At 49.3% G+C, this 60,948-nt stretch overlaps 3 protein-coding genes across 3 annotated transcripts in view; 2 read left to right on the top strand and 1 right to left on the bottom strand.

The window, feature by feature from the left end:
* Positions 1-493: 493 nt before the first annotated feature.
* On the top strand, positions 494-22,613 carry LOC121161225 (tripartite motif-containing protein 26). The gene is made up of 8 exons (XM_040987527.1): positions 494-613; positions 15,456-15,941; positions 16,105-16,200; positions 16,997-17,227; positions 19,306-19,328; positions 19,780-19,895; positions 20,120-20,152; positions 20,624-22,613. The coding sequence occupies exons 2-8, from the start codon at positions 15,504-15,506 to the stop codon at positions 21,304-21,306; spliced, it is 1,620 nt and encodes a 539-aa protein (XP_040843461.1). The 5' UTR covers positions 494-613; positions 15,456-15,503; the 3' UTR covers positions 21,307-22,613.
* A 15,336-nt stretch (positions 22,614-37,949) lies between these two features.
* Positions 37,950-46,474, bottom strand: LOC121161230 (tripartite motif-containing protein 15-like). The gene is made up of 7 exons (XM_040987533.1): positions 46,088-46,474; positions 43,491-43,586; positions 41,672-41,902; positions 40,969-40,991; positions 39,439-39,554; positions 39,083-39,115; positions 37,950-38,467 (listed from the first exon to the last, which is right to left on the bottom strand). The coding sequence occupies exons 1-7, from the start codon at positions 46,472-46,474 to the stop codon at positions 37,950-37,952; spliced, it is 1,404 nt and encodes a 467-aa protein (XP_040843467.1).
* Positions 46,475-53,429: 6,955 nt separating this feature from the next.
* Positions 53,430-60,948, top strand: part of LOC121161224 (tripartite motif-containing protein 10) — a 9,941-nt gene continuing 2,422 nt past the window's right edge. Inside the window, exons 1-8 of the mRNA XM_040987526.1 lie at positions 53,430-53,616; positions 53,829-54,330; positions 55,568-55,663; positions 56,316-56,546; positions 57,176-57,198; positions 57,527-57,642; positions 59,279-59,311; positions 60,648-60,948. The exon at positions 60,648-60,948 is cut by the window's right edge and continues 2,422 nt beyond it. Of these exons, the coding sequence (XP_040843460.1) occupies positions 53,902-54,330; positions 55,568-55,663; positions 56,316-56,546; positions 57,176-57,198; positions 57,527-57,642; positions 59,279-59,311; positions 60,648-60,948 (1,229 nt within the window). The 5' untranslated portion in view covers positions 53,430-53,616; positions 53,829-53,901. The remainder of the gene's footprint in view (positions 53,617-53,828; positions 54,331-55,567; positions 55,664-56,315; positions 56,547-57,175; positions 57,199-57,526; positions 57,643-59,278; positions 59,312-60,647) is intronic.

Here is a 60,948-nt window from a genome sequence, read left to right as displayed (position 1 = left end):
CTTGTTCTGGAAGCACAGTTAGGCCGTGTTAGTGAAGGGGGTGTGCGTTATGAGCAGGGGCTGGGGAGGGAGGACATATCTAATATGAAGCACCTGGTGACGGTAACTTCGCCTCAAAATGCACTCTGACCCGGCGGCGGTTGGGAGTCCCAGAGACGGGCAGGGGCTTGGGGAGCCGGCACTCCTGCCTCCCAGAGTCCCACCTCGAGGGGCTCGCGAAGCCTCAGAATTTCGCCTCCTAGGACGGTAACGGCCCGGCCTTCCGCTCGCTCCTCGGGCAGCGCCGGCCGCGGCCCCGCCCCGCCGGATTTCAGTTTCCCTTTCACCAGCCCTGCCGCTCCACCCCCTCGCCCCGCAACTGCCTGGGGGATTTGCCCAGTGATCAGTGACGTAGAGGAAATGGGGGTGCCGATTGGAAGGCTGAATTAGGCAGGAACCAATCCCGGGGCCGATGGGGAAAAATCTGGGTGGAGGGCCTGGAAGAGCCGGGAGATTACGGGGCGGGGACGCGGTGTCGCGCTCGGCGGCTCGTGGAGGAGTCGGAGCTCGGACGTGCGGGCTCGGGAGGGAGGCGACCCCCGGCCCCGGATTGGCGACCCGGAGCTCGGGACTGGTGAGTTGGGGTGGGGAGACACCCGGGGAGGACCGCGGCGGAGGCAGGCAGGCTCCCCGGCGCGGCTCCGGGTGCGGGCGGCCGCTGGGCCCCGGGGCAGAGCGGGGCCAAGGCCGCCCCGCCGGCTGGGGAACGGGTCGGGTTCCCCGCGTCCCCGCCGCCAGCCCGACCCCTCCTGCTGGCCTGACCCTCCGTCGGCCTGTCCCCGCCTGGCTCTTCCTGGCTTTTCCGGGGCTCAGCTTAGACTCGGATTTATTCCAGTTCCCAGAGCCAGAAGTAAGCGGGGCCCGGATGATGGGTCTGGTTGCCTGGAGCCCCGTAGGTACACGGCCAATCCGGCTCCGTGGTCAAAGTCAGGTTTTCTTTCCTTTCCTACCTTTTCTGTTTCGTCAGAATAAACCGGTTTAGCCACATAGTCTGAAGAACTGTAGGCTCTCTTGCTAATTTTCCTACTAAACCTTAGAAATAAGTGCATAAATTTTAACTTTGTGGAGCAAATGAGAGGCAAACACTTGCAAATAGCCGGTAGATTCCAGCCTCTGACACCACTGCCCGCTGTGTGTGCTTGAAAAGAGTGGAGAATGACATTCATTCATGCATGCCTGACCCTTCTGTTTCACTGTGGGCTAAAATCATAAACCCTAGCATATTTTTCCCTTAAGTTTTTAAGCAAATTTGCCTTTAAAAACTAGAGGTTTCTTTTTTTTATGGTCTCGAGTTGCAATGAATAAAATAGACTTTAAAAAAAAATTGTGGTCGTGGACTTACAGGAAAATTGAAAAGACCATCTAGAGTTCCCATATAAAATATTCCTAACTTTGCCCCCCAGTAGTGTCTTGCATCAGTGTGGTACATATGTTGCAATTGATGAGCTGGTATTGGCCCATTGTTACTGCCCACAGTCCATAGCATATTTGTCATTTCTTCAGTGTTTTGGTTTTTTTTTTTTCTGTTTCATCAGCCCATCCAGCTTTCCACTCTAAGATTTAGTTCTTGTGTCTGGCTGTGGTGGTTTCTCAGACTTTGTTTTGGTGACCTTGGCAATTTTGAGTCACACGGGTTGAGTGGATTCCACCTCCCTAGTGGATGTTGTCTGGAGCCCACCAGGGTAGAGTGTGGTTTTCACCCCATCAGCATGATTCGCCTGGCTTGTTCACCTGGCTGTCCTCCTCTTACATGCTCCTTACAGAGGAGGAGGTCACTGGGTGCAGCCCACACCGTAGGAGTGGAGGGGAGCACACTCTGATTTCCTTGAATGCAAGTGCCCACAGGTATTATTGGGAACTCCCCTTTACACTTGGAGTTAGTGCTGTACAGCTTTGGTTCCTCAAAAGGCTGCAGATGAATCTACTTGTAGGTTATTTAGAGTTGGCTCCTTGTTCTCACTATACAATATGTATTTTATAGACCTTTTGCTATGGAAACTGAAGGTCATATGGCTTCACCTGAGTTTCCACACAACCTGGTGACACGTGTCAAACAGCCTGGCAGAGCGTCTTGTTAGAAGGGGAAGAAACAGGCCCTGGTGGCCAGGGGTGACTTCTCAGATGGCACCTCCTGTAAGGAGCAATAGGCTGGACTCAGATTGGATCCCACCCGCTTCAGAAGAGAGTTATAATCGAGTAACTTCAGACATCAACTGTCAGGATCAGGACAGAGACAAGACATGGAGGATGACGGAAGTTGATTGTTAGTTTTGAAAAGGAAAGTTTAACTTGGCTAACATCCAGGGCAAATTAGAACTTGCCAGCTTGGTAGAAGTGGAATGCTGACTTTCCTCCTGGAAGTTGTGTGTGTGGAGAAAGGTCCTGGGAGGAATGGGTAGTGTCTATGGCCAGGAGTGTCTGCTGCTGAGACCAAATGTAGGGAGGGATGAAGGAATGTAGTGAACAGGAGAACGGAGAGGGAGCAGGGTTCTGAATCAGAGTCGGTGTAGCAGCAGCCAGCCTTTCTTAAATACCTGAGAGGAGTTTTCTCTGGAAGGAGAAGGGGTATTTCAGCATAGGGTTTGGAGGTCGCAGTCCAGGATTGGGAGACACCCCCTCCCCCAGCCTGGTGTTTGGTAAAGGCTGACCATGGCGAAGCAGGTGGGGAGAAGTGTGGCATGGTGAGGCAGGAAGCAGAGAAGCTAGGCTGAACCTGGCTCTAACAACAGATTCTTGCAAGAACTGCCTTCCAAAGCACTGCCAGCGACCCATGGAGCTCCCACCAACCCGCTGCTCGGAGTCCTACCTTAGAACAAGTCTCCACCCTTCATCTATCATCAGGGTCCCCCATGCTGTGTGCCAGGTACTAGAGATAGAAGGATGAGTGAGGGTGGCCCTGAGGTTCCCACTGTGGTTTGCGTGAGAAGATGGGTAAAAATGCTAATTACGAATCACTGTGGCAGTGCTGACCTAGAAATAGTGTGTGCAGAGCTGCTCCAGGAACTAAGTAGGGGGAGGGGAAGTCATTCAACTTAGAGGTGGGTCTGGTGCTGCAGGGAGCACAGAAATAAGGGGGCCAGTCCTACTGGGGCCGTCAGCAGTGAGCTGGGCTTGAGAGAAGAGCACATGTGGGGGCCCAAGTGGGGAGTGGGGCTGTGAAGAAGGGGGCTGTCCTCTCTGTTCTGTGCATAGAACAGTCACAGCATTAGGTTGAATGAGGCAAGGTTTGGGGGACCACATTATGGAGAGCCTGAATGTCCTGTGTGATTTTTTTACCTTTACTTCAGCTGTGATTTGAAGCACAGCAGGATATCTGGGTTACAATTTTTTTTTTTTTTAAAGATTTATTTGAGAGGCAAAGTTAGAGTGAAAGAAAGATCTTCCATCTGCTGTTTCACTCCCCAAATGGCTACAACTGCTGGGGCTGGACCAGGCCAAAACCAGGAACCTGGATGTCCGACTGGGTCTCCCATGTGGGTGGCAGGGCACAAGTACTTGGGCCATTTTCTGTTACTTTCCCTGGTGTGTTAACAGGGAGCTAGATTGGACGTGGAACATCAGGGACCTGAACTGGCACACACTTGGGATTCTGTTGACACAGGTGGCTGCCTAACCCTTTTTACTACCACTCCAGCCTCTTTGTAAAAATGGTGAGTCTGATAGCACTCTGTAGCAGGTATGCCACATCTCACCAAGTCTTAGATGCCATTGCTTTTGTGCCATATGTTATGTTCCACATAGGAAAAGATTTTTTTTTGCCAGTTCAATTATTATGTCTATTGACCACGTTTTCAGCAGCACCATGTGATGTCACAGGTGTCCCCAATTGAGGTCATAGATCCCTGCCTCTAACTGGGTATGAATAATTACAATCTTTCTTCATCTTGCTATTCCATAGATGTTGAATACATAGGTTCTGTTTGAGACCTTGGAATTGCTAAATTTGGTATACTGGGCCATTTCTGTCTTTTGGCCAAATTGTCAGAAATCACTGTAATGAAACAGCAATTCCTATCCAAAGGTTTCAGCTATGCTTATTCTTCTTTGGCTGGTTTTGGTAGCTGCAATGCCTTTTGTAAAGATTTATTTATTATTTGAAAGAATTACAGAGAGAGAGATATCTTCTGTTTGCTGGTTTACTCACCTAATGGCTATAATGGCTAGGGCTGGACCGAGGCTGAAGCCAGGAGCCTGGGCTCATATGGGTGGCTGGAGCCCAGGCACTTGGCCATCATCTGTTGCTTTCATGGCACATTAGCAGGGAGCTGGATTGAAAGTGGACCTACTGGAACCTGAAGTGGTGCCCATACAAAATGCTACGTTGTATGTCGTGGCTTAACTGGCTGTGTCACAATGCCAGCCCTCTTTTTTATTTAAGATTTATTTTTTATTCATTTGAAAGCTAGATTACAAATTGAGAGAGGAAGAAAGAGATAAAAAATCTTTCACCTGCTGCTTTACTCTATAAGTGGCCGCACAGGTCAGGTCTGGGCCAAGCTGAAGCTAGGTACAAGGAGCCAGGGGCTACATATGCTTCTCAAACATGGATGCAGGGCCCAAGCACCTGGACTATCTTTCACTACTTTTCCTGGTATAAGAAGCTGGATTGGAAGTGGAGCCGCTGGGACTTGAGCTAGCACCCATATGGAATATGGAATATACATGTCACGGGCAGTGGTTTAACTATTGCACAACACCAATCCCTGGTTTGTTTTGTTTTGTTTTTTACATAGAGACACATACAGATGCATGCACACACACAAACAGCAGTGATTTTATGTTGCACATTAAATATGTTGGTCACTTCCCAAATCTTTATTCCAGTTTGTGAATGACCTGGGTATTCTCCCCACTCCTATTTCTTCATGATTCCGAAGCCATAAAGGGCAAAAATCAAGCACTGGGCTGCAGAATGAGGCTGGGCAAAGGTTCACCTAGGCTGTGGGCTTTGGCTAGAACAATAGCCTGGGCGGAGGGAGATTCTCCTTTGTTTTCTCTCGGAATTCCTAGGTGCTGTGGGGAGGGGTCGGAACTGGAGGTCAGCCTCCTCCCTGCTGGTTGTGTTCTACTTGTGGGGGCTGGAGACTCAGGATCCTCCTTTGTCTCAAAACCTCTATCTGGATAAACGGGCTTTTTTTTTTTTCACACAAGCTCTTTGTGTATCCCAGCCCAGTAACCTTCAGTAACCTCTGCTGTGTCAGGCCTTTTTTCTTTGCAGGTGTTAGAAAAGTCCAGAAAGTCCAGAAAGGGTGTGGATTGCTCATGAGACTGCAAAGCTCAAAGATAAGGCTGGTTTTAGGTGCAGATCAGTGTAGGCTTTTGAAAGATGTCATCAGGAGCTGGTTTCTTTCACATCATCTGAGTGGGCTTCCGTCTCAAACAGGACAACCCTCTGGCTTAGCAGAATTGCCCTAAGCAATGCCAAACTAAATCACCTCTCCCTTGCTCCCCTGCCTCGAGCTGTGCCTCACACTTGAATGTTTCAGCAGGGTTTCCTTGTCCCTGACCTTAACAGTCACATTCTGTCTCGTGAAGCGGGTGGGGATCTGGGGACAGGGATGTCATTGACAGGCCTGAGGCTTTGTCTTCTACTTCTCTCCATTGAACTGAAAGAGGGCTCCATCCTCAGGATGTTCTTTCTAGGAAAGAATTGGGTAAAGTTACCAAAGAAAGGAAGAATGGAAGAAGCTGGATGTACCCCCTATTTCTCCAGAGAAAAGTGTTTATACCACTTAGTAGATGGAGAAAAGAGCACAATTATCTTCTGCTGCTATTGCGTCCCTGGGCCTGGATCGTGCTGTCTCATTGTATTTAACATTTTACACACAAATTCTAATTTCCTGATCATCAAATCAGTGACAAATTAAAACTGATAATAGCAGGTGTTGGTAAAGCTATGGAGCAACATACTTACTGAGAGTCTGCTGGTGGGCTGAAATGAGTGCAGTCACCAAGAAGGCCATCAAAGGGGACTGCATTAAAGAATGATATTTCCATAGCTGCCCTATAGTGATGGAAATGAGCGGTTTGCAGTCACACAAATGAATTGCGCAAGCATGGTTTTAAGAGCCAAACAACCAAAAGCAGCCCTGCAATATGCTTTCATTCATCTAAGGCTCAAGAGCAGGAAATATAAACTCTATTCTTTATGAATACATACCTAGGTCTAAACCTGAAGGTAGGGGAAGGAGTGATTGTTGCAGTTTTTCCTGCCATAGCCATTTTCTTGGTTATAGCTTTTCTCCCCTGATTTTGTCCTTGCCTTACTGTGGCTAGAATATGAGATGCAAGCTGCTGTTGCTGGTGTTCCCAAGAGAATGAGCAAATCATCTCCCTCCCTAGTAACTCAGCCTCTACCTGGAGGGGACAGACAAGTGGCTGAAATTGCATGTGTGAAGAACCTAGGCGTTTTCTGCCTTTTGTGATTCTGCCTTAATGGCTTGGCTGGGGGCTGTGTGAACCTCAGGCCTGATAGTCTACGTGACACCCGGCAGGACACCTGGCAGGTCACGTAGGCAGACCACTCCTCAGGAAGGAGGTACCTGGTGTTTGATAAGATTCACAGCCCAATAGCTCATCGATTTGTACTTTTTGAAAGTTGCTTGTTTCAAACCCACCAATGCCTGCTAAGTCATGACTGTATAATTACTAGCCTGAAATGTATAAGAACTGGGGGGCTTGGGCTCTCGCCCCTGCCCTTGGCTTCTGGTTCGCGCTTCTTTTGCCCTCCTTGTGGATCCTTGCAGCCTCGGCTGCGGCTGCCCCTCCCCCGCCCAGCCATGCTGGGCTGGGGGAGGTGGCTGGGTTACCTAGGCTAACCTGAATAAACCACCCCCTTTGCCTCAGCACCGACTTCAGACTTGATGATTATCTGGGGGTTTCAAAAAACCGGCACAACATGTGCTGCTTCCGAGTCACTCTGGGAGCATCCTCCTCCATCAGAACTCTGTGCCTGTGCTGCTTCTGCTGCTTGCTTAGCCAGTTTTTATTGTCTGTTCCATGCCAAGCACTGTGCTGGATGCTGGGGCTAGGACACATACTGTCCTTGCCTCTTGTCCTTGCTTGGTGGGAAAAGCTGGTGTGCTAAACATTATATAAGAAATGAGAATTAGAGAGTGTGGGACTGGTGAGTTCAGTCCACAGAAAGGAGAGCCCTGTAGCCCCGGCCTCAGAGGTCAGGGATGATTGGCTGGCAGCCGAGACCTCAGCCTGGCAGCTGTGGGCTGAGTGGGGAGGGGATGGTGTTATCCCTAGGCACAGCAGGGTCTTCCAAGGACTCGGGTAGGAAAGAGCCTGGCACTTCATTTAAGGTCTTGGGAGGGGTTTTGTTTGGCTTTTGGGGTTGGGATGAGGAAATGAGCTTGGAGACAAGACCTGGGCCGAGATAATCCATGGCTTCCCACAGGAAGGGAAGAGGTTTGAGAAAGCCATTGAGGAGTCCTAACAGTAGTTTTATAGGCACATGGCAGGGCTGATTGAGGGACAAAAGGCAAGAGTGGTGGGAACATTGAGAACAAAAGAGAGAGACGGTTCAGGTAGGCCAAAACCCCTGGAAGGTTTGATGATCCCCACAGCTGATCTGATTGTAGCCTCTGACAATTACTTGTTTATGCTGCTAGATGTACATTCTGGAAGAGCAAGCACTCTGTCATTTTTGTTCCTTACATTTATGCAGCTGGTGCATAGTGGGCCACCATGGATATCTGTTAACCTCTGAATGAACTGTGAAATGCTTAGTGGCTTCCCAAGCCTGGTGAAAAGAAAGTCAGAAGACTTGGCATGGTAGCTAGGTGGCTAAATCCTCACTTTGCATGCACCGGGATTCCATGTGGGCACCAGTTTGTGTCCCAGCTGGTCTGAGAAAGCAGCAAGGACACCTCAAAGCTTTGGGACCCTGCACCTGTGTGGGGGATCTGAAGGAGGCCCCTGGCTCCTGGCTTTGGATCAGTTCAGCTCTGGCTTTTGCAGCCACCAGGGGAGTGAATCAGTGTACAAAAGATCTTTCTATCTCCTTCTCTCTGTCAATCTGCCTTTCCAATAAAAATAAAAAGTAAATCTTAAAAAAAAAAAAAGGAGAGAAAGTCAGAGTTCTTAATATGACCTACAGAGCCTTGTATAATCTGTTTTCCGTTAACCCACCCTCCCTCCTACAAATCCCAACAGGTGTCCCAGCTGCTCAACACATCATACCCAACCGCAACCAATCATCGGTTCCTCAAACTCACCACTACCCTTTGTCCCTGGGCAGTTGGTTTCACTGCCTGCCAAGGATCACCCTCCGGCTCACTGTCTAGGGGTGAGGGAGATTTCACTTTTCAGGTACCAAAGTGTAGTGTAGTATAGTCGAAGGAGCCCCAGCTGGCTCTACCACTGGCAAGTCGAACCAAGGCTTTGGTTCTTACCTTCCTCATTTTCCTCATCAAGGGAGCTCAGTTAGTGATATGCAGTCATTAGACATTAGACAACCTGAAGAGGTATTGTAAATTACAAAGCCATCAGATATTCTGACTCAATTGTCCCAGGTGTATATTGAAGCCTCTCTGGGTAACTGTTATGTGCAATCCTGTGTTGCCAGCCATGCTGCTTGACAAAGGATTCCTTATATTCTCTGGTGCCGAATGAGTTTGGTTCATCCAGTGAACATTGATATGTACTGGGAGCTCCTGACTTAAAAAAAAAAAAGAAAAACATTTGTTTTCATTTTATTTGAGAGAGAGAGAGAGAGAGCAAGCTCTTCCATCTGATAATTCACTCTCTAATGCCTGCAACAGCCAAGGCTAGGTTAGGCTGAAATCAGGAGCCTGGAACTCAGTCTGGGTCTCTGACATGGGTGGCAAGGAGCAAAGTGCTTGAGCCTCTCTGGATGAGCACTGTCAGGAAGCTAGGTTGCAAGTGAGGGAACCTAGACTCAAATCTGGCACAGCAAAGTGGGGTGCAAGCATCCCAAGCATCTTGTCAAACACCTGTGCCAGAACTCTCAGCTTTGTCCCATGGCAGTGCTGTCCTTTGGATCAGGCATAGAGCAAGGACCCCGTAGGCTAACCCTGCCCCTCTGAGCCCCGTGGGGATTTCCACTGTGGGCACCTGCCTGGAACCCAGCTCTGTGATTTGAATGACTGGCACTGTACTTCAAAGCACCACTGATGCTCACCTTGGTGGGCAACAATAGCTTATGTGTGTCCACAGTGGTGTCCTGTCCACAGTCAGCAGCATCTTGTGGGACAAACTCTGGGGCAACCAGGCCTTTGGCATCATCACCAGTGGCCTGGCCACTCCTCTAAAATACACATTCAGATCATTTGCCTCTTGCCTTGTATTCTGTCCTCTCTGGGTTTGTTAGAGAAGTCTCCTTTAAAAAAAAAAAAGTGAGGAGAGGTGCTAAATCTGAGGCCTGAGAGTCTTTAATTGGGATTTCTGGTAAGATCTGGAGGCTGGGGCTAAGTGCTTTGGAATGATAGGAAGCAGGGACTCTTGTTCAGAAGTCCTGGCAGGTGCTTGAGGGAAGTGAGGAATCCCTGAATTGGTGGCCTGGAGACTAGAGTACAAACCCAGGTCCTTTTACTGTTTTCTCTGAGCTTCAAGAGCCCATGTTAGGAATTGAGTGTCTTCTGAGTATCTCTTTGTGGCACCTGCACTGCACCCTGCCTCAGTGGAAGGCAGGGAGCAATACCCGGGATGTGGGTGATAGAGGCCATGGACTGGGGAGGGAGAGTTGTGTACACATAGAAGCAGCAGTTGGCTGCTACTGTGAAACAAGGGGCCAGAGTTTGGCTCATTTTCCACTGGAACTAGGTCGGGGTGGAGGTGAGGAATGCAAGTGTCAGCTCAAAAGGTGTGGATGTTCGTAGCAGTGCTCTCCACAGCTAGTTTCTGCAGCTCCCGGTGAGTCTCCAAGCATCCTGAAAGGCCCTGCTGGAAAGTGCACAGCACCGTCTCTGCCAGTGTGTTGACATTTGCACCTGCGGTATTTATGAGGTCTGGATACTTGCCAGGGAAAGGAAGGTTCCAGGAAGGGGATCTGAGAAAAAGTCTGGCGCCTGTCCAGTTCCGCCTGTGAGGATGCTGCCAGGATGCTGCAGGGTTGGTCTTGTAGAGTCGCAGCTAGCTTCTGGCTCATTGGAAGGACACAGGGTCCCCTCAGCCCCAGCCCTGGAGCAAGTGGCGTGTGACTTGTGGCACGAGGTCATTCCTGAAGTGGTTCTTTGAGTTCAGAGCTCTTGTTTGGGTAAAGGGAATAGGAATGTATGCCATTGACTCTGAGATTTTTTTTCCGGCTCTGACTTTCTATAGTTTTTTGTGGCTCAAGAACTAGGAATGGAGAGAAGAGTAATTTTACCCCTTACTGTTGAAACCTGAGATAATCAGAATGTGCTGCTGGCATAAATGAGAAAGGGCAAATAAGAGGTGTGTGCTCGGTGGGGAAGAAGCTTTGGAGAGGGTGAAATTTTTGGAGAGGGTGAATTGGGTCCAAGATGGGGTGCAGGGAACAGGGGCAGTTGTCATGGTTTGTCCTTGTTGCTGCCATTCGACTCCTTTTCTTGTAATGTTGAAATCTGGAAATCCTCCTTCTACCTCTGAAAAGAAGTTGTGACTTAGTGAGGGCTATGGTACTTTGAGTCCATATCAGCAGAATATATGCCCCTTTTCTGTGGTCAGCACAGCTCAGCTGACAAAGCCCTCCCATGCAGATGACCTCATTTGAGCTTCTAACAAAGGAGTTGGTATTGGGCTCCTTTATGCACTGTGCTTGGGTGACAGAGTATGATGGATTGGGCTGAGGCATTGCCCCCAGGCTTTGCTGCCTGACCTTGTTCTCTTCGGCAAGTTGGTTAACGCTGCAGAGCCTCAGTTTCCTTGGAAGAGTATCCTGAATGTGAAGTATCTTTAGATAGATCGGTGACAAATGTGCTGAGTCCTGAACAGATGCTGTTGTTGCCAGGAATAGAGGTTTGGTTCGGTAAGATAGTGCTTGTGATACCCATAGCCCGCATTGGGGTGCCTGGGTTTGGGTCCTGGCTTTGCTTTGGATCATGTTCTGCTAATGTGCACCCTATGAGGCAGCAGACAATGACTCAAGTGATTGGTTCCTGACCCTCACTTGGGAGACCTGGATTGGGTTCCTGGCTCCTGACTCCAGTCTGGCCCAGTTCTGGTTGTTGTACTCATTTGGAGTGTGAACCAGCAGATCAGCAAAATCAGCCTCACTTTAATGATCCCATCTGTTTTCCCATCTCTGCCTTTCAAATAGATACATAACATTTTAGAAAATATTTATTTATTTGCTTATTTATTTTAAGATGTTTATTTTTATTAGGAAGGCAGAGGTAGAGAGAAGGAGAGCCAGAGAGAAAGATCTCCACTGGTTCATTCCCCAAATGGCCACAAAGGCCAGAGCTGGGCCAATCTGGAGCCAGGAGCTGCTTCTGGTCTTCCCTGTGGGTGCAGGGGTCCAAGGACTTGAGCCTTCCTTAACTGCTTTCCAAGGCCATAAATAGAGAGGTGGATAGAAAGTGGAGTGGAGTACCTAGGATACAAACTGGTGCCCATATGGGATGCTGGTGCTAAGAGGCAGATTAGCCCAATGTTCCACTGTGCCAACCCCAGAAAAAAAAATTTTTTTAATGTTCTTGCCAAGTTGCTTACCCAGTGGCTTCAAAGCACCAGCTTGAACTTGGATTTTTCAACCTGTGGATTTACACTTATGTATTCAGCATCCATGTATGTCCTGTAGGAAGGAGGGATCTTCCAATAAACATATTGCAATATGTTCAAGATAGTATGTATAGCTAAGCAATGGGGTAGAACAGAGAAATGGTGCTCTGTTTAGTTAGGAAAGACTCTAAAACAGCAAGTGGGTCTATAAAATTAACATTGTTTCAATTTCTTTGAATCCAGGCATTTTTTTCAGTGTTTGAGTATTAATGTCAGTATTTTGGTTACAGACTCTTTTTTAGCATGTGATAGAAAAATAATAGCCCCAGGCCTGGTACTGCGATTTAATGGGTTAAACCATTGTCTGCAGTCCACTGAAGGACCCTCTGCTGCTTTCCCAGGGCATAAGCAGAGAGTTGGATGGGAAATGGAACAGCTGGGATACAAACCAATGCCCATGTGAGATGCTGGAACTTGCAGGTGGAGTACTAGCTTTATTGAGCCACTACACCAGCCCCAAAGAAATATTTCAAAAACTAGACTGCATAGTAGAGCATATGAAGAAATTATTTTGTGTAACTGGTGCAGTGACTTCACTGGCTAATCCTCTACGTGCAAGTGCTGGCATACTATATGGGCATGGTTTGAGACTCAGCTGCTTCACTTTCCATCCAGCTCCCTGCTTGTGGCCTGGGAGGGCAGTGGAGGATGGCCCAAAGCTTTGCAACCCTGCACTCACAGGGGAGACCCAGAGCTGGATCAGAAACAGAGCAGCTGAGACATGAACCAGTGTCCATAGGGAATGCTGGTGCTATAAGGCAGAGGATTAGCTAGTTGAGCCATTGCGCTGGCTCCAGTCTTGTTTTTGTTTTTTGTTTTTTAGAGTCCAGCTAAGGTTCACACATTGTGCTTGGTTGTTTCTCTGTTAACGACGTTGACTTTTTAAAGACCTGACCATTTGATTTGTGGAATGTCCCATATTCTGCAGGGTATGTTTCTTCATGCTATAGTTTAAGTCATCTGTCAGCACTTTCTTTTCATGTAACAAATTGGCAAGTGTTCCTTATCCCTCATATTTTCCGTAAACTGGAAATTAGATTTAAAAGCTAATTAGCTTCATTCAGATCAACTGTTTCTGGCAAGAACACTTCACCAGTGACATTGTGTAATTCTAAAGATGCCACACTGGGAAATATATGCCAGGTTGCCCTGACTAGTGATGCTGGCCTTGATGACTTGGTTAAGGGGACCATTAGATGTCATTTTCATCAAAGCATAGAAGGCAGTAATACATTGGATGGTACTTTAGTACCACGAGGAACTGTCTTGTCACCCACACCTTTAACCCAGTGGTGTTAGCATCTACTGATGATGCTTGGGTTATGTAACAACAGTTGCAAAATGGTGATCTTACACCATTATCATTCCTCTGCTTATTAGCTGATGGCCTGCTGTAACCCTCGACAGTTTTGTCTAGAACATCGGCTGTACTTTTAATACAGGTTTAGGAGGCTAACATTCCAGCAGAGCCCAGCTGGCATGAGCCTGGGTGACCACCAGCTCCTGGGGGTGAAAGTGTCATGTTCTTGGGGAAGGGGAACTGTACTGAGCTCTTTATTGTCCTTTTCCATTTCCAGTGAATTGCAAAATAAATGTTCAGCTCCAGAGATAACACAGACTGTCCTCCACAACAACAACAACAACAACAAATGACCTCAGCTTTTAACCTTCCAGGTCATTCAGCAAAGTGGCATGATAAAGCGCTCCACAGCCCGCAGGAATCACCCAGTACCAGACCCTTCTCCCCTCTCCAGACCCTTTGAAGTCTGTTAGAATTGCAAGAGGGTTGGGCCAGACTTATTTCCTCAACAGTAGGATCAGGGAGTTGGACCTGGCAGTTCCTGGCATTTCTACCAGCCTGACCAACATTCTAAGAACCGATCACCTTTGTTTACTAATTAAGTTCCTTGAGCCCTTTATTTGAGTTTTGTACTTTATGCTTTTTGACACTTGAAGTCACACATGCCTGAATGCATTAGTGCTCCCCATTCAAATGTATTATCAGCAGTATAATCTCTTTATTTGTGTAGTACTTTCACTTTGTAAAAGCACTTAAATTTTCTTTTCATTTTAGTTGAAAGGCAGAGGGACAATCTTCAATGTGCTAGTCTACTCCCCAAGTGCCTACAGCAGTCCAGGCTGGGTCAGACTAAAGCCAGAAGTTTGGAACTCTTCATATCTCTCACTTGGGTGACACTGGACCCAGGTTCTTGAGCCATCTGCTGCCTCCCAAGGTGTCCATGGCAGGAAGCTGGAACTCCAGAGGAGATGCTGGACTCCCAAGCTGCAGTTCTGTTACACCAAATGCCTGCCCCTCTGAAGCACTTTTTAGTGTATCACTGATTAGATTCCTCAGGAGTAGATATTCTTGCTTTTTCTTTGAGTCTTATACACTGGAGGTTTAATTTCCCTCGCATTGATGTCACTGCTGAGCTGCTGTGATGGGCTCTGGCTGCATGGAATCTGTGGTATTGATTTGCCTGTGGTTAGTTGCTGCACACCAGCCTCGCAGTCACCTCTGCTGTGCCTGCCAGCTATCTTCTCAGCCTCCCCTGCATCAACAGCAGAGACTCTGTTAACTTTGACTCTGTGTCAAAGTGACCACTTCCTGTCTTGCCACCACTTTTGGATTCGGCTCTTTTCTCTGTGTGTGATCCAAGCACTCTCTGAATTTGAGACCCGAGGGCTTCTGTGTTGTCAGCTGGCTTCCTGTCTGTGTATTGGCCCTGTGTGTGGTGCTTCCTAACATAATTCCTTCACTTAACCTGCTTAGAAACCCTTGAAGATATGTATCACCTGTGCCATTTCACAGATAGGGCATCTAGGCTTAGAGTGTTTAGATGGCTTGCCTGTTGTCACAGAGTCAGTGACACCTCTGATGAGTACTGGGCTGGACTGCAGAGGACAACAGAAGCAGTGTGCGTTCTGTGCTGAGCTGTCTCACTTCCTGGAAGGGCCATCCCTGCTAGCGCAGTGCTGCATCCATACTCGGGTGCCTTCCCTGCAGTTTCCTTCATGAGCTCAGCTGAGATGAGCACAGGCTGGCTCCAGGAGCTGGATGGAGGGCCACAGCTGAGAGTGAGTGCCATGTGGCCAGGCTGTGCCCTGCTGGCTGGCTGAGTTTTGAAAGAGTGAACCAAGCCTAAACCGCAACACAGCAAGGAAATCCCTCCTTTTAAAGGGAGGCATTGGCACTCAGCACTGACTCTTGATGCTTCCCTGGGCTTCTTGGTCCTTGAAACTTGAGACCTAGAGGAGCGACCAGAGGGGTTTCTTGGCCCCGGGGGAGCTGGTAAATGCATTGCACAGGTGAGGGAGCAGCATGGGCATGGCAGCAGGTACTGTACATTTAGCCGTTTATTATACCAATTTTCCAGTAGGCAGTGACTGGTTTATCCTGCCATGGTGGGTACATTGGAGTAGTTTCCCTTAACAGAGAAGAAAGAGGTTTAGGGGCAGGATGGTTTACAAGCAGGAAAGAATGGTCTGGTGGTAGCCCTGCTTTTCACTCCATGATGCTCCTCTCTGGGCCTCTGTTTCCTCATCTCTTAGACCAGATCAGCAAGGTCCCTCTTGGGCATACATGGTAGGGGCTTGTGGGAGTGGGCAGTGTCCCCTGACAGTGCTGGGACTGGCAGACCTCTGCTCAGCTTTGCCTTGCTTCTTTGCTGTGCCTGTTCTTATCCCCATGTCTGTTCTCCAAGGGGGAGAAATCTCCGGCAGGACAGAGACCCTTCCGAGCTGAGGGCGCCATGGCTACATCAGCCCCACTGCGGAGCCTGGAAGAGGAAGTGACCTGCTCCATCTGCCTTGATTACCTGCGGGACCCCGTGACCATCGACTGTGGCCACGTCTTCTGTCGCAACTGCACCACTGATGTCCGCCCCAACTCTGGGGGCCGCCCCGTCTGCCCACTCTGCAAAAAGCCCTTTAAGAAGGAGAACATCCGGCCTGTATGGCAGCTGGCGAGCCTGGTGGAGAATATCGAGCGGCTGAAGGTGGACAAGGGCCGGCAGCCAGGAGAGGGAGCCCAGGAGCAGCAGGACACAAGGTTGTGTGAGCGGCACCAGGAGAAGCTGCACTACTACTGTGAGGATGACGGCAAGCTGCTGTGTGTGATGTGCCGTGAGTCCCGGGAGCACCGGCCCCACACGGCTGTCCTCGTGGAGAAGGCCGCCCTGCCCCACAGGGTAAGCCCACACACAGGCAGGGAGCTCTGCACTGCCTGAGGGCTCCTGGCCTGCCCAGGACCTTGCTGAAGGTTTCTCACCATCTGGGGACCCTGCCTGAATCCACTCTCCTGCCCCACTCCAGAGCATCCATCCGCCTGTCTCCATGCTTATCTTTCCACAGGAGAAAATCCTGAACCACCTGAGTACCCTAAGGAGAGACAGAGACAAAATTCAGGGCTTTCAGGCCAAGGGAGAAGCTGACATCCTAGCTGCGTTGGTGAGTGAGGCTGCGAGTGGGAGGGAGTTCCAGGAGCCATGCAGGTGAGGGCTGCAGTGGGTTTCAGCCCTGGCTTGCTCTGTCTAACCTGAGGACCTTAAGCTGGGGGCCTGTGTCTCATCTAACAGGTGAGGGGTTACCCAGATGTTAACTAGGGTCCCTTCCCTCCACCTCCACCCAGTGCTGGTGCCCTGCAGAAGCTAAGGCGGGCTTGACTTATTTTGCCTTTGGCTATGTGCAGGGTAGGGGCTGGACATGTAAGCAAACATGTTTTACTGAGATTGGAGGCAGGCATGGAGCTTAGGTGGGAGGGAACTGGCCACGTGTAGCAATGAGAGGGAAGGGCTAAGGCAGCCCTTGCCAGCTCTGAGGGAACAGGGTGCTGTCCGATGTGGCAAGGAGGGATCCCACCTAGATATTTCCTGTGCAGTGGTGGGGTGTTGCTGAAGGGAGGATTGGTGGGGCTTGGCTGACAAGCAAAGCTTCTGGGAAGAGGCAGCAGGCAGAGTTTTGTCCAGGAGGGAAAGGTGTGAGGAGGCCTATGGGGTTCCTTCAAGGCTCACCTAGAACAAGCAAGGGCTGGGCAGTCAGGCAAAGTCAGGGTTCTGGTGCAGGGACTGAGTGAGCCACACTCACTCACTGCTAGTGTCTTCTGCACTCCAAGCTTTTCCCACCCCAGATGCTGTAGAATGCCCGAGTAGGGGGAGTGACTGGAGAGTCAACCATGGGTGCCAGAGGGGTCTCTGCTTGGAGGCAGAGGTGTCAGTGCATCTCCCTTTCTGCTCTCCTGCTGCAGAAGAAGCTGCAGGACCAGAGGCAGTACATCGTTTCGGCATTTAAGCAGGGCCAGCAGTTTCTGAAGGAGCGGGAACAGCACCTGCTGGACCAGCTGACGAAGCTGGAGCAGGAGCTCCTGGACGGCCGGGAGAAGTACAAGAGCCGGGGCGTTGGGGAGCTCACGCGGCTGGCGCTGGTCATCTCGGAGCTGGAAGGCAAGGCACGGCAGCCTGCAGCAGAGCTCATGCTGGTGAGGAACCCCCACCCAGGGCAGGGACCTGGCAGCCCTGGGGGAATTGCCTCCTCTTAGGCTCATCTGAGACATTAGGTTGATAATACCCTCCCTTTCCCAGCCAAGGTTTGCATGGATATACAGTTGGATGGCTGGCATATGTCACTTCAAAAATATCCATGTTCTACCAAAAATATTTTAAAAATTGGAAAGTACTATGGAAATGAGAAGGAAGGTTGTTAGTAGGGCCCTCTGTGTTTACCACTGCCCTTGTGGAGTTCTGGAAAGGCAGAAAGGTGCCCTGGCAGGAGGAGCGCTGTCCATGGCTTAACCTCCAAAGAACCAAGGGAGGGCAGACAAGGTACCTTGGGAAAGCTTCATGGAGGAGGTGACTTTGGTTCTGAGACAGAGTTGTAGACTGGGGAACTGGTTGTTAAGTTAGAATGCTTCCTCTCCCTGCTTGAGCAGGGCCTAACTCTTAGAAAGGAGGAGGAGACCTTGTTCTTCCACCATCATGGGTCAGGAGAGTGGCTCTCCACTGGTCTCCCCTGCTTGTGTGGTTTCTTGTGAGTGGGTCTGACTTGTGGCAGGGCAAGCCAATAGCCAGCCAGGAGGAGGGAGGAGAGAGGGCAGGGTGAGTTCCCCAGAGCTGATGCCAGCTCACGCTGAAGGAAGAGGTGGCTCTGCCTGCCTCTCGCCCACTGTGGATCCAGACACATTGGAGCAACCAGCAGAGATCTTCGACTCCCCACGCCTGTCCCTGCTGTTGCTGTGGTCCAGGCCCTGGGTGGGTCAGGAATTAGATCAAAGCTTGAGCCCAGGTGTCCTGCTTCCCAGGCTTGGCACCTTCTCATTTCTCATTTGTCTGAAATGTCTCTCTGCCCCCTTGTCCTCCATTGTCATTTATGTCCCTGCGAGACTTTGGGTCCCTTGCTGCCTCTCCCCTGGCCTTTCAGGGATATGTCATTCCTTCCTCACAGCCACAAGTCACGCATGGAGCAGACAGGCACCAGCAAGATTCAATACATGCATGCAATGTGTATTAATCAAATCTGGGTATAATTAGCATTTCATCTCCTCTGACATGAAATCCTTCTTACATGTTGGGAACCTCAGGCTCTGCTAGTTAGTTTGAAATAGAGATTGTTAGTTGGCTGTAGTTGGCCAGTAGGCTATGGAAGTGGCTTGATTTCTGCAAAGCAGAACATCTAGATTGTGGCTATTGATTTCTGTCATATACCATTGCCTGAAACTTTGTCATCTGACCAGACTTGCTCACAGAAACTTGGGAAATGTAGTCTTCCTGAGTGCCCATTGCCCAACTTTAGGTGTATGGGTTCTAGTATTCCAGGGCAGAAGCGGGTGGTAGTATTGTGGTACAGCAGGTTTTTCTACTCTCTGTAGCACTGACATGCTATATGGGTGCAGGTTCTAGTCCTGGCTGCTCTACTTCTGATTCAGCTCCCTGCTAATGCACTTAGGAAAACAGTGAAGGATGACCCAAGTGTTTGGACCACTGCACCTGCATGGGAGACCAGGGTGGAGTCCCAGGCTCCTGGCTTTGGCCTGGCTGTTGTGACTGTTTGGAGTGAACCACTAGATTGAAGATCCCTCTTTCTCCTTTCTCTGTAACTTGCTTACCAAATAAATTAATCTTAAAGAGAGAGAGAGAGAGAGAGAGAGAGAGAGAGAGAAGCCAGGGAGAAAGGAGCCCTGGGGAGACTCAGTACATTGATCACATGGATCAGGTCTTCCTGGAAACCCTCCAGGGATTCCTCCTGGTACACAGAACTGGGTTCCATCTCCTCCCAACCCCGGAACAGAACCCTGCCCCTTTGTCATCCCTTCCCACCCCTTTTACTGGCCAGATTTTCTTGTTGCCAGTTTCTCCCCAGCACAAGTGGCCCCGTTGTTCCCAGCCTGCAGTTGGTTCTGTCACCGCGATTACTCTGTCTTTGGGTTTTTCCCCCGGGCTCTGTGAGGAAGGGCTCGTGTTTGTCCTGCTCTCTGAGGGGCTTCCTTCTCTCCTCTGGTGTCAGTGTGGGTGAGTGAAGTCTCACTTGATTCACTTTCTGCTGTGCTTTCTCCCCTTATAGGACACCAGAGACTTCCTGAACAGGTGAGAGCTCCCCTTCCACTGTGTGTGTCATTCCTCCGTGTGGGGGTCCCTGTGTCTTGTTACTTGACCGTGTCCTTTGGAATTAATGCGGAGTGATCTCGTTCCTTATTCTGTGGTTTGTCCTGCTGGCCTCGGGGAGCAGGAGCACCTGCTTGACTGGCTTGCCACATCAGCATGTTCTCTGTGATCCCGTCACTTGGGCCCATTATTATGTTCTTGAGGTGGGACAGAAAGGAGACCATGGAAACCTGGTCCAGACCTTAGCTGTGGAGAGGGGTTGTTCTTGAGGCCTGGCTCAGGAAGTGCCTCCTGACTACTGCTTTTGTGTTTCTGATGGGAGCTCTTCCAACCTTTACTGCCCCCTTCACAACTGTCTTAAGGATTGGGAGAAGAGCTTAAAGAAAGGTAAGAGGAACCGAGCGCCATGCTGTTTGGTCTCTTACCTCCCCAGGTATCCACGCAAGAAGTTCTGGATCGGGAAACCCATTGCCAGGGTGGTTAAGAAGAGGACTGGCGAATTCTCAGATAAGCTCCAATCTCTGCAGCGAGGCCTGAGAGAATTCCAAGGTGAGGGCTGGGAAGAACCCTGAATGTGGGGACTTGGGGGCCACTGCGTTCTGGCTCCTTTCTGTCATTTCCAGCCTCACTCCTCCAGCGGCCTCCTGGTTGTTGTGTCTGTCGTCTTGGCATCTCAAGGATGGGGCCCTGTTGTGAAATTAATACAGCCCAAGTGAGAAATGTGCCCAGAGCTGTGCTGGGTTGAGGGTCATTGCTCTTCTTTTTCTCCACAGGGAAACTGCTGAGAGACTTGGAGTATAAGACAGGTGAGTGTGTAAAGGTGGTCCCCAGGGCAACCTCACTGTTGTCCTGCAGAGAGCTTCTGTTGCTGCGGCCCTGGTGCAGCCCTTGCTCTTTGGTGATAGGGAGAATTTCCAGCAGCTAGCCTCCTCCTCCTTCCCCTTGCACTTTGCAGGGGAAGGCTTCCGATGGTTCCTGACCCTTTTCACAGACCCTACCCTCAGTCCTTGCCCTGTGGCTGAGTTCATTCTCCTGTGCCGTACCTAATGGCTCCTATACTCAGAGTAAGCAACAGGGTCTGCCCAAGGCCAGGGGTGGCTCTACCTCAGCCCCCCTGCTGTGCCACCTCTCACCTACCCCTGCCATGCTTGGCATAGCACCAGGGCACTCTTCCTTTAGAGCAGATGGCGGGGTGACATGTCCCGGGGGTGACATGTCCCGGGGGTGCTGTGAGATTGGTGTCCCAATTCACTGTAATGCTGTCTTTGTCGCCACAGTGAGCGTCACCCTGGATCCGCAGTCGGCCAGTGGGTACCTGCAGTTGTCAGAGGACTGGAAGTGTGTGACCTACAGCAGCCTGTACCAGGGTGCCTACCTGCACCCGCAGCAGTTTGACTGTGAGCCTGGGGTGCTCGGCAGCAAGGGCTTCACTTGGGGCAAGGTTTACTGGGAAGTTGAGGTGGAGAGAGAGGGCTGGTCTGAGGAAGAAGAGGAGGGTGACGAGGAAGAAGAAGGAGAAGAAGAGGAGGAGGAAGAGGAGGCTGGCTATGGGGATGGCTATGACGACTGGGAAACCGATGAGGACGAAGAATCCCTGGGAGAGGAAGAAGAGGAGGAGGAGGATGACGACGAGGAAGTTCTGGAGAGCTGCATGGTGGGAGTGGCCAGAGACTCTGTGAAGAGAAAGGGAGACCTCTCGTTGCGCCCTGAGGACGGGGTGTGGGCGCTGCGCCTCTCCTCCTCCGGCATCTGGGCCAACACAAGTCCCGAGGCTGAGCTGTTCCCCGCACTGCGACCCCGAAGAGTGGGCATTGCCTTGGATTATGAAGGGGGCACCGTGACTTTCACCAATGCTGAGTCACAGGAACTCATCTATACCTTTACTGCCACCTTCACCCGCCGCCTGGTCCCTTTCCTGTGGCTCAAGTGGCCAGGAACACGCCTCCTTCTGAGACCTTGAGTCTTGAGGCCTGCCTGGCCCTGACTGCATCCACAGCTGCTTCACTTCTCTGAGATTCCTGAATTCTTGAATTCGGAGCACCTGGAGCAGGGGAGGGGGCCACTGTGTCTGCACTCCCTCCCCCCACCTGTCTCGGGTCATGGCCTCATGAGGCCTCACTGAGTGGTTCTTCTTCCTCCTCCTGCTGGTTCTCTGTGGGCCCTTCTGGTCCTGGAGTCTGTGAGGACCCTCCCTCCCCACAGACCTTTCTTCTGTTATAGCTTTGTGCTCTCTGCTGACAACAGATCTGAGGCAGCCCCTGCCCAGGACGGTGTCCTCTGCCAGCTGTGTTGGTGAGACCAGTCTGAGAGCACCTCGCTGCTTTAAGTCCCCCTGGGTTCCCCTGCTCAAATCCAGTCAGTGCCCACCTACCCTGGAATTATAAGCTGATCCACCGCCACCTGGAGGTGAACTTACAGGAATATGCTGGAAGTCAACAGGATGGGCATTTCCAGAGGCTCCCCTGTCCCGGCAGGTCTGCCCCCACAAGCTCTGGTCGCTGGCATTGCCTTGTGAGGTCCAGAGCAGAGCCCAGGCTGCTCCAAAACCAGGGCTGAGCCAACGAGGCTTCTGTAGTATGGTTGTGGGGCTCCCTGAAAGGGAGACATGTGCCCACGAGTGGATAGCTGTTACCCATGGCCAAAAATTCCCTCCGCTTGGGTCTTTGTGAGGTGAGATTTTAAAAGAATGCAGGATCGCAGGGACACATGTTCCTGCTGTTGATCAGTGCATCTGAACAAGCCGGATCTGCAGGGTGACCCCCTCTAACCATACTCTGCAGGGACTGGTGAGCTGGCCCCCGGCCTTCCTCAGCATTCAAGCTCCTCTTCCTGGGGAGGGAGAGGAAAGGGATGGGAGCCCACCAGGTCCTCACTAACCATGTGCCCTAGCCAACTCCCAACCTTTGTGCAGGCACTCCTGGTGTCCATAGTTTAACACAGGCCCCCTGTTCTAGCAGAGATGGTGTCCTTGTCTGTCCTTGCCTACTCCAAGTGCTCTGCCAGTCCCCTGCTTATCCAGGTTTTTAATTCCTATGCCCTGCTCTGAGAGACGGCTCCCCTCTTCTGTGGTCCCGTGGCCACTGCGTTGTCGGAGTTGCCCACTTTGTACATATCACATGCTGCCTGAGTTACTTGTACATCTTACTTTTGCCTCTAGTTTTGTAAGCTCCTGGAGGGTGGATACCCCCTCTTAGATTTCTCTTGTATTCACAGCACCTCATGCAGTGCTAGGCACAGAGTAGGTGCTCAATAAAGATTTATTGAACGCGTGATCTGTAGAGAGAGGAATGTGTATACATATGTAAGCACTTTTATCAGGACAGATTGTTAGTCTCAACACAAAGCTTCCATTGCTAGCAAAGTCCTGGGTTTCTTTCTTAAACTCTTTGTGCCCTACAAACACACAGTTCCTTCTGGAAGTTGCCATAAGAACCTCCACAGGACAATGAGTGGCACCTGCCCTGGCTCCACATGGCCTTGCCCTCTCATGGTGGTGTCCTGAGCCAAGATCCTTTGTGGAACATGGAACGACTCCTGAAGAAGGGTGATGTCTGACCTGGCACCCCACAATCCTCCCTTGGAAAATAAGCAGAGCCCCATGGAGAAGATTGGGAAGCCACTTGCATGGCTAGGGAAGTGAGGCTCCCTGGAAGGATCTGGATACTTGTGTCGGGCATAACAGATATGATCCTTGATCAAGAAATTATCTCTGTGGATTGGTTCTTGTAAGCAGGGTTTTTAAAAGAATCCAAGGGAACTATCTAGATTCAATTTTGTCTGCACAGGTATTGTTCTTTCTGATTTTCTTAAAGGAAGTCTTATACAAAGCTATCTCCAGGTTTACACTAGTGCCAAGGTGTATTTCCTGTACTCTTTATTTGTGGACTCATTTTAGTTTTTTCTATATTCATACTGCTCAGTTCTTTGCAAACTATACCCACACATCCAGTCAGCTGTTTCTACAATGCTTGTTACAAAACAAAATACTGGGGCCCGGCGCGGTGGCGCAAGTGGTTAAAGGTCCTCGCCCTGCACGCCCGGGATCCCATATGGGCGCCGGTTCTAATCCCGGCAGCCCCGCTTCCCTTCCAGCTCCCTGCCTGTGGCCCGGGAAAGCAGTCGAGGACGGCCCAAAGCTTTGGGAACCTGCACCCGCGTGGGAGACCCGGAAGAGGCTCCTGGCTTTGGATCGGCATAGTATCGGCCGTTGCGCTCACTTAGGGAGTGAATCATCGGACGGAAGATCTTCCTCTCTGTCTCTCCTCTCTGTATATCCGCCTTTCCAATGAAAAAAAATAATAAAAATAAATCTTTAAAAAAAACAAAACAAAATACTGGACAGTTTCCTGGCCCATCCCTCTGCTTTGGGGAACTGGTCCATCCGTTTCAGCAGACTCTTTCACATTTACCTCACCAACCTGAGTTTGAAGCGGTAGTCCCCAGTTTCCTACCATAGAGAGGGGCCGTCTAGCCCTGTTCATTTCATTGTCCACCACACAAGCTCTTCCCACCCCTCTCTCCAGTGTAGTCTCAGCACTGATGAACTAAGTGTTATATGAAGTCGTTAAGTCCAAGTATAAGCTGTTTATTCCTGGGCTGTGTGTATGGTTGTGGTAACTTGTCCATCATGCATATTTTGTCTTCCCTGCACCAATTGCCTCCTCTCCCTTGTTTTTGCCATGTTCCCTACATCTTTGTTACTAGTAACCCACAAACTCTCCGGTTATCAGGAATCTCCGATGTGCAGTGTTGGCTGTGGCAATGTGGCCACGGGCATCTCTTCTGAAGCCCCGGACCTCGGATCCCGGGCACTTGCTCCATCATCTTTGCGGCTTCCTAGACTTCCCTCACCATCATCCTGGGGTCCTGGAGGAATCATGCTTCCTTATCCTATGTCTTCTCTCTTAATTCACATTGCTTTGGTGAAATATCACTTAGTAGCTTCCTGGAAAACTGCATAGAACTAATTTTTTTTTAATCTTGACTGAAATTCACTAGGGTTAAGATTCTTGATTAGAATTAATTCTTCAGAATTCTGAAGGCACTGCTCTACTGCCTTTTGGCTTCTGTTACTGTTGATAATTCATTCCGGTGGGCAATTTATTGCTTCTGATTGGTTTGGGGTTTTATTTTCCCTTATTGGATGCTCTTGGGTCTTTTCTGTGCCCTTACTCTTGGTTTTGTTTGACATTCTTTCCCCCATTTTGCTGATCAATTCAGTGGGGCTTGTTCATTCTAGAAATTCACAAATTTTTGGTTCTTGGAATTTGTAATGATTTTTGGTTCTTGGATTTGTAATCCTTTTTTTAAGGATTTATTTGTTTTTATTGGAAAGCTAGATATACAGAGCAGAGGAGAGACAGAGAGGAAGATTTTTCATCCAAAGATTCACTCCCCAAGTGATCGCAACGGCTGGAGCTGACACAATCCGAAGTCAGGAGCCAGGAGCTCTTCTGGGTCTCCCACATGGGTGCAGGGTCCCAAGGCTTTGGGCCATCCTCGACTGCTTTCCCAGGCCACAAGCAGGGAGCTGGATGGAAAGTGGGGCTGCTGGGATTAGAACCGGCACCCATATGGGATCCCGGCGCGTGCAAGGTGAGGACTTTAACCACTATGCTATTGTGCTGGGCCCCCAAATTATTTCTTAATGAGTTTTGTCTTGAATATGTTATCTCCAGCCTTCATGTGTCTGAAGTTTACTTCTTGAGTGCCTGTGGTATACTAGGATAATTCCAGGTTAAAGCAGTGATTAGGAGTTGAATCTCTACTCATGGAACTTATGTGCCACTGGAGGCCACAGGCAACAAGTGAAAATAACAATTTGTACGAATTAAAGAATCAAAAGACTGTGACCAAGTGACCTAATAACTTCTGCTCAGGGCTCAGAAAGAAGTGTTGTGAGGAAATAGCATTTAAGTTAAAATTGGAATGGTGAGATTACACTGGCCAGAGGAACAGTGGAGTCCAGAGGTGGAGACAAGCTGAGTGCAGAGAGATGGTGTCTACAGGAGACAGTGGAAGAGTGGAGGTGATGGAGTTGAAGGTGGAGAGCTGGGAAAAGTTGGGTCATGCAAAAGGTCTTCCAAGAGTGGAGGGCAGCTGCTGAAGCAGTGGCCTGTGACTGAACTCAGCAAATGTGAGCACTGGTATGTGGTAGCCACGGCCCTGGCGCTTGAAATGCATGTTGCAGTTGCTTTCATTTTAAAAGGGAGTGGCCATAAGGAATAGATATAGTGAATATAAAATATACAAGTACAGTATGCTAAAAAAGGTAATATACACGATTTAATGCTATTTACAATGCTCTGGTTGGAGAGGTGGAGGAGGAAGGACTCGGAGAGTCTCCACCAAAGCTCTTGTGACAAACCTAACGAGATGGTGTCAGTTTTGACTGCAGTGATAGTAGAAGAGTTAGAGGTGAATGAATTTGGAATAAGCGTTAAGGGTAGAGTCACCAGCACTTAGTAGCTAGAATGAAGGGAGTGGATAGAAGTCGAGAAATGGGTTCTCCCCAGATTTTGGCAATGATGAAGGAAATGTAGATGGATGTTAAAGATGATTAGGAAGCAGAGAAGTCAGTTTTGCCTTGCTTAGGATCATTTGAGAGACCTGTACATCTGAGTGGAGAAATCAAGATGTAATGAAGCTACTGATGCCAAGTAAAAAGTATATATGGACATCATTTAGAGCCACGGCCCAGAGCGCATGTGAAGATCAAAATTAGGAAGGTGCCCATATGGATCCCTGTGGCATCGCGGCATCTATAGACCAGACAGGAAGAGAGCAGAAGAATCAAACAGCAGCCAGGGAAATAGGAATAAGCCAAATAAAGGGAGATAAAACTCAAGCCCCTTAAAGGAGGGCAAAGTTGGATGTGTCCATTGCTGCTGAGACATCATGGAAGTAAGAAGAGAGAAGCAGCTGGTGAATCTGTCGACATGGTGAGGAGGGGAAAGAGCGAGTACAACTCATTCCAGAAGCTAAGAAGGGTCCTGTTAATTAGGTTTCCCACAGAGTAGGTGCAGGTGGAAGGGCCATGGGCTATTTTGGATAATGCTTGTTTGCCACACCAGGATATTTGGTCCTTCCTACTCTGCCCATGAGGACAAATGTGTTTATGGAATATGTCAACCAGGCTTTCTTGCTCTCTGGCATCTAACTGCATCTAGCCAAGGGGTGGTAATGTGATATAAGCGGGTTGGGGCAGAGGAAGGCCAGTTCATTGCCCTTTCCCTCTGCCATGAGAGGAACTCTCCACCACAAAAACCACAGCTTCTGTTGCACTCACATTCTGTCCCATTTGAGTGTTTCATTATCTTTGAGTTGTAACGCTTAAAAACTTTTTTGTTAAGATTCTTTGGTCCATAAATAGTTTAGAAGTACATTTTTTATCTGTTGAAGTTGTATGGGCGGTCTAAATTATCTGTCATTTTTTATCTTTGTCACATTGTGGTCAAAGAACATTGGCTGCATGACTGACAAGAGGAAATTCACTCAGACACATTGTTTTTCCAAGAAATCCAGCTTCGTTAGCTCCGACTATTATGCTTTTTTGTATGGAGGAGGGGAGATAGTTTTCTATCTCTGCCCAAGCAAGAAATCTTGCAAATATCTGTACTTCCAGTAAACATGTTTATCCAAAGCTTCCCACAGCAATTATTATCAAGAAAAAATCATTTAATGGGAAAGACACTTTAAAAAGTAAAAGTTTACCAGCTTCTACAGAACATAGTGATATTTGTACTTCAGGAGTCTTGGAAGACTTTTTTACAAATAACATTTGCAAAAAAATGGTTTTTGTGATAACAGGGAAAAAGAACAGAAGTGGCTATAGATATGAATTGCCACATGGCTGTACACCCAGAGCTGTAGCGTTCTTGTGGGGCTGTTGGCTGGGTGCTTTATCAAACAAGTAGCAGGAGGAAGCAGCCTCTGCTTCGTTTTGAAAGTCCCTCCACCAGCAGTTGGTATTCAGCACCACTAGCATTCCCAGGACTAAGTTCTAGATTTCTACGGGCTAGTGGTGGGGAAAAGAATAGGCCAGAAGCTTAACACTTACTCATTGGAGAAGATGGAAGAAATTTTAAAACAGAATATGTAACATTTTGCTTCGACAACAACACTGGTTGTTTGGCTTCTATGTCTAGGTCTTTGTTGTTCTGACATTTCTGAATGCCTGGAGAGATTATATTTTCCTGGTCAAGTTCAAGGATCTATATATGTCTTGTAAGGCATCAGAGATGACTTATTTTGTTATTTAAATGTGCTACATCTTTATTAGAATGATTTCATTTATGGTTCAAATATTTAATGCTCTTAGTAATTTTTTCCATATTAATGATTAGAGTGAGAAATGTTTCCAAGACTACTACTGTGAGTAAACACTCACACTGCTGAATTCTCTTTGTAACTGTCAGTGAAGGCATTAGAGCTTGAGATTTTTCTAATTTTCAGACACTTTGTTCCTTGAACCAGAAATGAACATCCTTCTTTCTCTGACATAACCCCTTTCATTAATTAAAGTATATTTTCCCCAATCTTAATGTAGTTGTGTTAGCTTTCTTTTGGTTCTCGTTGCCAGGTATGTCATGTTTAATCTCTCAGTATCACTGCTTATTAGTTCTTTGGTAACCAATGAGGTGTTTTGTGGATTTTTTTTTTTTTTTTGCCCCCTGTAATCTATGAAACTGTCTTCTGGCAAGTGAGTTTACTGTATTTACATTAATTGTAATTATTGGTGGATCTGTGATTTCTATTTACCATGATTTTTCTATTGCCCCCTCTTCCCTCTGCACTCTCCTCCTCCCCACACACACACTTCTTCTACTCACAGGGTTGGTTGAACATTCTTTATTCCATTGCTTCCCTTCTGCTGTCTTGGACATTATACAAGGGTACTTTAAAGTGTATGAGGGGGCTGGTCCCTGACACAGGGAGCCACCTGAGAAGCCAGCGGCCCCTGTAGAGGGCTGGTTTTGTTCCAGGTCCAGAAGCTCTGCCTTCCTTGCAGCTTCCTGTTAATGAGCCTGGGAAGCTGGTAGGTGATGACCCAAATGCCTGGGCCTCTGTCACCCACCTGGCTAGGAGACCCAGGTGAAGCTCCAGGCGCCTGGTTTCAGTCTGACCCAGCCTTGATCATTTGGGGTGTGAAGAGGAATGAAGGATCTTTGTCTCTCTCCTGCCACAGTGCCTTACAAAGAAATAAAAAGTTTATGAGTACTTTGGAAAAATGTCCATGAAAGTATAATTTAAAAATAAGCCTATTGGGCCCGGCGCGGTGGCGCAAGTGGTTAAAGGTCCTCACCTTGCACGCCCGGGATCCCATATGGACGCCGGTTCTAATCCCAGCAGCCCTGCTTCCCTTCCAGCTCCCTGCCTGTGGCCTGGGAAAGCAGTCAAGGACTGCCCAAAGCTTTGGGAACCTGCACCCTCGTGGGAGACCCGGAAGAGGCTCCTGGCTTCGGATCGGCATAGTATCGGCCCGTTGCGCTCACTTGGGGAGTGAATCATGGGACGGAAGATCTTCCTCTCTGTCTCTCCTCTCTGTATATCTGCCTTTCCAATGAAAAAATAATAAAAATAAATCTTTAAAAAAAAATAAAATTAAGCCTATTTGGGTACCAAAATTTTTTTATATCCTTGCACAGATTTTTCATAATGTGCATTTCCATGAATTTTTTGAAAGTCCTTTTCATTCTCTGTTTATCCATGCAGTGTTATGTACATAATTTAACAAAACGTGAAGCTTGGCATTGTTCCCTCCTTCCAAACAGTACAAGCCCCTGGAATGCTTTGAGACACCTCTTCATCTGATGTCCATCTTTGTGTTGTCATCTTCAGATGCTAAGAAAAGCTCATTCCTCTTACGTGTGTGCAGGAGCTCCAGGGTACACACAGCCATGAAAGTTTGAGTCACAGGGTGGTGTATTTTGCTTTACCAGGTAGTGTCAAACTGGTTTTTTTTTTTCAAACTGTTTTTGAAAGTGATTGTGCCAGCTCATGCTTGTGCCACCGCTTATGGGATGTGACCTTTCTCATTGTTCCTCATTTTTTGGTAATGTCTGTCGTATAAACTTCTGCTAATCTAGTTGGTATGTAATTAAATCTTTTTTTTTTTTTGAAGATTTATTTATTTATTGTGGAAGGCAGAGTGACAGAGACATGGAGAGACACAGACTTTCATTTGCTGGTTCACTCCCAAATGTCCATAATAGTTGGAACTGGTTCAGGGAAAAGTTAGGAGCTGTGGTTGAGTCTGTCATGTGGTGGCAAGAACTCCTGTCTTTGTCCTCGCGTCTGCTGCCTCCCAGGCCCATTAGCAGGAAGCTAGATCAGAAGTGGAGGTGGGACTTCATTACAGGCACTCAGGTATTGGATGCAGTGTCTGAGCAGCGGCTTAAATCTGCCACAGTGCCCATATCTCACTGTGGTTTAGGACCGACGTGAAGGGTTAATTGGCTAATCCCTCATCTTACAAGCACCAGGATCCCAGCTGTGTCCCGGCTGCTCCAGTTCCCATTTAGCTTCCTGTTTGTGGCTGGGAAAGCAGTAGAGGATGGTCCAAAGCCTTGGGACTCTGCACCTGTGTGGGAGACCCAAAGGAGGCCCCTGGCTCCTGGCTTTGGATCAGCTCAGCTCTGGCTATTGCAGTCACTTACAAAGTGAACCTGAGGATGGAAGATCTTTGTCACTCCTCCTCTCTGTAAATCTGCTCTTTCTTTCCAGCAACAATAAGTAAATCTTAAAAAAAAAAAATAGAAAAGTTGCAGTGCAAAGTTTAAATGATTTAGCTAAGTTTTATAAAGTTTTATACTTTCATCAGTTTTTGATCATGAACCTATTTTAAAGTGGTCATGATCATGCCTTATATTAATACACTGTTTGTTGGTGTCTCTTATTTTTTGTAGATTTATTTATTTTACCTGGAAGTCAGAATTATAGAGAAGAGAGGGAAATACAAAAAGAGAATTCTTCCAACCTCTGGTTCACTCTCCAAATGGCCAGAAAACTGGATCTCAATCTGCAGCAGAGAGCCACGAGCTTCTTCCAGATCCCCTACACGGGTACAGGAACCCAAGGACTTTTTCCTTCCTCCATTGTCTTCCCAAGCACACAAACAGACAGCAGGATCAGAAGTGGAGCAACCAGGGCATGAAACAGCGTGGACACTGGTGCCACAGCTAGAGGATTAGCTTGCTATGCCACCATCCCAGCCCAAGACTGTTGGTCTCTATAGCTCCTGTTGATCTAGCCCTAATGTTTCTTTCTGTCCACACACACATTTGTCAAAGTCTTTGCTTATCAACACAGCTTCCTGCTCCATCCCCCCGCCTGGCCCCAGCTCCTTCTGGGTTTGAGTCCCCTCTTCCTGAGCAGGGTTGCTGGCAGCTCTCAGTAGAGACCTGTGGTCAGTGGCCTGTCTTACCCTGGGGATTGCATTCCATCCTTTTTCTGCAGCTCTAGTTGTGCTGAGGCTGAATGTTTGGTTTAACTGGTTTCTTTTTCTCAAAGTGAAAGGAGCTGCCCTTTTGCCCTGGTTGAGAAGTCTCTTGTGGTTTTCAGGGCTCCTGGGGAGGAAGTGTCTCCTATCTCGGGCTGTCTGCAGATTGCATCTGGCGGTAGATTGGCCATTATTGCTCTGGCTCAGGACTGTTGTTTCTGAAATCTCTGATGGTTTTGTATTGGCTCTGCAGAAGTCACAGGTAATATTGCTGTCTTAGCTCTTCAAGTTGCTGTCATAGAACAAAACTGGATGACTAGAAGCACTGGCACTTGACTCACAGTTCTGGAAGTAGCTGGAAATCCAAGGTCAAGGAGGCCTATACTTCAGCCTGCTCAGATTACTATACAGTTGTTTTGGGGATTGTATTCCTACAGTGTGTGTTTCCTGGTAGAGAAAGGGGCCTTTTGAGTGTTTTTGATAACTTACTTTAAGCTTCTCTTTAGCAGGGTTTTCTATTGGCATTCCACGCAGTGCTTTTGCTGGCAAACCCAGGTGCAATTTTAGGTATATGTTGGCTGTAGGGGATGGCCTGGTTCCAGCACAGCAAGTGAAACACTGTTCACCCAGTAAGCAGCAGGTTGTTTCTTAGCAGAGCTCCCAGGAAAACTTATCTCAAACCTTAAACCGAACCCAAATATCTCCTCATTAACTAGTAGCCATGCTCTCTGAGCCTGCTGTCCTCACTGGGTCACAGGGTCTGGGCCTTTTGCCAGCCTCAGTGGAGACTCAGCATGTTACTGGTCCTAGCATTTGCACTCCAGGTACTGCAGCTGGGACTCTCACAGCCACTCAGGATTTCAGCAGAAACTCCACATGCTGGGCCTGGCGCGATGGCACAGTGGTTAAGGTCCTTGCCTTGCACACCCGGGATCCCATATGGGCGCCGGTTCTAATCCCAGAAGCACCGCTTCCCATCCAGCTCCCTGCCTGTGGCCTGGGAAAGCAGTCAAGGACTGCCCAAAGCCTTGGGACACTGCACCCTCATGGGAGACCCGGAAGAGGCTCCTGGCTCCGGATCGGCACAGGACCGGCCAGTGCTCTCACTTGGGCAGTGAATCATCGGACGGAAGATCTTCCTCTCTGTCTCTCCTTTCTGTATATCTGCCTTTCCAATAAAAATAAAATAAATCTTAAAAAAAAAAACAAAACTCCACATGCTGACATGCTCAATTAAGCCAAAAAACAAATTTTTTTTGATCAGCCCTTAACTCACAGTGCCAGGGCAAAAACACATTATTGCTGATGTATTATTTTTTTCTCTTATGTTTAAGTGTTAGTTTTTGACATATCCATTATAGCTAATGTTATTGTTATTTTAAACATGGGAGTTGACTTCCAAAATAAAGGAAATTCAGGATGAGTTGTGTTCAGAAGCTGGACCATCAAGAACTGGTGCCATGGTGTAGTAAGCTAAGTCTCTGAGACCTGCGGTGCCAGCATCCCATATAAGCATCAGTTGGAGTCCTGATTGCTCTACTTCCAATCCAGCTCTCTACTAATGTGCTGGGGAAAGCAATGGAAAATGGCTCAGGTGCTTGGACCCCTGCATCCATATGGGATACCAAATGAAGTTCATGACTCCTGGTTTTGTATCAGCCCAGCTCTGGCCATGGCAGTCATTTGGGAAGTGACTGGGAGATGGAAGATATCTTAATCTCTCTCTCTTTCTCCCTTCCTCCCCCCCTCCCCTTCTCTCTAACTCTGCTTTTCGAATAGAAATAAATAAATCTAAAGGGTAAAAAACCCCAAACAAAACAAAAACCAAGCAACATTGTGTGATGCAGGTGTATGCTTTCCTGTCAGGGAATAAAGACTTTGAGGAACACGTAGGATCTGATAACCCCTGATGTTAAACAAACGAGATTGCATTTTCTCCCTGGATCTTTCTTATTTCCTGACTTGAATTTTTCATTTTAGTTGTGTTGCCTGTAAAATCAACTACAGTAGACATCTGCCTATAGGCAGAAAGCTGGGTCTCGTCACTCCTTGGAAACTCCACAATTTCTCACTGTCCCATGGGCTCACATTGTATCCAGAAGCATTATGTCCTTTATTCCTCATAGCACTGCTGAGGAAACGCTTGTTCCCAGTTCTCAGGCCAGGCAGCTGGAAGCCCAAGGATGCTACTTGAATCTCCCAAGGTCACCCAACCGTGTGGCAGGATTTGAACCAGAAACGTCCTGTCTCTAGAGGCCATGTGCTCTCAACTGAGCAAACAAGGCTGATGCCACTGTCTTCTCAAGAGACCCAGAAGCTGGCCCCCGCCTACTGGAGACACGGTGATACCTCCAGGGCAGAGGCAGCACTCCCTGTCCTTGGGTGGAGCTTTTCAAGGCTGGGACTAGGTCACCAGCTCCCAGAGTTAGAAGGGATCCTTGGTGAAGGTGGGATCTTTCTCCTGACGTCAAATCATTGGCATTGCCAAGGCCAGAAGTGGCCTTCACATCACTGTGGCTGGGCCCCCTGACTTGTTTGCATTCATGGTTAATTCTGTGAAGCTCCTGGGACTGCTGGCTTAGTCTCAGAATTCCGCAACAAAGAGACTTCTGTGAGGGGGTGACGCTGTAGCAATGGCTTTATTGTTGGCCTGAGAATAATTAGTTCTTGTGTATTCGTCCTAATCGGGTGAGGGAGGGAAGGAGTGTACAAATATTTACTGGTGACAGCCCACAGTGCTAAATTTAAGGTGATCCCCATGGCAGTTCTCATTAGTTTAACTTTTGTTCTCCTGTGGGTTTGAATATTTTGCTGTTTTTCTAAACTCCCTACTCTGACCCCCCAGGCAATGAAGCTGTAATTCTTCTTGAACACTGTGGACCCCCAGGACTAGAGATACAGGGGAGTTTGGCCATGACCAAAGGCCAAACCTGAGTCCATGTTCCTTAATTTATGATTTTGTTTTCAAAACCTAGATTGATGGGACTGGCGTTATGTTGCAGCAGGTTAGGCCACTCTCTGCCATGCTAACATCCCATATGAACACCGGTTCATGTCCTGACGATTCTACTTCCATACCAGCTCCCTGCTAACACACCCAGGAAAGAGACAAACATGGCCTAAGTGCTTGGGCCCCTGCATGCATGTGGGAGACCTGGATGAAGCTCCTGGCTTCTGGCTTTGGCCTAGTTCAGCCCCTACTATTGTGACCATCTGTGAACTAGCAGACGAAGGACTTCTCACTCTCTACTCTCTATATATACATCTCTGACTTTCAAATAAACAAACTTAAACAAAACAAAAACCTAGATTGAAATCCACTTGTCTTAAGTCGCTTTCCCCTTCCCTTTTCTCCCCATCTCTCTCCTTTCCTTCCCCCACCCTTTGTTTTCCTTTTCTTTCTATTTGTGAGGCAGAGAGAGGTGGGGAGAGGGTTTACCTTTGCTGGTTCACTCCTAAATATCTGCAATGCGAGGTCTGGGCTAGTAGATGCCAGATCTGAAGCAGGTCTCCTACATGAGTGGCAGGGACCCAAATCCTTGAGCCATTACCTGCTTTCTCCCAGGACACACAATAGCAGGAAGCTGGAATTGGAAGAAGAAATAGGACTCAATAGGAGACAGTCTGATATGGAAGGGGGTGTGTCCCAATCTATATTAATGATGTGGGGCAAACGCTTGTCTCCATCTGTGGTTCTCATGTGAACTCTGTAACCTTGGCTATGTTTGTTGCAGAGTGCTAGGCTGGTCTTGTCCCCAGATTGTAGACTTCAAGCTCGGAGTTCTCCATCACACTTGAGAAGAACAGACCAGAGGGGACAGTCCTGTTCCCATGGCCATAGCTCACACTGGTTTCTTTCTGACCCTGCAGACCAGTTGGATAAGATATGAATCTCCTGTCATGTTTCATGAAAGGAAATTTGTTTTAAATCCATCACTGCCATGACTAAATGTGGACATCAGTTCCTTCTTGAGCACCAAGCACTATGCCAAGCCCATGACTTGCATTAATACATTTAAGCCTTGTGGTAATCCTGTGGACCAGGTCATTTATCTTGTTCTCATATGCAAGCACTAAGATTCAAAGGCACTAACCAGAAGAGCTCAAGTTTGAATTCTGTTGATAACCAACCCTGTAATGGGCACCATTGACCATACTGATTCTCCTAAAAGTCAATATCTCATGAAGGGTCATCCAGACCTACACTGGCCAGGAACTTGCAGCCTAGCACACAACTTAATACAAGTGCATTGGAAGTTTTTCTCAGGAATTTGTACTTGGGTGTGCTGCGGTATCGACCTACACATAGAGGCTTCCTCAAAGGGTTTTCTGGGGTCAAATGGTACTATAGCAACATTCAAGGGCTTTTCAAGAGAGCAAAATCTCAGGCTCTGGCCTGGACTTTTTGAGTCAGAATTTGAATTTTATAATACTCCTAGGTGACTTTTAAACATGAAAGTTTGAGAAGCACAGCCAAGAAGGTCTTGGACATGTTGAAGGCTGTATAGTTATACATCAGTGAGCTATTAAGAAATGACACATCGTCATACAGAGGATATCCTAGAAAGGTAATGAGAGCTTAACTGGAAGACCTGGCAATGGGTGATCATATCTTGGTTCCTTACACAGCTTCATAAAGGGAAGGTATTAGCTGTTCATCATGGTGTTGCTTATTGTCATTAGCAGACAGAGGCTATCTGAGTGTTTTTTTTGCCGAAAGAATATATAACCAATGTCACAGGTGTATGTTCTAGAATCTTGTTTATTTTTAAAAAGATTTGTTTATTTTTGTTGGAAAGGCAGAGTTACAGAGAGCAGAGATAGGTCCTACATCTGCTGGTTCAATCCCCAAATGACCATAATGGCGGGAGCTGGGCTGATGAAACCAAGACCCGGGGGTTTCTTCCATGTCTCCTACATGGTACAGGGGTAGAAGGATGTGAACTATCCTTCATTGCTTTTCCGGACCCCATAAATAGGGAGCTGGAATGGAAGCTTAAACCAACCAGGACTCAAATCCCATATGGGATTCTGGCTTATTACACCATGGCACTGGCCCTTCACTTGGCTTTTTTTGCTTGTTTGTTTCTGTCTGTCACACTCATGTAAAGAAGTTTCAAGCCCTCTGGTTATTTCTATAGCAAGGACTCTATTTGTCTAGCAATTAAGTTGGGGGCAATTATTCATATCACAATGATTTGCATTACCTTCTTGTTCTAAGAGTCATACATGGTACACCTATTCTTTGAGTGCCTTGAACACACCTGATCATCACCTTAGCTTGGGCCATGCAGTAAGCAGTGCTTTAGGGCCCAGCATACTGCCTTGCATTAGAGGAAGTCTGGCCTTGGTGTGTGTGTGTGTGTGTGTGTGTGTGTGTGTGTGTGAACACACATTTCTTCAGGGCTTATGTAGCAGGGTGGAAGTGTGAGTGTTCGGAAGGGTGGAGGTGAGGAAGCTATCCACACTCCTGGGATTCAAAGCTCACTTTACAGTGTTAACTCTGAGTCTCTCTCTGTGTCCAAATAATAGGAAGAGGTATTTGAGGGGCAGACAACTTTTTAAAAAATGAAATCTCAGATTTAGTTTTTAAATATAATTTAATTGTTGATGTTTACATAGTTGACAAGGATGTGTGCCCATGAGGAAACACTGATTAGGGTGGGGAGGGTCGAAGCATGGGGACATATGCGAGGGAGGGGAAAGGGCCACACCCAGCTGCCAAACTACATCAGTCCCTGGGGATGGGGGATGCCCACTTGATGTCATCTTAGAAACCCCGATGTGGAGAAGAATGTTCTGAGGGTATTACTTGGGCAGTTTTGATAGTTCCAAGATGCTGTTGGCTTCATTGATTTAAGGTTAAGAAATCTTTTCCAAGGTCCATTGACCGATAGAGTCCACCCTACTGCATCCACTCACACAGCTGCCACAGCTGGCCAGGAGAGTTGTCTCACCCGTTCTGCTCTCCATCTTCTGATATGGCACTTGCTGTCCTCTGTAGGCCCAAATGAGCTGGCCATCTTGTTCCCCACACGCACCTGGGCATGCCATCTACTGCATAGGCATCACCAATAGAGGAGGCCCAGTCCTGAGACATGCATTCCAAGGTCAGACCACAAATCCAATGACTCTCCCTGTGACTAGAATTTGGAGTCCAGTGGTCCAGCTGGGGAGTCCTCCAAGAAACCTCACCTGGGGTGACCCAAGACCTGACTCTTATATGTGCCAACCAGTACAGGGTCAGTTTCAGCCAGTCACCTGCAATAGCCTAGGCACACACTGGTGTGTTGAGTTGCCTGGACAGTTCTGTCTCCAGCCCCAAGTCCTATACATACCAATGGGTGCTGTGGGAGGGGTGGGTAAATTTTAAGCTGCCAGTTTCCATGCTTTCAACCCATATCAAAGCACCAGTTCAAGTCCTGGCTGTTCTGCCTCAGATCCAGTTTTCTGCTAGTGCATCCAGGAAGCAGCAAGAACAGATGGCTCAAGTGCATGGGTCTCTACCACTTGCATGGGAGATCCAGATGGAGGAGTTCCTGGCTCATAGCTTCAGCCTGACCCAGCACCAGCTGCTATGTGCACTTGGGAAATTGACCCACAGAAGGAAGTTCAGTCTTTTCCTCTTTTTTGCCTTTCTTGCTCCTGGGCCAGGCCCAAGCCAGGAACCCAGGAACTCCATCTAGCTCTTCCATGCAGGTGGCAGGGACACTTGAGCCCTCCTCCACTGCTCCCCAGGCTCATTAGCAGGGAGCTGGATGAGAAGCAGAACAGCTGGGACTCAAAGCAGGGCTGCCATATGAGACATCCACCCCGCCTCCCCCTGCACCACAGCATGGGCCTTAACACACATTTTAAAAAAGGAATATTTGAAAAGTTAGGCCTGAACAACTAATCTTATTCACCAGTGGGGACTAGAGAGTGTCCCTCTGCCATCAAGGCAAGTTCTAACTCACTGTGTTCATGGATGGAATAGGACCCATCTCCCCGACTCCTTGACTTCTCCTCACCCATCTCAGCTTCAGGGTGTTCTCCTAGCCAGATCAGGTGCAGGAAATGCAGGGGTGGAACTGGGTTCTCGGGGCTGGGCCTCGGGGGAGGAGCTGGGTCCCCCTTCTCCAACCCCACCCAGTACTGCCCTCTCTGCCGCCCAATCGCTCCTCTCAGTCTTTCAAGGTTAGGCAGGAACCCTTTTTCCAGACAGAGAAGAAAGGGTAAACTTTGCCAGAGAAAGAGGTTGTGAAGGTGAAGATGGACTTTTGCGTGTCCGCGTGCAGGATGGCCACGCGTCCCGCCTCGTAGTCCAGGACGACACACACGCTGCATGGGATATCCGTCAGTGGGAGGTCGGTGTCTGGGCAGGTGCTGGCCCAGCACTGCTGGTGCGACAGGATCACGGCCCACACGCCCTCCGCGGCGCTCAAACCCATCTCGCCCTTGCGCCTCACCTCCTCGGCGGCCACACCCACGATGCAGCTGCCGCTGTCGCCCAGCTGCACCTCCACCTGCCAGCGGTGGCGCCCGGAGGTGAAGCCCGGGCAGCCCAGCACAGCAGGGAGGCTGTCGAAGCGCACAGGGCTGTCGGGCAGTTTCTGCCTCTGCCGAGTGTACCTCACTGACTTGCCGTTGTCCGATAGCACCAGGTTCTGGCTGGCCGTCTGAGGGTCCAGAATCAGGAGCCCTGCGGGAAAGAGAGCACACGCAGCGGCTGAGCCGGAGGAGGGAGCCTGGCTGTGCAAAGCGGCTGTCGGCGCCTCTCTGAGCCTGGCACAACCTGCCATTCAAGGATTGGCTTCCCAGGATGTGGCGCGTGGGGCCACGTCAGCTTCACCTGGGCGCTTTTAGGTGCACGCAGCCAGAACCCGGTTGCAGCCCAACAGCAGCAGAATGTGTATTTCTCACAAGGTCTTTAGGCCGTGCTTCGGCTCATTAAGCTTTCGAGGCACTGAACTGTAGCCCAACAAGGTGATGCTTGAGGAAGCAACATCCCAGTGGTTGGGTTCCAGGCCCGGCTCCACTTCTAATCCAGCTTCCTGGGAAACAGAAGGTACTGAATCACAGATGCTTGGTTTCCTGCCATCCGTGTGGGAGACAGGGATTCTACTGGTAAAAGATTTTGGGAAGTGAACCAGCCAATGAAAGGGCTCTCTACCTTTCAGATTAGTGAAAAACCAATTAAAAAATAGATATTTTTAAAAGACAAAAGGCCAGAATGTAGGTGTCTAATTGTCCTGCTTGCGGTCTTGGACCAAGTGGCTACATGACACAGTGGCCCCCAGAGCACCCAGCTGTTTACCTGAATCTGTTTCCAGATGATGCGCCAGCCTTTCTGAGGGAAACAGAAATGAAGAAAGATTTGAGACAGGTCTTGGGTGCCAGATGAGGCCAGGGATGGCACTGAGCTGGGCTTTGGCTGTGATGTGAACCGGGGAAACAGGAGACCCTCCCCTTCCGGGAGTCTGCTGCTTTTAGAAGCAGAGGCAGCTCTGGAAAGTGACCCCTGAGCGCAGCGGGATGGGATGGCTAAGGGGAAGCTCGGTGGGGTGGGGTGGCATGGGGTGGGATAGCGGTGACAGGGTCATCTCGGGGACCACGTGGAAGGCAGGGGAAGGTGGAGCAGGGAGGCGGTGGGGGTGGGGGCTTTCCCTTTACCTGAGAATGTGTTCATCATCTCCGGGAGGACGAGGATCTTCCTGTGGAGGTCGCGGGTCTTCCGGATAAGTTCAGAAGAAATGGTCTCCGGACACACAAAAGTCCTTGTCTCACACCTGCAGATGAGTTAGCAACCAGTTCAGTTCCAAAGTCCCAAAATAATGAGTGGGTGATGCAGAGTGAGGCTAAAATCTGATGTGTGCATGACTTTGGTGAATACTTAGACTATCACTTATTTACCTTTGGTGGAAATATAGAGTTGCTAAAGCCACAGGCATTTCGGTTAAACTCAAGGAGGACTCTGGGTAACCGGATCTGGACAAGGGGAGGTAGACCCTTGAAAATGGCATGTGCGCCTCCCGCTGAGAGGGGCAGAGGTAATTTCTCCTACCGGCCGCTAGAGGGCGGTATTTACCATCTGTTCAACTAATCATTAGTTTGTGGGCTGAGCTTTGTGAGACTTAAAGCGCTAAGGGAAAAGAAGCTACACACTGCAGAGAAAAGGTCCGGTCTTAGCTCTGTCCTCCTAGTCACCGGCTGTGTGGCCATCAGCCCACGGGTCTCAGATCCTTCAGACTAGAAGACCTCCAGTGCTCTTGTGGCTGTTCTTGAAACATATATGCAGGGCCTGGAGTGATAGCCTATTGGCTAAATCTTTGCCTTGCATCTGTCCAGATCCCATATGGGTATCAATTTGTGTCCTGGCAGCCCCACTTCCCATCCAGCTCCATGCTGTTGGCCTAGTAAAGTAGCAAAGGATGGCCCAAAACCTTGGAACCCTGCACTTGCATGGGAGACCCAGAAGAAGCTCCTGACTTCAGATTGGCTCATTTGAGCCATTTGGGGAGTGAACCAGTGGATGGAAGATATTTCTCTTTGTAAATCTTTTCAGTTAAATAAAAAGTAAATCTTTAAAAAAATGTATGCAGACATGACTCATGCCCACCTTGGCACACCGTCCCCTGCACATGCAGTCACAAGGCATGAGCGTTGACCAGAATTCCCAGCCAACCCTCTATTTTCTCATCTCTGTGCAGACTGCTGCATTTACAGCAGAGAGGAGGGGAAGGGAGCAGAAACCCCCAAGGCTCCCAGCATCTGCCGGCTGTCCTGGAACAGTAGCACTGAGCAGTTCAGGAGCAGCTGAGTGGGGAAGATGAATGAACGTGCTTGGGTCTCTTTAGATCCCATGCCTATGTTTAATTATAGTAAATGTTTTCAGTTCCAATTTGATATTAGTGGGATTCTGGTCAACCCAAGTACTAAAACCTGTGGGTTATACAGATGTTCCTACAATAGCTTAGGAACATGAATATTATTTAGAACCTCAGCTCTTGGCTGGAGGGTTGGGAAGGACTTGTCCTCAATACCAACCAATTCAAATGCGAGCCTTTAGTGAGAGTGAATGGGGTGTGAGTGAGCGAGACTGTGTCAGGCAGGGCATTGCTGCTTCTCTGGGTCACTACATTTGTGGGCAGAGATGGGGGGGATAGCAAGTGACTCAGTATGGGACTAGCAGAGGGGCCCTACCTGCTCTGGCTGACTCTGATATCCTACAAAAGAAAGACAAAAACACACACTTAGTTTCACATGACCTTCCAATCCATACTTCTATCCACCCTGGCTGTCTGAAAATACCAGCTTGAAACGCCCATCCTCTAGATAGATACTTGGACTGAACTGCCCCCCTCAATCCCCACCATGCTTCCTCCCTGCGTGGGCTCAGCGCCTCTGTGTCCAGCCTTATCCTGGACTGGGGTCTGCTTCCTTCCATGGATTAAGCTGGGTGAAAGCAGGGCCCCTGGGGTTGTCAGCCAGCCCTGCTGTGTGACAGGACAGCAACGATGACCACCACAATGGGCACTGTTTTGCTGAGGTTTTTCTCCTGGGTGCTGAGGCCCATGCAGGCATTTTTCTTGGTTGTTTCTTCTAAAATTTGCAACGCTGTTACGAAGGGGTGGGGTGGGAGGCCATGCTTATTTGCTTCTTTGGAGAGGTTAAGAGAGTGCCCAAGTCACATAGACAGAAGAACCAAGAGTTATTCCAAAGCTGCTGGTCCCCAAGCCCTTAGCAGGACCACCAGTCCAGATCTCCGTGATCTCCCTGCATCCGAGAATCGGGGTGAGCACCAGTCCCTCCCCTGAGAAGCCATCTCGGCTTCCCCTTCCAGCCTCTCTCCAGCGTGTTGCAGCCCATGCTGGTGGGGGTGGGGGTTCCATGGGGTGTCTCTCACTTGTAGAAGCTCACTTGCTGGCTGTTGACATTTGTCTTCCAGCTCCTGGACCTGGGCTCCCAGCCGCGTCACCTCCTCCGAGAGCGTGCTGAGGTACTCATCCCTCTCCCTCCAGATGTGCTGCTCCAGCTGCCTGAGTCTGTCCAGCAGGAGGCGCTGCTGCTCCTCCAGCTCCTGCTGCAACCTCTGGAAGGCTGTTTCCACCAGCTGCTTCTTGTTTTCAATCTGAGTCTGCAAGGGATAGAAAGACAGAGATGGCTAGAGAAGAGACTCTGAGGACCAACTGCCATGAGGCTCATTGGAACAGATCTTAAGGCAAGGTTTTGGGGGAATTTGGTGTAGCAGTTAAGATGCCACTTGAGACACCCACATTCCACACTAGAGTGCCTGGCTTGAGTCCCAGCTGCTCTGCTTCTTACCAAGCTTCCTGCTAATGTGTACCCTGGGAGGCAGCAGATAGGCGGTTGTAGTACTCTGCCACCTACATGGGAAACACAATTGATTTCATCACAATTGATTTCATCCCACTGGGGATGAACCAGTAAATAGAAGATGTCCCTATGTTTGTCTCCCTGCCTCTCAAATAAATGGGAAACTTTTTTTTTTTTAATTAAAAAAGGAACAGATACAAAGAGTATGTAATTCCAAGACTCATTCCTTCAAATAACATTGTGGTAGGGACAGGGACTGTGGTAGAGAAGATCCATCTACCGCTTAGGATGCCCGCATTCCATAGTGGGATGTCAGTGTGACCCTGACTCCCACACTTCCTGTCCAGCTTCCTGCTAACTTGCCTGGGAGATAGCAGATGAGGGCCCAGCTACTTGGATTTTCCTGCTATCTGTGTGGGAGACCTGGATGGAACTTTTGGCTCCTGACGTCACCTGGCCCAGCCCCCAGCTGTTGCAGGCATCGGGAGTGAATGGGCCCAGGAAGACCTCTGCCTTTCAAATAAGTAAATCTTAAAAATATTACTCTGGTAGAAGTGGCTAGGCCTCAGGATGAACTCGTCAATGTTGAGGACTGTCTCAGCTAGGGATTCTAGTGGAAATGCCGTATGATGCTCTCACAGCCATGTTGAACTTGCCCCAAGTCCTTCCATATCCATGGGAGCATCTTAACCCTGCTGCACCTTCCCTGGAGCTGGATGCTGACGATGATGGTCATTTCGTGCAGGACAGCTGAGGCAAAAAAGAAGCTGTGACTCCAGCCAACACAGCTTTATTGCACGATATGTGACACTGGACTTGGCCCCTGAGGTCGCCTTCTTTGGGGTTAAGGGATACGGGGATCCCTCCAGCACAAACGCTGCCCCCTTGGCCCAGCTGCCAAGGAGTCTTACCCTGAGGATGCCTTCCCCAGTAACTCTGCAGCACAAAACAGGAGGTGGGAGGGAGCCAGGCACCGCCGCTCTGTGAGCCCACCACCCTCAGTCAGGGCTGGAGTCCAGACACACCCACCATGGGACCCAAGCTTCCTGTCTGGAGGTGGTGGTTTAAGGCATGCAGACAGGGAGGGGCAGGCAGTGCAGTGAGGACAGGAGGCAGGAGACCCAGGGTCCAGTCATGAACTTAAGCTTTGCTGTGTGATCTTAGAAGCATCAATTTTCTGGACCCCAGGTTTATGCGCGAAGAGGATCCTGAGTTAGAAGGCATAGTGACACCCTCAGATCCCAAATGCCTCTCAGTGGTGGCAGGAAGAGGAATGAGAACAGCTTGCTGGTTCTCTTCAGCCAGGCGAGACACGCTGGATGGCAGCTTTGGCTGAGTCTGTTAAGCAACTCCCTAAAGGAGAAAGTGGCCAGGGGTGTGGCCTTTACCAGTAACTCTTGGATCTTCTGCTCCTCCCGACACTTGGTGTCCTCAATCTCATCTCTCTCCATGCTCACCGCGTCCTTCCGGCTCCTGAGACGCTCCTGTCAGGAGAAGTGGCCAACGAAGCAGCGGGATTAACAGCTGGACTCGCAGACATGGTCTGCCACATCCCAGGCTCACTGCTGGGGGTGGAGGAGTTCACTTTGTCCTAAGGAGACCGCTCTATGGGGCAGGAGTCTGTCATGAGTGATTAAAATATCAACAGGTAAGTTCCAGAGTGCAGATGTGCACACAGTGATAGCCCTGCCTGCAGGGATAAAGAATGGCTTTCAAAAGCACAGAATACGGCACCCACCAGTGCACACAAGCGCCAGGCCATGGTAAGCGGTGGGGGCAGCCAGGTAGGAATTCTGGAGAGTCATTTTGACCAGTGCATATGGGAGATAGGGCAGGCAGTGGTCTGGGCCTGGCTGCATCCCCCACTGAGAAGGGTCAGAACTAGGGCTGGTGGCAGCCTGGGAAGGGTGACCTGCTCAGGAGTGGGCCTCCTAGTCACATGAGTGACTTAGACTGACAGGATCTCCATCTCACAGAGAATCCCATGATGTGTGATCTGACCACAGAGCATTTGTTGCAAGGCCGGGCCACCTGTGCTGCTGACTTCAGAAAAAAGATGAAGAGCAGTTCCAGATGCACATGAAAGACAAGATTAAGTGGATCCTCTAACCCTACAGAAGACCTCAAGTATCTCTTCAGAGTGGAAAGAAAAGCAAGTGGTATAACATTTCAGGCCGGGTTCTACAGAATGCACCTAGACCTGTGACTCTCTGAAGATGATATGAACAACCAACAGGCCTTAGAACTCATACAGAGAAAACAAGGAAGAGCCCCTATGAGGACAGAGGAAACATCCCTTGTACAATGAAGCCAACAATGTCTTAGGGCAATCAAGATGATGTGGGGGGCTCGGCCACTGAAGGGAAAGCCCTGGCCGGTGATGAGGACTCACTAGACGAGGGTCAGAATGGGGGACAGCTGCACAGCAAGCTTAGGGCCACATGAGGTCGTACCTTCCCTGCTTTACGTGGATCTTATCCATCTACCACTCGGTCCCCAGGACATTTTTCCTTCAACCAAGGCTCCTGAGGCGGCATCAATAGACCATCTCTGTCCCCTAGCACTGATGTAGGCTGACAACAAGGGGTGACACATCCTCTTCCCCCTACTCAGCCCTTGCCTTGGACACATTTCTCTGCATTCTTACCTTTCCATCTTTATCAGTGGTCCATACGGGTCTGCAATCTCCATCCCCTCATCTTTGTAATGAGCATTAATACATACATATATATGTATATATATGTACACATAATATCATATAATATTTTAAAAAGAGTGCGACAGTCGAGGAAGTAGCAGGTGCATCTAGCTCAGCCTGGCAGGACCTGTGGTGCTGTGGGAAGGATGGCTGAGAGGTGGAAGGGAGGATCCTCTGCTGAGGGTGTGGAGGACCTGGCTGGAGGCACGGGGGTTCCTGGGAGCACTGGGGATCCACGGACGGATATAGAGCAGAGGAGTGACAGGACCAGCTTTGCATTTTAGGAGGATATGCTGATGGAGATGGACACTGTGTGGTAGACTATGCAATGATTGGAACTGAGATGGGAAGAATCGGGCTTGGGGAACAAGACAGAGTTCAAGGTTTCTAAGCAAGCCACTTCCAGACCTTGTGGTTGGATGGCAAAATGAAAGCTGAGAAACAGATAGGAACAGAAAATACTCCCTAGAAAAGACATGAAATAGGAAATTTTCATGATACTGGCCTGTGGTCACCCTGCCTTTTCTCAGAGACACAGCAGTGGGGGCATGTGTGGCACCGCCATGAAGCTACTTCCTGGAATGCCATCTCCCACACCATGAGCATGGCTCCTTCACACCCCATCCAGCTTCCTGCTGACACACACCCTGGGAGGCAGCAGGTGTCAGCTTACGTTCTCTGCCTACCCCCCTCCCCCCCGCAAGGGAACCTGGGTTGAGTGCTTTGCTTCTGGCTTTGAGTGCTTCCCTTCTGGCTATGGCCTGTCTGACTCAGCCCTTAACTGTTTTCGGCATTTGGGGACTGAACCGTGGACTGAAGAGTGATCATTCTCTCTGCCTTTCAAATAAAATGAAAAAAAATTATCATATATAATATATAATTTTTTTTTTCCAAAGAAAGGAAGGCAGAACAGTGTCAGTAGGTTGCCTTTCCCTGTTCCTCATTCCCCTCTGGGACTTGGCGGTCAGAGCCTTAGAAAGTCCCTCTCCCATCTGAAACCTGGAAGACCGCATGGACCTGCCCCTGGCCAGCAGGAGACCTTATGCTGCCCGGGCAGCTTCCATGATGAGTTAAGAGGCCCTAGGCCTTTCTGGAGAGGGGATGGAGTTGGGGGACTGGAGTTGACATTCATCCTGAGGCCATGAACTGCTGACACCCAAGTGGAGTCACCGGCATGGGAGGAGGTTTCCAACTAACTAGAAGCCATGTCCTTTGTCCAGATTCCCGCTGAATCCCCCAGGATATTGCCCTCCCCGAAAGAGCCGAAGACCAAAGCATGCTTCTTACCCGGTAGGGCTGAATGGCCTCTTCAAGGAGGCCAACGGTGTGGGCCTGGTGGGCAGGCCCCTCCCGGCAGAACACGCAGAGGAACTCAGCATCATTCTCGCAGAAGAAGTAGATCTTCTCACCATGTTCTTCACAGCAGGTCTCCCCCAAAGGGCCCAGGGGCACTGGGGTCATGACGTTCTCTGTCTGCTCCTCTTCCTCCTGGCACACCGGGCAAAGCAGGATCCGGCCTGAGGGCTGGGACCCCATCTGGGAGGGTGGGAAGAGGCAGAGGCGGCAGAAGTCGTGCCCGCAGGTGGCTGTCACGGCATCCTCCAGAGGCTGGGCACAGGCAGGACAGGTGGCAGTGCCCTTGTGGACCACCTGCAGGGAGGGGGTGGAGGGCATCACTGGTGCCACGCCCAGGCCGTCCGCCTCAGCTTCTGCCTCGCTGCCTGGTGAGGAGGCCCTTTCCTCGAAATGGAGTCACTGATGAGTGAGTCACGGTGGGACCGGACCCTGCGGTCCAGAGCCAGGACGGCAGGCACGTCGTCGGCCCAGCAGAGCCACCTGCCCCGCCTCTCGGGCTCCCCAGAACCCTCGGCCACCACCACCCGGGTCAGCTGAGCGGGTCCAAACTCCAGGGCACCGGCAGTTACCAAGCGTTTTCCAGCGGCGATGGCCGAGCGAGCCATTCTCCTCTCCTGTCTGCTGCTGGTCTCAGGGTGGGGAACACGGTGCACTGTGAGATGACGGCGAGAAGGGGTTTCCTGGATTCCCTGACCACGGTGGGGTGGAAAGAATCAGGGTGGAGTCGCTTCCTGTCAGTCAGGGCAGGTGGGAGCCATAAACTTCTGGCTCTGAGGTGTGCCTAGGCATCAAAGTCCAGGCTGAGGCGGAGTTGGCTGACTTCCGGTGACTGTGGACTGGTCCCCAGGGGGCTGTGAGCACGGCTCCCACCCCGTCTCTGCCCGCACCTCGCCTGCACCGCCAGCGCTGCCCTTTCCTGTCCCCCTGCTTCCCCATGGGCACCCTGTCCTTACTGGACTTTGTGTAATCCTGGACTTCCATTTTACTTTCGTTTTTCCACTGTAGATGGGAGAGGCAAGAACCCATAACCTCAGCGATTTGCATTGATAACAGTTGGGGAAATTCGATTCAACAAAAGGCAGGGAAGTAGAATCAACCGCAATTACGTAAGGTTTAGAATTTCCTTTTTTTTTTTTTTAACACTTAAATAAGCGACTGATGGAATTATGACTCCTTATGAAGGACTATGCTATTGTAGCAAAATGGGGAAACTCTATCGGGGTGGGAGTTTGGGGAGGAATCCCTGTCTATACAAAATTGTACCACAAAATTCAAAAAGTCAAAATAAAAATAATAACAAAAAAATTTCTTTTTAAAATTAGATTTCATTTATTTATTCATTTATTTTTAAAGTAAACTTGTCTTTTTAGAAAATGTTTATTTATTTTTATTGGAAAGACAGATATACAGAGAGGAGCAGAGACAGAGAGGAAGGTCTTCCGACTGATGATTCACTCTTCAAGTGACCGCAATGGCCGGAGCTGCGCCAATCCGAAACCAGGAGCCAGGAACTTCTTTCCGGGTCTCCAGTACTGGTGCAGGGTGCCAAGGCTTTGGACTGTCCTTGTCTGCTTTCCTAGGCTACAAGCAGGGAACTGGATGGGAAGTGGGGCTGCCAGGATTAGAACTGGTGTCCATATGGGATCCTGGTGCTTTCAAGGCTATGATTTTAGCTGCTAAGCCACCACACCAGGCTCCCAGTCATTGATCTTTTGCCTGCCAATGGGTACTGTGGTCCATCCTGACATTGCCCACACCTAGTCTTGGCACTTGCCAGCTGGTTGCACCTTAGCCTAACCTAGCCCACCCCAGTGTCAGCTCTCACATTCACCAGTACAATGGAAACAGTGGCCCAACAGGGGAATCTCTGAAGTTCTCCTACAAGGCTTGCTCCATTCCTGGGTCTTGCGTGTGCCAGAGGATTATGCAGCCCAGTTTGAAGATGGCAGCAGGTGCTACAACCTGGCTCAGCCCAACCTGCCGATAGTCCAAGATCTTGGTGGTGGGCTCTGGACCCTAACCCAGCTTAGCTAACCCCTCAGCACTAACCCTCATATGAACTGATGGGTGTTGCAATCAAACCAGGCCTGGCTTACACCCCATCTTCGCTCTCACACTCACCAGAAGGAATTGCAGTCCAGCAGTGGGATTCCCCTACCAGGCAGCCCCAAGCAATGGATCTCAGGTGTGCTGGTAGGTGCTGCAACCTAGCCCGACATGGCCACTACTTGCTCTGATCCCCCTGGGTGGGTACTTCAGCCTAGCCCAGTCAGGCATGTCACTGAGCCTGAGTTTTTGCAAATACCAGCAGGTGGCAGGCAATGCTATTTAGCTTAGCCCAGGTTTCCCATGTGAGCATGTGCCTTGGCCTGACCTAGACATGCCTTCTGATTTTCCTACTCTAAACTACTCCATCTCAGCTCCCTCACCTACCTGCAAGTGTGGTGGTCTGGTCCATGGAAGACCCCAGAAGTTATTCCTCCCCTGTCAGACATGCCCTCAGCCGCTCCTACTTCAATACATCTTCAGACCCTCTTCCCTAGGCAATCTGCAGCCTCACTGCATGGGTGCTGGGGTGGCATGTCATGCCCTTTGTTCTACACATTTCTGTAAGAGAGTGAGAGCAAGAGCGAGAGCGAGAGCGAGAGCGAGAGCGAGAGAGAGAGAGAGAGAGAGAGAGAGAGATCTTTTGTCTGGTGGTTCATTCCCCAAATGGCATAACAGCTAGAGTTGAGCTGATCTGAAGCCATCCTCCACTGCTCTTGCAGGCCACAAGCAGAGAGATGGCTTGGAAGTGGAGCAGCTGGGATTCAAACTGGCACCCATATGGGATCCTGGTGCTGAAGTGATTCTAATGAAAACATCTGCTTTGATGACGTTCTCTGTAGAAGGTGTCATTGCTTTCATTTCACAGAGGAAGAAATGCAGGTGGAGAGGCCAGAAGATTTACTGAGGGTTCTGAAAGTATGACAGCTGTGAGGCTGGGGATAGTGAGGGTCTCAGCTCCAAGCCCCATGCTCTTTCCATCCTGCAAGCCAGGACCTTGGCTCTTCCACCACTCACCTGCATCCAAGGCATCCCCTTCTCCCAGCCACTGGCCTAGGTGGCATCCTGAAACTGCTTCCTTTTCACATCCATTACCCTGCTCTCCTGTGGCACTTTCCCTCTCCATGCTACCTTGCACTCCCTGCCTTAGAGTGCTGTCCTGAGCTACAGGGTCCAGCAGCCACATGTGGCCACTGAGCAGTGAAATGCGACTCATGCAGATTGATGCATGCCAGATTCCAGAGCCTTAGTACAAAGAAGAAATGTGAATCATGTCAGCAACTTGTGGCACAGATGATATGTTGAAATGATCATGTTTGGGCAATAACGCATTCAGTAAAAGACATCGTTAAACTTATTTCCACCTCTTAGTTATCTATCTTATGTGGCTGTTGGGAATTAAAAAAATTATTTATCATTTTTTAAAAAATATTTATTTATTTTTATTACAAAGTCGGATATACAGAGAGGAGGAGAGACAGAGAGGAAGATCTTCCGTCTGATGATTCACTCCCCAAGTGGCGGCAATGGCCGATATTGCACCTATCTGAAGCCAGGAGCCAGGAACTTCTTCCAGGTCTCCCACACAGGTGCAGGATCCCAAGGCTTTGGGCCGTCCTTGACTGCTTTCCCAGGCCACAAGCAGGGAGCTGGATGGGAATCGGAGTTGCCGGGATTAGAACTGGCGTGCATATGGGATCCTTATGTGTTCAAGGTGAGCACTTTAGCTGCTAGGCCATGACACAGGGCCCTATTTATCATTTTTAAAAATAATGATTACATGGTTGATCAGGGTGGGAAGGGTCAAGGTTTAGAGAAAATTGGGTGAGGTCATTGCTTCCAAATTTGCTGTTTCTTCTTGTTGTTCACAGGGTTAGGGGAGAAACAAAGGGGAAAGCCATGCATAACTTTCTGCACATCCCAGTATCCGGGGATGAGGAACCGCCACCTCATATCAACCCAGAGTCTCAATGTGTACATATTCCAAGGGTTCTGTCAAGGTGGTTTGGATAGTTCTGAAATGCTGATTTCACTGATCCAAGGATGATGTCACCCTCCCAATGTTCATTGGCTCCATTCACCGAAATTTTTGCTGTCATTGTTTGTTTGGTGTTGCTGTCCAGTTAGTTCTGTTCTGCTATAGCACCAAATGTGCTGCCTTATTCTCCTTTTACAACAGGACCTGTGTTCACTGCTCCACCTTTTTTATTAAGTATGGCAAGTACTTACAGGCAAGTCCAAGAAGCTGGGCCAGATGTCCCAAGCATCGCTGAATCCCCAACCCCTGGGGTTCACGAACCCAGCACCCACCGAATAGGAGGACCCTGAGACCTGGGTCAGGAGACCCAAGCCCCACCGGATCCCCCACCCCTGGGCTTCACGAATCCGACACCCACCTAGTATGCTGACCCTGGGACCTGGGCCAGGAGACCCAAGCCCGCCAGATTCCCCATCCCAGGGTTCACGAAACCACCTAGCAGGAGGTCATCAGGATCTGGGCCAAGCCACCCACACCCCACCAGTTCCTCTGTCCCCCGGGGCTCAGGAACCCATCCCCTATCACATATGTGGGCCACATGGCCTGAGCTAATTTACCCAAGCCCTGTCAGATCCCCTGTCTCTAGGATTCACATATCTGGCCCCCGCTTGGCCCAGGCTGGTATGACTCGCCTCACCTGATCTTCTGCAGTCTTATTGTGCCACCTGTCCTAATCTAGTCTGCCCCTTGTTACAGCTCCTGTTGGTGGGTTCTTCAGCCTATCCCAGCCTGGCCTGATTGCTGTCCCGGTCCTAATGTGAACTGGCTGGTGTTTTGGCCTGATCTGGCTCCTCCTGCCCTGTTTCTCAGATCTGCCAGTGAGTGTTGTGTGCTGGTCCAGACTAGTCTGTCCCCAGACCTGACTCAGATGTATGCTGGTGGGTACCATAATCTGACATGGTCTGGGCTGCTCCTTGCCTTGCTTCTTATGCTCTCCTGCAGGGTCTGGATCCTGATGAAGGAGTTTCTCAAGCTCCTCCATCGAGTCTCCTCCTAATGGCAGTTCTTGTGCACACCAGTGGATGGTTGACACAGGTTAATTTGTCTACCTGCTGTCCTGGTGAGAATGTGGCCTTTCTCAGCTGGCCACACCCATTCTGGTTCTTGTTGGTTGTAGCTTTCACATAGATTAGAGGGAGTCAAGACCTAGTCTGGCCTGTTCTATAGCCAAATTGGCTCTCATGAGTACTAGTGGTGGCTGGAGTTAAGCCCAATCTGATGCTTCACTGTCCCAGTGCACACCTGTGCTGGTGCTGTCTGTAGCTATGTATAGTCTCATCTGCTGCATTCAATCCTATTCTTGTTCTCGCCATTGGAAATTCCAGCCCAACTGGGGTGCCCCCTTAGCTCCCCAGCAAGGCCTGACCCCATCTGCAGTTCTAGGAGTATCCAGCAGAAATTGTAGTTCCACAGGGGTGAGCCTACATTGCCTCCACAGATTCTGCTAACAGACCTTCCTCACTCCTCTCTTGTTCTCCCCCGCACCTCACAAACCACTTTGGTGTGGGTCCCTTATATACATACATACATATACATGTCATGTACTTGTTTATAGAAGTCTCTCAGCTGTAATTCCTAACCTGGGCATAAAAACCAAAGGTCATCTCCCACTGCTACCTGTGCAATTCCATCATTCCTCTATAAATCAGGACCCTCTAACCATGAGGGCACACCCCCAGGCAGCATGAGGGGCTTCACCCCGCAGCTTTGGTGCCTGGCTGCCTGGCTACAGGCACCCCTGCATGTCAAAAACCTGGCTTCCAGCATTGGGTTGTCCTGGAAGCCCACTGAGCTTCCTTTCCCCAAGAGAGCCAGTGTGCTCAGCTGTTCATGCATTTCGCTAGGCTGTTGGGAAATTCTGAATCTATATGTGGCTCATACTGTGTTCCTATCAGGTAGTATCGCTTGTGAGATACATAGAAGAGTACACAAAGTTCAGTGGACCAAGGGTTAGTGTTGCAGCACGGAAGGTTAAGCTGCCACTTGAGACATCCTGTATCAGACTGCCTGATTTGAGTCACAGCTCATCTACTCCTAACGCAGCTTCCTGCTAATGCATCTTGGGAGGCAACAGAGGATGACCAAGTGTAGTGTCCATCCCACCCACCTGGGAACGCTGGATGATGTCCCTAGTTCCTGACTTCAGCCTTGCCCAGCCCTGACTGTTGTAGGTATTTGGGAATGGATCAGTGAATGGAAGATTCTCTCTCTCTCACTTTGCTTTTGTTCTGCCTTTCAAGTAACTGAAAATAAGTAAACATTTATCCAAAAGCATACTTTGATTCAAAACATTTTAAATTCCCCATGCATATAAGGAATCTTCATAAAGTTCATGAAAAATATATATTGCAGGGGCCAGGGCAATTGCTCAATTGGCTAATCTTTCACCTCCAAGAGCCAGCATCGCATATGGGCAGCAATTTGCCTCTTGGTTGCTCCACTTCCCATCTAGCTCCCTGCTTATGGCCTGGGAAAGCAAGCAGCCGAGGATGGCCCAGTGCCTTGGGCCCCTGAACTGAAGTGGGAAACCACAAAGAAGCTCCTGGCTCCTGGTTGTGGATTGGCTCAGCTCTGGCTATTGCGACCATTTGGGGAGTGAACCAGTGGAAAGAAGATCTTTCTCTTTCCTCTCTGTGAGTCTGCCTTTTCAATGAAAATAGATATTTAAGAAAAAAATATGTATTACAAAAATGATGTCTGGATTTCAAAATTATGTTGTATTAATATAAACTCATCTTTTAATTCAGATTTCCCACAAAGTCTCCTTATAGATGTGATTGCAAACTTTGGCCCCCTACCTTCCTGTTCATGTATTTTTGAAAAACTAAATAACCTGATTGAGCCTCAGGAAGTTGGAATAACACATGCTATAAAGCAGATCGGAGCAATAAATAACTGCAGCTGTGGACACTGCTGTTATTAGAATAGGATGTGTGGTCATTAGAAATACATGCCAACTATTACTGGTTTCTTCTCTTGCACCCAGCCTCTTTCCAAGCCCATAGCAGCCCACCAGCGTAGACTGTGCTGGGTACACCCAGGCACAAGGACCTTATCTGAGCCCCCATATTCTCTTCTTACTGACTGGCAAGCCCTGGGCTGGCTGATACCACAAATCTCCCTGTAGACAGCTGGCCATGTGGCAGGGAGGCTGCAGTACAGTCAGACTCTGTAGCTCAGTCTCTCTCCCACATCTCCTCACCACCTCTTTCCATGGTGGACAGCAGAGATGCTTCTACTTTGCTTCTACTGAGAGAGTTTGTGAGTGGACAGAAAGGAATGGCAAACCCAAGTCATGAGCATTGATCCAGAGCGTGGCTGAAGTCGGGTCAGGGATGCTGTGAGCCCCTCCTCATCCCACTCCTCCACCTGGCAGGTGTGTGTCCTTTCCTTTGGGAGAATTGAACAATAGCAGCCTTGGCGGCCTCTCTCTCTCTCTCTCTCTCTCTCTCTCTCGCTCTCTCTCTCTCTGTGTGTGTGTGTGTATCTATGTAAGAGAAAGAGAGGATGCAGGTGTCACACTGTCAAGATGTGCTGCATCTGAGCTGTGTGCACCTGTGAGCGTGTGTGTGCTGTGTGTCTCCACAGCTCTCAAGCTCCCCCTGCTTCTTCTAAGCAGAAAGACTGACCTTGAGGAAGCTGCAGGCCCAGCAGCACCACCATGGCCTCTGCCGCCTCCGTCACTACCTTGGCTGATGAGGTCAACTGCCCCATCTGCCAGGGCACCCTGAGGGAGCCGGTCACCATCGACTGTGGCCACAACTTCTGCCGCAGCTGCCTCACTCGCTACTGTGAGACTCTGGGCCTAGAGTCTGAGGACTCCCTCTCCTGCCCGCTCTGCAAAGAACCTTTCCGACCGGGGAGCTTCCGGCCCAACTGGCAGCTGGCCAGTGTGGTAGAAAACATCGAGCGCCTCAAGCTAGTGTCTGCGCAGGGCACGGAGGAGGAGCACGCGTGCCAGGAGCACGGGGAGAAGATCTATTTCTTCTGTGAGGATGACGAGGCACAGCTGTGCGTGGTGTGTCATGCAGCGGCGGAGCACAGGAACCACACTGTGCGCTTTCTGGAGGATGCGGCAGGCCCCTACAGGGTAGGTGAGGGGCCCCGGGGTATCTCTGGGTGGGCCTGGGGTCAGAGTGCATGGAGAAAACTGAACACAGGTGCGAATAATTTGGGCTACACTGAAGGTGAATTCTTATATGGTCACCCAAGCCATAGACCTAGGCATGGAAAAGCACAGGTTTTTGTCTGTCTCTCTGCGTGTGTGTGTGTGTGTGTGTGTGTGTGTGTGCGCGCATTCAGTTGACTTGTGGCCAGCAGATAATAACAATCCAATAAATACTTATTGAATAAAGAGGGACCACCATGTGTGAGTGTTCAGGCTAGCAGGTGTGACTGAACTTTATATTTGGAGAAGTGATTGTGCAAACTGTCGTGCTTACAAATGTGGACTTTGCTTGAGTGAGGGTCTGAGGATAGATGCATTTGCATGCACAACTAATTTGAATGCTTGGGTTTGTGAATATGCAAATTAGGAGTCTCTCTCTCTCTCTCTCTCTTTCCTTTCAGTAAACACACCATCTCCCGAATCTTTCCTGGGAGGTGCTTTCCATTTCCTTCTTGTCATGTTCACTCTTTCACTGCACAAACAAAACTTCTCTGTCAAGAAAAAAAAAAAGCCCACAACACACATTAGGTAAATAGATAATGAAGTTTTATATGTCACCATATAAGTGAGTGCTGCCTTTAATTGTTTCTGTTTTATTACAAGTGGGTGGCTGTGTTTGGTGGACATCTTAATCAGCATTCGATGGGGAGACTTCTATGTGCATTTTTGAATGTTTCTAGCTCTCTTCCTCAACAAACAATAGTTAAAACAACTTGTTAACTATTTTGGCATAGCCACGTTTCTTTTGTAATTATATACAGATAATTAATTCTTGTTGCTGTGGGGAGTTTACATGTACTCTTTGGAAAATGTCAGGAGCTTGAAATAATTCTAAGCATATGAAATCAGGACACATCTCAGATAGCGTTTGCCAGAAACAAAGGGAGTTAGTGGCTGACCCTATGAGTCGGCTCCAAGGGAGAGCCAAGTCATGGTCCCTGAGGAACACACGATCGCGGGAGTGCCCTGATGCAAATGCTTGGGGCACAAAGCAAGAGGAACAGGGCAGTAAGCTGTCAGGGTGATGAAGACTCGGCACCGTCAGAGCTGAGACAGGTTCCTCCCCTGGGCTCCCTCCACTCCTAGAAGGCAGAGTTGGAAATGCTGATACCCTAAAATAGTTTTCTCCATCTAAGTAGTTTATGCTCCTGCTCCCCAGGAACAAATACAGAAATGTCTGAAGTGTTTAAGAAGAGAGAGAGAAGAAATCCAGGAAGTCCAGTCGAGAGAGAATAAGAGGATCCAAGTCCTGCTGGTAAATCACCATCCCTCCCCCAGACCCCACACTGCCGTTCTGCCCTGGGTGCTTCCTGTCCCCGGTTCTGCCCCTCCCCAGGCTCCAGCCTCCCCTGAAACCCAGGCCAGCTAGGGCAGTTAAAGTGCTCTCTGAATGTGACCTGACTCTGGCACGAACTGCATGACCTCAGGCACTCAGGTTGCTTATCTATAAAACAGAGAGTAAAAGCCACCCCTCCCTCATGGAGTTGATGTAAGGATTACATGAACGTGCAATATAGCTTAGTGCTATGCATCCAAGGTGTGCTTCCAAACAGGCAGGATGGTCCCTCTCAACCTTCCAAGAATCTGCTCTGAGCCTTCCTCCCTTTAGAAGCTTCAGCAACCAGTGCTGAGGCAGTGCAGGGCAGTGCTGCTCCTAGAAATGGGGTGGCAGGTGGCTGGCAGGTGGGACAGACGCCATGCCATAGTTCCAAGTCTGATGTGGGAGTGGGGATTGAGACAATGGGACTGGGGGATTCTGAGTTCATGACCATATCTTGGAGAATGTGCACCTGGGTCAAGAGAGAGGTAGGAGTGAGGTAAAGAAAAGGAAAGGAAGAAAAAAAAAGAAAAAAGGAAAGGCAGAGGAGGAGGGAACCTCTCCTTGGAGTCCTCTACTTCCTCCCCAGACACAGGTGGCCACCAAGAGGCAGCAGGTGGTTTCTGAGTTTGCGTATCTGCGCCAGTTCCTGGAGGAGCAGCAGAGTGTCCTCCTGGCACAGCTGGAGAAGCTGGATGGAGACATCTTGAAGCAGCAGGATGAGTTTGATTTCCTGGTCACCGGGGAGATCTGCCGGTTCAGCGCTCTGATAGAAGAACTGGAGGAGAAGAACGCGAGGCCAGCCAAGGAGCTCCTGAAGGTTAGCCTGGCACTGCCATTCCATATCCTCCTCAGCTGTGTCTCCTTCCTCTCTCACCTCCCTGGCCTAGGTGGGAGGTAAGGTCTGAACACCAGCTCATGCTTCCCCAAGTTCCCTGGTCGCCACGTTCCCTGGTCTTAGTCTCGTCCCACCAAAATCCATTAGGTAGGTAGGATGTTTTATTTCATTATCTCATGGGATCTTTGCAAGGATCCAATGGCAGAATGAAAATATAAAGACTATGTTAAATATGTCTGGTGCCATTTCCAATACATCCAACCCCTTATCACCTGTCACCTTTTGCCAATCTAAAGTTCTCCCTGGTCTATTTCATGGACTCAAACTGGATGAAAGATATTGGGGTCCCAACATAGCATCAGAAAGGCAACATTATTCAGGTGGTGCATTCTGGACTGAATCCCTCAGACCTTGTGCAGGGGTTTACAATTGCCACTGACCAGCAGGTGCAGGTCACTTTACCACCTGAGTCTGTGGAATAAAGGGATCAGGCTGTGAGTTCCAATGCTTGGTTACCTTACTAGTGGGCTCAAGGTGTTTTGTCTTCTCTGATCATGTGAAAAGCCAGGATACACTAAAAACTAAATCTCTGCGCTCTCTCTGTCTTTTAGGATATCAGAAGCACGCTAATAAGGTAAGCAATGTAACTTCTCTATTTTTCTTTACTCTTAAAAATACATATACATGCACCAACACTTAGTGTCTGTCGTACAGATACACAGCACCCTCTTGTTAAGGAGTTGATGTACACATCAACTTCCACATATCCCCGTGTGCTCTTGCACATGGCTGTAGATGCACTTTCTTGAGTGACATTGCCTGTAAGTGGGCAGTGGCATCCATTGGGGGGGAGCTGTGTCTGGTTTCAGGAACAGCACCTTCCTGTGTTTCTTGGAGGAGATGACCAGTTGAGTATGGAAGCATGAAGAATCTTCCCAGACATAGCCATTTCTGTGCCCTAGATGTGAAACCAGAAAGTGCCGGAAACCAGAGGCTGTGTCCCCTGAGCTGGGACAAAGGATCCGGGACTTCCCCCAGCAGGCTGTCCCACTGCAGAGAGAGATGAAGATGTTTCTGGGTAAGAGGACTACAGGCCTCCACAGAGCACGGGTGGGCACGATGCAGCCATTCTTCACTGATGAAAGGCTGTGTGACTTGCAGATCCTTAAGAAATCTGTCAGGTGATGTGACAATGACTGGAGATGATTATGGGGAACACGTCTGGGGAAAAAATGCGAGTCATTTGAGAAGTACTTAAATATATCTGATGAGTTGGCATGAAGCAAAAAGAAAGATAATGATTAACAGTGTCTGTCATTTTCAGTAACTGAAAAACCTCCACAGCAACATATGCAGTAATTTTTCAATGATGAACATTGTTTCTGTGTAGCAAGTGAAAGCATTTACCTTTATGTATTTTTAAAAGATTTATTTTTATTGGGAAGGCAGATTTACAGAGAGAAGGAGAGATAGAGAAAGATCTTCATCCACTGACTACGATGGCCAGAGCTGAGCCGATCTAAGGCCATGAACCAGGAGCTTTTCCCAAGCTTCCCACATGGATACAGGGGCCCAAGGACTTGAGCCACTCTCTGCTGGTTTCCCAGGCTTTAAACAGGGAACTGGATGAGAAGTGGAGCAGCAAGGACTCAAACCTGTGCCATATGGAATGTTGGCACTTGAAGTTGGAAGATTAGCCAGATTATGTCAGCTCTTGAAAGCATCTATCAATGTCCTGCAATGGTGGGCTGTTCTCACTTTCCTTCTGTTACTCTGGCTCTCAGCATTGAAATGCTTTGGTTGGGACTGTGACCCCTCCTTTTCCCAGAACAGGGAATGTTGCTAGGAAAGGACCAGACTGTGAAATCAGACTCAAGTATGAACATGACTCTCCATCTGGCCACCCCCTCCACCCTTGTGGTGGCATGATGAATAACACCACCTATATCTAAATGCTCTTCCTGTTGAAGTGTGATGCTGTGGGAGAACTTTCCTATGAGTCTCCTTCCTGTAAATACTTCCAGGGACTTGAGAGTGAAAGAAATCATATCTAACCTGGGCAGGTGTTTGGTGGTGGCAACACAGTGCTTGGGGCACCTGTAATCCATCTTGGAGTGTCCAGGGTTGAGTCCTTGCTCTACTCTGACATAACCTCCTGGGAGACAGCAGGTGATGACTCAAGTGTTGGCATTCCTGTCACCCATGTGGGAGACCTGGACTGAATTCCTGGTTCTGACTTCAGCCTGAGCCAACTGTGGCTGTGGCAGGCATTTGGAGAATGAACGAGGGAATAGAAGGCTCTCTCTCTGTGTCTCTGTCTCTGTCTCTCTGTTTCTCCTCTCTCACCTATTCACCATGCAGATGTTTTTAGATAGTTTACTGTGTGCTGGGCTGTGTGGACACAGAAGGGAGCAAGGAAAACATGGTCTCTGTGCTCAGAGTTTGGCTGTGAGTCTCTAAGTGGGACCCTCATCAGCAGCAGCAACCACCTCCCCAGAAAGACTGGTGGAAATATAATTTTGCAGGCTCATCCCAGAACACCTGGATCTGAAACAGACAAGTGCTCAGGTGGCTCTCCTTCAAGTTCAGGTATAGAGGATTCAGTTTCCATTATGCTGCTGGTCATCTTGTAGGTCTCAGTGTCTTCATCTCCCAGTGGTCTCTGGTTTTATGAAATGGATGAAATCTCATTCTATTTTGTTTCCTCTTTCCAGAAAAACTCTGCTTTGAGTTGGACTATGAACCAGGTAAGCAGTGAGGAGTCTCTGAAAAGGAGAGCTTAGAGTTGACAGGGTTCTGCACTGGGCACTAGAATGGCCAAATATATACAACATGTGCATATACACACCTATTGTACATATATACACCATACAAAGATCTGTGTGTGTGTGTGTGTGTGTGTGTGTGTGTGTACAGCTGGCCCTCTGTATCCATGCCTGGGTTCCACATCCATGGGAACGTTCAAGAAAAAGTTGTGTCTGTACTGAACATGTGTAGGTTCCTTCTTGTCATTTATTCACCAAACGATACATTATAGCATTGGTTTCTATAATACTGACATCATATTCTACATTATAGGTAATCTAGCGATGATGTGAAGTATGTGGGAGGATTGTGTGGGGTCTGAGCTCTGAGCTTCCATCAGTCTGGGGAGTCTGGACGTTTGTGTCATGGCATTGGTCAGTCTGTCCGGGGAACTACAAAGAAAAGACAGTTACACTGTGAATGCACAGTGCAGGTGGAAAGAGTAAATCAGAACAGAAGAGGTGCATCTGGGACGGGTGACTGGATAAAGACAAGTTGGACTGGATTTGCAATCACTTTCTGGGACTGTCAGGAGCCCTGATCCTTTCCAGATGTCTCTTTGTAGATGGCAGTTAGGAGAGCAGTCTGGGAACAGGAAAGGAGCAAACAGGGGAATCAGTGCCACTGCTCCAAGTCTGGGGAATGCGCGGCTGTGGAAGGGCCTCTCTAACCGTGGGTCCATCAGATTTTATGGGGTTCCCTTCTTTACTGACAGGGAAAATCACACTCTGCTGGGGTCTGTGGAAGCCTTGGGTGTTTAAAATGGACTTTAGACTCTGAGTAACAGTGGATAACTATTGAGAAGCCAGAAAGCCTGCCTAGAGCAAGACTGCCCCCGAGTCACAGATGCCCTGGAAGGAAAGCTGGGAGGACTCAGAATGTCTGGGTGGAGGAGAGACATGCTTCCCCCTCAACCCAGCGAGAGCCAAGGGGTGGGGGCATGGGCAAAACTGCTGCAGGGAGTCAACAAAACTGTTATGCACAACCTTGGGATCCAGCTAGCTTGCAGGGAGCAGAACAACTTGTCAGGCACCTGCCCAGCACTGGATGAGAGCCATCAGCCCTCACAGCCTGGCTTCTCTTTGGCTTAAATGTGCATGGAGTCCCTAGGGTATCCTGTCAAGGTCCAAATTCTGAGACTGCATTTCCAACTTGTGGCTCCCTGGTGATGCCAATGCTGCTGGCTGGCAAAGGTGCTGCTGGCTGGGGATCTTCCAGGCCTGCCTCAACCATCATGGCTTGTCTGCTGACACTCATGTCTTTTTTGACTTCTTACAGCTCACCTCTCTCTAGATCCCCTGACGTCCCACCCCAAGCTCCTCCTATCCGAGGATCACCAGCGGGCCAGGTTCTCCTACAAGTGGCAGAGCTCTCCGGACAACCTCCAGCGTTTTGACCGGGCCACCTGTGTGCTGGCCTACGAGGGTTTCACGGGGGGGAGGCACACATGGGTGGTGAGTGTGGACTTGGCTCACGGGGGCAGCTGCACTGTGGGCGTGGTCAGCGAGGACGTGCAGAGGAAGGGAGAGCTTCGGCTGCGGCCAGAGGAGGGGGTGTGGGCGGTGAGGCTGGCCTGGGG

This window comes from Ochotona curzoniae, unplaced genomic scaffold, assembly GCF_017591425.1.
Source record: "Ochotona curzoniae isolate NIBS_2020 unplaced genomic scaffold, NIBS_Ocur_1.0 contig_4751, whole genome shotgun sequence".
NCBI lineage: Eukaryota > Metazoa > Chordata > Mammalia > Lagomorpha > Ochotonidae > Ochotona > Ochotona curzoniae.
This window is presented reverse-complemented; position numbering and strand designations above follow the sequence as displayed.

Excerpts from the sequence above, each read along its gene's own strand:
- LOC121161225 (XM_040987527.1), top strand. The coding sequence starts at position 15,504 with ATGGCTACATCAGCCCCACTGCGGAGCCTGGAAGAGGAAGTGACCTGC. Across the intron at positions 15,942-16,104 it reads AGGCCGCCCTGCCCCACAGG|GAGAAAATCCTGAACCACCT; the intron begins GTAAGCCCACAC and ends ATCTTTCCACAG. Across the intron at positions 16,201-16,996 it reads CTGACATCCTAGCTGCGTTG|AAGAAGCTGCAGGACCAGAG; the intron begins GTGAGTGAGGCT and ends CTCCTGCTGCAG.
- LOC121161230 (XM_040987533.1), bottom strand. The coding sequence starts at position 46,474 with ATGCCCTCCACCCCCTCCCTGCAGGTGGTCCACAAGGGCACTGCCACC. Across the intron at positions 43,587-46,087 it reads AGGCCATTCAGCCCTACCGG|GAGCGTCTCAGGAGCCGGAA; the intron begins GTAAGAAGCATG and ends TTCTCCTGACAG. Across the intron at positions 40,992-41,671 it reads CAGCAAGTGAGCTTCTACAA|GATATCAGAGTCAGCCAGAG; the intron begins GTGAGAGACACC and ends TTTCTTTTGTAG.